Genomic DNA, 70732 nt, shown 5'->3' with positions numbered 1-70732 from the left:
GAAGAATCAGATCAAACAGACTTCAGATGAAGGAGTTACGCAATTTACAAAACAAGTGATCTTCAGTTTACGCGAATTTTGACCTATGTGCATTCAATAAACAATTCCGACCAGCCCAGATGGAATTAAGCCACAAGCCCAATTGTTCTACAATCTTGGTACATCAGAGAAGCCCAGAAAAGTGGATTCAGCCCAAAAATATCAAAGGAAGACTGATTTTCATCCAGATTCAAAATATCATTTATTTAAGTGTGTTTCTCTCTCTTGCATGCAAAATAGAGTTTGAATTTCAACTCCCAAGTTGTGCTGCATGTTAAGATACTTTTATGGACGAAAATACTTGTATTTCTCTATAAAAAGAGCTCAAAAATCATGAATAATAATAAGTTTGTTTTTCAGTAAAAATTAGAGAAGTTTCTCTCTTTCAAGATGTGATGTCTTGTAATTTTTGGAACTCCATGATCATGGTGTGTCATATCTATGTTCATGGCTGGTCTAGACTTATCATAGATCCTTTCACAGATCTTTGTGGTGTCTCTCAATCCATCTCTCTATCCATTTCTTGTTGGTGTGTCATATCCAGCAAGCTGTCGATTTCTTTGGTGTGTAATATCTAGAGAAACGATCCACTGGTGAATCAAAGGAATTTCCGCAACCTTTGTGTGCTATTCAATCCACATCCTTTGATCTTTGAGATTTCACAGTCTCTAGGATGCAAAGCTTATCCCCTCACCACCTTAGAGTGCATCATCCTTGGGAGATTCTCATCATCGCGTAACTTTGTATATTTCGGGACTGGCCGTTGGTGTCCCTGCCGTTTTTGCGGCTTTTATGAATATAATATAGATTTTTCGAAAATTTCGTTTTATGATTTGATTTTATACTTTCGTCAAGTGTAGAGGGTAGAATGCGAGTAGTCACTTCGTATTCTAACTCTTGTTTTGTCGCTTGGTCCGTATGCTACTTTTTAGCGAGCGTTTTAGGTGTAAGCGATGAGAGACATGTTTTAGATCTCGTATCGGGTACTGATACTATGTCTGTGAGATGTTAAGTACCAGCAAGACTGGGTTTAGGGCAAGACCTAGGTTTACTCTCAGCTTTAAGGCTGTGCGACGACTGGTCGGCTTTCGTTTTGCCTGTTAGTGATTCCTACCTGACTTTTACTGATTAAAGTCTGCGACTTGGCGCCGGCTTATGCGACTTGTGTAGTAAGAATCGAGCTATCTCCAAAGGAGTGCTAAACCAAATTTTGGATTTCTTGTATAGCGCGCTATGGTATCCTTATCGGATGTAAGAGGACCTTTTATTAAAAATCTGACTACGAATTTGTTTAGTGAAATGTTTCTATGTTTACCCGTTGGGGCCAATCGACGGGTGTGTGTGTTTTTTTTTTAAGTCGCAGACGGACTGTTTTAACGGATGATATGAAATCGATATCTTTTGGAAAATTGCGACGTCTCGCGTTCCTTGAGGATATGATTTTCGTTTTCCGAAGTGTTTATGTGTTACTGTGTTAAGTAAGCATTGAAAAATCGAGAGAAAGAATTTTATTGAAAAAGTTTCGAAAATATCGAATACATGTGCGGGTATTTTGAACTTTTGTGGGAGTATACGAGTATACGTACCCACTTCCCCCCCCCCTTTTTGATGAGGGGGATAGCTGAACTCGCCAGGTTACGGCGAGCTGCCAACGTACCTCTTTCGAGGATCAAGCCATCTCATAGTTCTGTTTGTTGTTGCGGGTGTTTCTACTCTCCGAGTGTCGACGTCTCAACCGTACTAGCTAGGTCGGCGGTATTTTCGGGAGTTGAGTTGTCCGCTTCTACGGCGATGGACTCGGGGACTTTGACGTCGTCTTGAGTCGTTGCTAAATTGGACGATTCTGGATCATCCTTTCCCGAGTTCTCGGGAATGTTTAGCGATTTGTTCGCTCGCTTTGGGTTAGCCGCGGGGGCATTCCGGTTTTTTCGTAGTTGGTGCTCGGCTAGGAAGCAAAGTCTAGACTGTTTCTGGCTTCCCCAGATTACTGCGGTTCCAGTTGGAGTCGGGAATTTGATGCCAAGATGATATGTGGATGGTACTACCTTCATGGCGTTTATCCAGGGGGTTCCCATAATCACGTTGTAAATGGCCAGATTATCAACTACTGCAAACTCAACGATTTTTGTAACTTCCTTAGCCATGACCGGGAGTTTGATTCTCCCGAGGGTCATCGAGGTGACGCCCGAGAATCCAGTTAGAGGTCTTGGCTCCGGGATGACTTCTCCAAGCGGGATATCCATCCTATGGAGGGTGTCGCGGAACATGATGTTGACCTTACTTCCTGTATCGACAAGGATGCGGCCGACTTCGAGATCTTGGATTACCAAATCGATGACTAGAGGATCGTAATGAGGCTTGTCGATTCCGACGGTTTCTTGTTCCTCGAAAACGATCGTGTGGTTGGGGACGTCGTTTTCCGGAAGCCAGTTGGAACTGGTCTCGGCTTTTTGCCCGTAAGCTTTGATCGACGAGACCAAGTCTTAGTAGAACTGCGATCCTCCGATGATCATGTTCATTCTTTGGCGATTGTTATTGTTTCTTTGATCGTCCTGTCTCCTTCCGCGCTTTTCACCCGACTGATTTTCAGGCGCACTGTTCTCGGGAGCGGCCTTATCAGTCTTCGGCGGGCGATCGGAATCCAGGACCAGGTCTTTTATGCTCGTGACCTTTGCTAGTTCGCCGGCGAAGAGCTTTGCAGCGAGCCTGGCGCCAAGGACCTTGCAGTTGGTGGTGGAGTGACCTCTGACCTGATAGAACTCGCAGTAGGAATTATCCTTGTACTGGTTCCTGGTCCAAGTTTTTCCGGAGGTTTTACCCTGTTCGGAATTGACGGTGTAGTTATGTTCGCCTTGGACGTCTTCCCCTCGTGGTGGACGTACTTTGTCGTTACGGGAGGATTTCTTCTTGCAGGATGGTTTCTGCGGCCTGTGCTTTTGCGCTAGGACTTTCATCTTATCTTTCATGATGATGAAGTTTGTGGCCTTATGGAGGGTATCCTGGATCGTCCGCGGTCTTTCCAGAGATATCCACTTTCGGAACTTTGACCTGTACCAGAGGGTTTTTCTTAGGGCATCTATTGCGACTTTGTCGCTGATTCCCGTTACCCTGGACATCACCAGTTTGAATCTTCTCATGAATTCGCGGAGTGGCTCGTCTTCTTTCTGAGCTAAACTCCATAAGTCCACGTCGGAAGTTTCTCTATCCATGAACATGGAGAATTGTTTGAGAAATGCCGAGGCTAGCTGGCGGAAACTTCCGGTGGAGTTTCTGTCAAGACGAGAAAACCACTCAAGTGCGGCGCCTCTGAGATTTTCGACGAAAAGGAGGCAGTAACCGGCGTCTCGTTCCCGTTCCGGGAGTTTACACCTTCCCATCGCAATCTGGAAAGACTACAGATGTGCTTTTGGATCAGCGGTACCGTCGTAGACGGGAATTTTTATCTTCCGGGGTCTGAGACCTCTGCTTCCGTGATCCGGGCGGTGAACGGAGTTTTTTGTGCTTCCTCGAGAAGTCTGTCAATCTCGGGAGCAGTACTGGTTGCATGGTGAATTTGCGATTTTACCGCCTTCACCTCGGCTGCAATTTTTGCGATGTACTCGCGTAGATTGTGGATTTTGTCATCGCCACCTGCGCTCTTCCGAGCTTGTCGGTGCTGGTTGCGATAGATCCAAGTTTGGTCCTCGGCCAGTTTTTCCTGTTCCACCCAGTAGAGGTTTTCTTCCTCTTCCGTCATGGGTTTCTCAAAGGTTACTGTCCGTCGAGTGGACCGACTTCCGGTCCTTCTAGGATGGATATCAGCGTCGTCGTCAGAATGATCCGATCGATCGCTGATGTCCAGGTTGATTTGTTCGATGTCGTCTCCTTCGCTTCCCCCTGCGGGGGGGCGGAAGGTTATCCGACGTTGTTTTCTGCCCTGCCGGAGCCGTTTCATCGGGATTCTGTTCCGTTGACTCTCTTGGGGCATCTTTGTCTTGATTACCGGGAGATCCGAAATCGAGTCTCCTGCCGCGTCTAACCCTAGTGGCTCCGCGTGGGGGTTTGCTCTTCGCTGTTAAGGTCCTGACCTGTTTCGCGAGTGAGCTCATTAGCTTTTCTTGTTCGTCCGACCGTTTCTGGGCGGAGGCGAACAGTTCTTTCATCTGTTCTAGCATCGCGGTGTTTGCGTCGGCAGTGACCGCGGATGCGTCTCCAGATGGTTTCTCAACGTTGGCGTCAGCGGATGTTCCGTCGCGCGTTTGCTGATCTCTGGCGGTCTCAGCGGACATGGTTGACTGAGCGTGCATAGTTGCGAGATAGATAGATCTGTACCCCCCCCCCCCTCCTTCTAGCGCCAAACTGTGGGAACCGAAATTCGCACTGTCGATTTTAGTAAATAAAATACGGAGAAAAGTTAAGTAAACCTAACTTTCCCTGAAGGTCCCGGATATCTGTTGGGCCACGCACAACACAATCAAATTAACGAGAAGTTTGTATAAAAAGCGTTAAAATAAAAGAAGAGAGCAAAATAGATCTTATTTCTGAATCCGCGTTTTGAGCGTTAGGGCAACAGGTAAGAACCTCGGCCACGAGAGCTGTCGGTAAGTTCGCTAGTCTTAGCACCCTAAGTCTAACCTAGTTGAGTCGCAGCTCGTTAGTAAAAACGGAAATAAAAAATGCCTAAGTGCTAAATTGCGATGATCCTGATGCTCCTTGCCCCCAAGCTTTCTTATATATTCCTCATAGATCGGCCTTTCCTCCCTTTGGGCCAGATCTGTCGCGAATCGGGCTTTTCCATTTTCATCAATCTTCATATTTATCGGGAAACTAGACATTTATCTTCGGGAAACTTGACGTTTATCTTGTTATGTAAAGATAAATACAAACCGTCATACTTATCTCGAATATCGTAAACGGGCCGTTTGGTCATGTTTGGGCCCTTTCGGGTCGTTCTTTAGACCTTCAACTTTTTACGGTTTTTTCCGAGAAAGTACTCTTGTCACGATATCGATCTTCCGAAAGATCCCCAATTCCTCGTATAGTTGAAATGATAGGTGTTTTAAGATAACCGTCATCGTTTTAAACGACGAATTGAAATCTATCCGTTAACCGAACCTTTCGTGGTTTTCCGAAACTTTCTTGATAATTCTGATCGAAACGAAACGGGAGTTTTAGATTCACGATTTTAGAGATTCGAATTGCGAGGCTTCGAGCAAAGATGCAAAGTATGGGATTGGACTAGCGTCGGGATGGTTTCACGAGGTTTTGCCCCATTCGCCGAACGACTCGCAGCCCGGCGCCCAGGACCGTGATGTCGGTCTAACCGCCGGCGCCCAGGGCCATGACGTCGGGCTGGCCGCCGGCGCCCCGGGCCGTGACGTCGGGCTGGCCGCTGGCGCCCCGGGCCGTGACGTCGGGCTGGCTGCCGGCGCCCCGGGCCGTGTCGTCGGCCTTGCCTCCGGCGCCCAGGGCCGTGGCTCGGGTCTGGCCGCCTGGCGTCCGGGGCTGTGTCCCCCGGGTAACCTGTTTCAGTTGTTCGTTTTCTCGGTTTTTCGAGGTTTTGGCTATCACTTGGTTTTTCCGAGGACTTTCGGGTATTGATTTTGTCTTGACCGATTTTGACCCCAACAAACCTGAAAAAATTCTAAAATAGACTCAAAATATAATATAGAGACTCTAAATAGGACTTATTCTATGGAGAAAAACTGATGAATTGAGGCGAAACGCACCGTTTAGCTAAGGAGGGCGATTTTGAGGCAAAAATACGATTAGGGTTCTGGGAATAGATTTGGCGCCGCCGCCGGATTTACCTAGGCCCGATCTGGGTTCTAAGGAAGATCTCGAGGTTCGAAAGGATGGTTTGGTGTTCGGGAAGATTGGGTTTGAGGAAAGTTCGAAGAAACAGATGGATGTTGCTCTGACGGTCATTTCGCACGATGTGACTCAGGAGAAAATGGCGGAAGATGCTGCAATGAAAGTGGTCTCACAGGAGGAGATGACTCAGGTGAAGAGACAAAATGGTACTGTTCCGAAAGCTGCATTGTGGGCTGATGTGGCTCAGGAAAAGAAGGCGTTGAAGAAATACAACTTTGACATTTTGGATACAGGGGGCCAGTTAAACGTGGAGATCCCAGATGAGGTTGTGGTGAATGCAAATCCACTTTGGGAGGACTTTCTGATTGGGAAATTCTTGGATTCAGCCCCGCACATAGCTAGAATCCACGCAGTAGTGAACAAAATATGGAGGGAGGGAGGTAAAGGTCAGCTGGTGGAGGTTCATGAAGTAGATGCCACAACAATGAAGTTCAAAGTACCCGACCCTGCAATGAGAGCTAGAATCTTAAGAAGAGGAATGTGGAACATTGGCAACATACCCCTGGTGGTCACTAAATGGATTCCAGATGAACTCATGGAGAAGCCTGAAGTGAAATCAATCCCACTTTGGGTCCATTTGAAAAATGTCCCACTGCATATGTTTTCTTGGGAGGGTTTAAGTTTCATCACCAGTGCTGCGGGTCACCCAGTGAGACTCCATCCTGAAACGGCTGCGTGCAAGGACTTCAAGCTTGCAAAGATCTTTGTAAACGCTGACCTCTCAAAGGAGCTGCCAACGAAAATAAACTTCACAAAAAATGGCAAATCTTCATTGGTAGAATTCATATACCCTTGGTTGCCTCTACGATGTAACTCATGTGGCAAATGGGGTCATGCGGAGAAAGCTTGCATAATGAACAAGAATGACAGGACATCTAAGTCGGTCAGAGAGATCATAGAGGAGGGAATGTCCGGCAAGCTTAGAGCTACCCCAAAGGAAAATACAGAAAAAGAGAAAAACAATGAGAAGCAAGCTGAGGAAATAATAAAAGTTGTAGAAGCCGCAGATACTGAAGGAGCTATAGAAACTGCTGAAACTGCAAAAGAAGAAGTAGCTGCAGGAAATGGAGAAGCTATAGAAACTGTGTCTGAGAGTACGGAAAGTGAGAACCTGGAAGTAGAGATAGAGGAGGGTGAAGTGATCAAAGAGTGGCACCATGTCTCTCCGGGGAAATTTAACAGAAGCTCTCAGAAAATGCTGTTGGAAGATGATCACGAAATAACAACACCGTCACGTTTTTCGGCGTTGGAGGGTGTGGACGACAACGGGGACCTAGTTAATAAGAAAGAAACAGAAGGCAGTGCGGAAGGGATGGAAGGAATGGTAGGAAAAGGCAGTAAGCAGGAGGAGGATGTAAACATAATTTCTGCAAGAGAGGTTGAGCCTGAAGGAGAGAATTTAGGCAAGAAAAACAACGCTGGAGAGAATGAGCAAGGGAAGAAGAGTGCAACAGAGAAGAAAGAAGTCTCTGATCACACTGTTGCTATGGGAGGTAGCTCAATGCGACCTTCCTTACCGAGGAACTCAAAAACCTTCCATAAGATCATTCCTGAACCTTCAGGAAAGAACACAAGCTACCCTGGAACACAGGGAAAACGTAACTCTCGAAAGCCCTCCCAATGACTGGATTTTTCTGGAATGTGAGAGGATTTAACAGAGTTTCAAAACACACAGTCGTCCGAAATTGGATACAGCAAAAGGGTCTACAGTTTGGGTGCTTGATTGAAACAAGAGTAAAGGAAAGCAAGTCTGTAAATATTGTCTCTTCAGTCTTCCAAGGCTGGTCGTTTGTAAATAATTATGAATTCAGTAGGAAGGAAGAATATGGGTTTTATGGAGTTCACAAGTCCGGGTAACTCCAGTTTTCAAGTCAGATCAGATCATCACAGTGTCAGTTCTTCTGGAAGGAGAAACAGAGGAGTTCTTCTGTTCTTTTATCTATGCGGAGAATACAATTGAAAGAAGAAAAGAGTTATGGGCCGACATTAAAAGTCATCAGGATTCACCACTTTTCCGGAACAAGAATGGGTCCTCATGGGAGATTTCAATGAAATTCTTGATGGGGAAGAACACTCAAACTACCAAGATTCGGGCCTATCAACTTCAGGCATGAGAGACTTTGAAGAGGTTGTACAGCATTGCAGGTTGCTGGATATGGGGTATCAGGGGCCGAAATTCACCTGGTGCAATAAGAGGGATGAGGGGATAGTCTGCAAGAAGCTGGATCGGATTCTGGTTAATGAAACTTGGCTGCACAACCGTTCTCAGGCATACAGTATCTTCGAAGCAGGAGGGTGCTCGGATCACCTCAGGGGTAGGTTTCACCTTCAAGCCGAAGCAGTGGGCAAACGGAAACCGTTCAAGTTCACAAATGCTGTAGCTGAAATGCCAGAGTTCTTACGAGTTGTAGCTGATCACTGGAAAGAAACACAGCCTTTATTTCAATCCACATCAGCTCTCTTCAGATTTTCAAAAGCACTCAAAGCTTTGAAACCTCTGATCAGAACCTTAAGCAAAGAAAAACTTGGGGAACTCACAAAGAAGGTTAAAGAAGCTCATCTTGATCTATGTGAGAAGCAGGAGAAGTTACTACAGGCACCTACCGAGGAAGCTTTGAAAGCTGAACAGGTTGCAGCTGAACGATGGCAGAGAGTATCAGACATAGAAGAGAAATTGCTGAAGCAACGCTCTAAACTCCACTGGCTGCAAGTGGGGGACCGCAACAACAGGGTGTTTCACAACGCAGCAAAGGTCCGAGAGGCAAAAAATGCAATAAGAGAGATCAAATGCTCCTCTGGGAATGTAGTCACATCTCAAGAAGAGATCAAGGAAGAAGCAGAGAAATTTTTTAATGAATTTCTAACCCTGGAGCCACCCGGGTTACAGAACAGAACGGTGGAAGAACTCCAAGAGATCCTCCCATTCCGGTGTAGTGATGAGGACCGTTCTTCTCTCATAAAACCAGTAACAGAAGAGGAAATCAGAGAAGTTTTATTCAGGATGCCGAGCAATAAATCTCCAGGGCCTGATGGCTTCACCACAGAATTTTTCAAGTCTTCTTGGAGCATCATAGGGAAGGACTTCACTACTGCAGTACAGTCGTTCTTTAGCAAAGGTTTCCTGCCAAAGGGCCTCAACTCCACGATCCTAGCTCTTATCCCCAAGAAGGATTCGGCAGTAGAAATGAGAGACTATCGCCCAATCTCGTGCTGTAACGTCATCTACAAGGTGATATCCAAAATCATAGCAAACAGGTTAAAAGGTACACTTCCTCAGTGCATATCTTATAACCAGTCAGCGTTCGTTAAGGATAGGTTACTGGTAGAGAATTTGTTGCTAGCTACTGAAATTGTGAAGGATTATCATAAGGAGGATATATCACCTAGGTGTGCGATGAAGATCGATCTCGCTAAAGCTTTCGATTCTGTTCATTGGCCTTTCCTCCTAAATACCCTGAGAGCCTTAAATATGCCTGACGAATTTATACACTGGATTCAGCTATGTGTCTGTACGGCTTCTTTTTCAGTACAAGTTAATGGAGAATTGGCAGGGTTTTTCAGAAGCAAAAGAGGTCTGCGACAAGGGTGTGCGCTGTCTCCTTACCTATTTGTGATCTGCATCAACGTTCTTTCACATATGCTAGACAGAGCTGTGGAGCGAAAGCTTATTGGATATCATCCTCGCTGTAAAAACATTTTGCTTACACATTTGTGTTTCGCAGATGATTTGATGGTCTTCACAGATGGAACAAAACGCTCCATCGAGGGGGTTCTCACCGTCTTTGCTGACTTCGCTGCCATATCTGGTTTAAATATCAGTATCGAGAAATCTACCCTCTATATTGCTGGAATATCAGAGTCTCTAGAGGAAGAGTGCTCAACAGCTTCTCCTTCTCAACAGGTACCTTACCCGTTCGTTACTTGGGGCTCCCACTCCTCACCAAGCGCATGACAGTTGCTGATTACATGCCCCTGGTTGAGAAAATAAGGAAACGGATGAGCTCATGGACAGGGAGGTTCTTATCTCACGCAGGACGGCTCCAGCTTATTAGCTCAGTCATCACTAGTCTTGCGAATTTTTGGCTCTCCGCCTTCAGACTGCCTGGCAGCTGCTTGAAAGAGATTGAAATTTTGTGCTCAGCTTTCTTGTGGTCTGGTCCGGATCTCAAGACCACAAAAGCCAAAGTCAGCTGGAAAGATATTTGTCTACCAAAAAATGAAGGAGGTTTGGGGCTGAGACCTTTGAAGGAAACAAATAAGGTTCTTTGCTTAAAACTAATCTGGCGCATTTACTCTTCTCGATCTTCTCTTTGGGTCAAATGGATTCACTGTTACCTGATTCGTAAGGGTTCATTCTGATCTGTAAAAGGAAGCACAGTATCTGGGTCTTGGATGTGGAGGAAATTGCTCAACCTGAGGGAGCTAGCAAAGCAATACCTTCGAATGGAGGTGAGAAATGGGGAAAGAACAGCATTTTGGTATGATCACTGGTCGAGGTTTGGGTGTCTTAAAGAGGTCTTGGGTGAGGGAAGACGCATTGATCTAGGCATCGCAGATAATGCCACAGTGGCCGAGGTGCTTGTAAGCCACAGAGGAAGAAGGCACAGAGCTGATATCCTCAATGAGGTAGAAGTGGAGATTGCGAGTCTTCGGCAAAACCTCTTACTAGAGGAGGACATTCCTCTCTGGAAGCAGGCAGACGGCAAGTACGCCAGCAAATTTATCACAAAAAAAACGTGGGAACAGCTGCGGGTTCCTAATCAAGCTTGTACCTGGAGTAAGGGAGTGTGGTTCTCTCAAGCGACGCCAAAGTACTCTTTTTTGCTTTGGACAGCTTTGCGGGGAAGATTGCAAACAGGGGACAGGATGCAGCAGTGGAACATAGCTGCAAATACAACTTGTGTATTGTTCAATGCAGCCCAAGAATCATGCAGCCATCTCTTCTTTGGTTGTCGATACTCAGGTCAGATTTGGAAGACTCTCGTTGGAAGGCTTATGCAGGATGCTTTCACAACAGATTGGAACGAACTGATTGGAATTATTTCCAATCCAAGGTTCACTCCAACAAAAGCTTTCATATTGAGGTACACATTTCAAACTACAATGCACACGCTATGGTGGGAGCGTAATCTTAGACGTCACGGTGAACAGCCGCGAGACGTACATTGCTTGGCAAAGATCGTGGACAAGACTGTAAGGCTCAGGCTACTATCAGTCAAAGGGAAAGGGCACAGGTATCTCGACGAAAGCTTGACTACATGGTTTGAGTTCAGACAAGATCCATGAAGACGGATTAGAACAGATACCAGTTTTTTTTTGTATTCTTTGATTCTTTGAGCACAAAGAAAACCAGAAGCACTAGATGTATATAAGTTTTGATTGAATAAATTTTACATTCATTCGAAAAAAAAAAAAAAAAACTGATGAAATCCATAGTATACCAGTAAATCAATTACTTTTATGGGAAACCACATTACGCCACCAAACATATGTAGTTTGTTAGCATCTTTTGATGAACGAGAAAAAAATAAAGTACAATTTTTAACTAGAAATTATTTAAGACAACACCTTCAAATTACAATTGTCAAATATTCAGCGGGTGTTTTCAAATCCGGCTTAAATAATGCAAAAACTAATTTTCACTATTTCTATTTAATTTACTTAACAGTATCACATATTTTAGTTAGTTTTATAATGAATATATATATATATATATATTTAACGGTTGTAAAAAAAGAAACTAGAAACTAAGCTAACTATATATTTTAATTAAAATAAAATCGTATATCGATACAACTTCTGGAATCACCAGAAAGATAAATCTAACTAATTTTATCCAAATAACAGAATACTAAATTTTGACCCGCGTTTAGAAAACGCGGATTTGTTTTTTTTTTTTTATTGATCAAAAACTGATTTATAAACTACCATTATTTTTTGTTTCGAACCATAACAATTGAGTTTTTAGGTTTTTATCATTTGTTTTTTTTCTTTTCAAAATATGGTATTTGTTCGTAACATGGCACTTGTTCTATAATAATGTTTGAGTTATAAGATTTGTTTTCATATCCGACCTAGATTCATGGTCGAACTTATAGACACGATACATTGTATATAATCTGGTTCAGATTTAATGAAAAATTCGTTAATTAAAAATAACCCGGTAAAAACCCAAAAACTCACTATTAACCTTCAATCTGATACCATTGATCCTATAAAACACAAAATATCTGATAGTATTTTTAAAAAAAAAAATTGATTAAATCACTCATATTTTTTTAATATTACATAAATTAGTGATTCCTTAGAATTTGATGAAATTTTATTATATTACCGTATAAAAAATGATAATAAAAAAAACTTTTTGATATGACAATATTAGTTTATTTTTGTTATTAATAACCTATTATAATTTTGTTTTTTTATTTTAGATTTAAAATTTGAATTTAATATAAATTTTAAAATATTCTTGTACACTCGTAATTGCCATATTAATATTATGTATAAAATAACATTATACATGGAAAAATGATATTCAGATATGTATATGATATATGGTGTAGGATATATGATTTAGTTTGTATTGAAAATCTGTATAATATTCAAATGATCTATTTTGAATATTGTTACATATATTTAAGAAAATAATATTTTCATGTTTGTTAATTTATTAATGTTTCATAATATATTTATACTTATATTAAATTTTAAGTTAATATATCTTTTAAATATATATAGGCCCATTATTAATAGATCTATTTAGGTGCATTTGTAGGCCCAAAACTAAAAGACATAAATGCCATTAATGAATTTAATTAATCTTTTGTAAAAATAAGGGTATTTTTGAGAAAAGTGTAATTTTCATTAAGAGAATGATTTTTTTTAATGGTATTGATTTTAATTACAATTAAATTAACTCTGCTTAAATTACTCATTGACTCTTATTCAAATAACTAATTTTAAAAAGAAACTACAAATTAAGCTAACTAAATATTTAAATTACATTTTTAATCTAACTAATTTTTCTATAAAAAAAATCAAATTGAAATTAAAATATTTAGTTAGTTTAATTTTAATAAAAAGATACAGTTGTATTAATATATTTATTTACCTTTTTTAAAACAAAAATCATATTATTTTTATCAAAATCACACTGCTTTTTTAATCAGAATCATACTTATCCTGCAGAACGTATAAAACATATTAAATTAGATTTTTGCACTATTTATATATATATATATATATATCTATATATATAAAAGGGAATTTTCTCTCACCTCCTGTTGCTATGTCAGTATTTAGGATGGAGCAATTCTCGTCACGTGTACTCTATTTTACGTAAGTCAATCAAAAAAATTTTGGATTTTTTTGTTTGTTTGTTTGGTGGGCTCTTCCACTAAATATTCATACATGGCCCATCTTCTTTAGGTTTTTTATCTACCGCAACGCCTAATGCACTCGGATCCTCTTCCCTTGCTCTTCGTCTCCTGAAAACTTTGACCACCTTCTCTGTAACGTCATCCAATTCCGTATCATCTCCTTTAATCTCATCATTTACTTGGAACGCACTACTCATCCCATTATCTTTCAATTAATTCATCAAAGGTAACCGCGCTTCAAGCTCTTGAGTATAAATGGGATATGCCAGGTATGATCAACCATCAAGGAGAACAAGAAACTTTGGAATTTGAAGAGTAATAAGAGAGAGAGAGAGAGATAGTGGCGTCTGTTGAAGCCGCGAGTGGAAGCAATCGTCTCCCGGATTTGTTTTCATTAACGAGTATCGGAGGAGGGGCATTACTTGAGATAAGAGAAAAGGAAGAATCTTCATCAATGGAATAAAAAATATCTGATCCTTGAGGAATTGCAGGTTTTTAACTCGCTATTTGTTCTTAGTGTTTCTTGATTCTAGGGGTGGGTTTTCTGTTTTAGATTCGAATTGTAAACAAGTTTACAAATTTTTGATTGGGTCTGATCTATGAGTTTACAAATTTTGTGTGTTTGGTTACATGAATGATTTGTTTTTTCTGATGGATTTAGGTGAAGTCAATTAAAGGTTATTATTAATTTTTGATTGGTTCGCTGTTTTAGATTCGAATTGTAAACAAGTTTACAAAACCGAAAGGTTCTTGGTGACGTTGGTAATCTCGTCAACATTCCAACCGGAAAGATTATTATTCTCTTTCTTGTGTATTTATCATCACACATTTGCTTGCAACTAATATTTTAAAAAATGTATCATATATCTTCAGGATATTGCGAGGAAGGCAGAGGTTGTTGTTCTTGTAAAACTTCAAATTTTTTGTGTGTTTGGTTAAGAAGAATGCAAACCACATGTTACCAAGAGGAGGTTTCACAGCAACCCTCTATTATTAGGCTGCAAGTGGTGGACTCAAAAATGTTGTGAATGAGACATTAATGCTCTTGATGCTGCTAACAAACTTGCTGTTGTCGAATACGTTGATCACATTTTCAAGTTTTACAAGAGCATTATTGAAGAGGAAGGAAGAGACTATATGGGATCACAACCTGAATTAAACATCACGATGAGATCCATCCTCATAGTAGATATGGGTACCTCATGACGAGGCAAACAAGGTTGCAAGGGGTGGTCTTGATAAAATGACTCTTGTCGAGGTCTGTCTATATAACTATTAGTAACAAGAACATTCATAATTTTGATTAATTGGTTTTGATTGAAATATCATTTTTTGTCAGGTTGGTCAAAGGTTCTGTTAAATCTGATTAAGATCTTTTGGATGCAGTTAGAGGTGTGACCGTTTACGAGAACCCATTCTACGTATCTCCAAACCAGGTACTGGCTTCTCTTGCCACATTTTGCTGATGCACCATTTTTAATCATATGAAAGTTTCTATTTGTTTTCAATTTTGTTCTTCAGATACGAGCATTGGAGAAAAGGAATAAAGCTGGAAATTTTGCAAAGAAAATAAAGGAAGAAAGATGCTTGAACTCTCTAACCCATTAGAACCTGATGAGTTTGCTGACATGTGGAAGGATGATGAATGATAAAGGTCGATCAAGTCTTTGTTATTTTTGTCTTTATTGTTCTTTGTTCTGTTTTCTTCTCTCCCTCTCATGGATCAAAATGTGTTCTTCTGTTTTCATGGAATTGACAATTTCAATGAGTAAAGAGTTCATTATTTTGCAACATAAAGTGCTTCTGTATATTTATTGATTTCTATTTACACAAAGAAGTATGTAAAAGGAAAATGCATCAGGATAAAAAAACAACTCATAAGATTGAACCAATTAGAAGAAGAAATCAACGGTTATTAGCGAGAGCCCAGTTAGCTTCAATTCCTCTCCTAGGGATGGCACTGATCTTAGTACAACCATCCACTTTGAAGTTAGCTCCACATGTCACACCTTCTCTGTCAACCATCAGCATTGCCTTCATGTTGTTCTTGGGATGTTCAAGACTCTTAAGCCCTGTCTCACTATGAAACATACTCCCTGCAACAAATTACACAGCATTAAACACTTCATACATCACATGTCTCTCTCTCTCAAATGTTTCTTGTGTCTTTGCCTTACCAGTAGGTAAAGGAGCAAATGATTTAGCATATACATCAGACATCACAGCAGAGCCGGTATTCCCCAGTAAAGACTCTCCTCCATCAGAGCTCAAAGTTGAGAAAACAGAGGAGGTTTGAGTGTCTTAGACAACAACGGCGAAGCTTCCTTCGAGATATCTAATGACTTGATTTGCAGGGTACGGACCACGATCACGGAGTGTTCGATAAGCTTCGAACACAAACAAGGCCTCGCTCGTGTTCTTCCCCGTGAGTCCATACTGGCGGTTCAACGTGCAGAGATTTCTTAAACCCCAAGAAACATACATTAGACTTCATATATCCCACAGAACAACATGAAACACAAATTCCAAGAATCAACATGTATTGTGAAACATGAATCTATGACATGTATGTTTATATAATATTCTCTCTATTTCAAAAAATATGTAATGTGAAACGGAATGCAAAATGTTTAAAAATAAAAGCACAACAAACAGAACTTACAGATATCATTAGACTCGCATACATAATCGACACAGTGAAACTTTTGAGAGAATAAATTTTCGGTTTTGTTGGATAACAGTTTTTTCTCAAAAAAACTCATAAACTGATACTTATTAAAAACACATCACACTTAGACCATAGATATTGAAGTCTATTACAGAACTTTTTGAACTAAGCCACTTTAAAATAAAGTAAGATATAATTGTAGCTAGGGCTGGACAAAAAATCCGAATCGGAAGAATCGAACCGAACCCGACCCAAAAAATTAGTACTGAATCCAAATCAAAATTGATTAAATATCCGAATGGGTTCAAAATTTTGGTATCTAAGAAACCGGAACCGAACCCGACCTGAACCGAAGTATTCCAGATACCCAAATGTATCCAAAATAGATTTCTATACCCACTATATAAATATATTTTAGATTAAATGTCTATTAAAAACATCTAATATATATATATATATATAAAAGATATTTTTAAATTGTCAAACACTTGAAAATATATACAAATAGTCAAAAATATATCTCTAAAATAGCTAAAATATACTCAAAACACCAAAAAATATCATTCTCTTTCAACATATTTTCATTTTCATATTTTGAAAATATTTTCTTTACACTAAGACCATAAAATAAATTGTAAAATTATTAGACCACTAGTATATTCTAATAAAGTTAAAGGACGACATTGTTTTTGCCTAAATCATGACACTCGAATGACTGTTTCGCTGACCAATTTTTAGAATTGCAGATTTTTCCAATTTAAAATTTGCTGAGAAACACACAGGTTTATATAACAATATCTAAAAATTCAAACGAAGGTAAGAAACTTCCGAGTAGTCATAAACTTAAACAAGCATCAAGAACTCCAACCATATCAAGTAGTCCATCCCTCACCAAGACCGTAAGCATCTGTGTAACCAGCATGGGCGTGGTCATGGTCCCCACCAGCCTTTGCTTCATCCAATATTTTCCGCACTTTCTCTGGTATAGGTTCTTCAGGGACCCGTTTGATGGATATCGGGAACGCAGAAACGAAATCAGCAATGTAACCTGTAAGCTCGCTCGATTTGCTTTCCTGAATCAGCAACAGTGAATATTGAATTTGTGTAATTATTCTAAGCTACATATACCTTTTTATGATACAAATGCTAGTAAGAAATCTATAAAAATGTAAAACTTCAGATTAATTTCATCAATCAAAACCCTGCAAATTTGTATTCCACAAATGAATCAACTCAAGTAACACAAACATAGAGGCTATAATAGAGAGAGCATGATGATAAAAAACAAAACAATGCAAAAAGTTTAAAAAAAAAAAAAATGTACAGGAGAACAACCAGATCTTATTAAAGTTAAAGCTCAATGATAATTGATTATGACGATCTATATTTTTAAATAGGGTGTGGTTATTATAGTACCTTTAGTAATAATTATTTAGAAATTGACTATACAGTCCAAAATGAATCACTAACCTGAGGCCAACGGCTGCCTGAATGAGTGACAAACTTTGCCTTTGGAAGAGCCTTAGATACACGTTGGCCCTCCTCGCTCCATACATCAGAAACTTGTTTAGACCAAATCACTTGCATCGGGATACCATTGACCGCATCTGAGTTACCCCACAGTGCAATGTCAAAGCTATGGTTAAGCTTCTTAAGCGAACCGAGAACAGCTTCCCTCCCGTTGCTTCCTTTCAAAAGTATCCTATGAGCTTCGATTTGCGATAAAGTCATGTCCTTTGAGCAACGTAAGCTCACTAGCATCTTGAAAGCGAACGAAAACCCTAACAAGACCTCTCTTATTACAGGTATGTGCAAAACCCACAAGGGCAATGCCGGGTTGATACTGGAGTCAATAAGCGTTATACTTCGAACACTTTGGGGATTCTCGGAAACCCAGTTTGAAGCTAACCCAAGTGCTGAATCATGAAGAACCAAATGCACAGGAGATAAACCCAAAGTACCAATCACTTGATCTAAAACCTTAGATGTTTCTTCACTCCCTAGTTCGATAGCTTTCAAGCTTCTCCGTTTCGAATTTTGAAGCTTAATGATTTCTTCGTAAGGCAAATCTCCAGTCTCAACCATATGATCAAACGCCCAGAAAACGCCTTTCTCTTGAATCAAACCATAAACTTCCTTAACTCTACCCACAAACCCTATCTCCCTGTCTCCACCTACCACTACCATCGACTTGTCAGAGAATCCATTCCCGGGCAAATCAATAGCTACACCACGAATCCCTTTAGATCCAAGAGATTGGATCATCTCTCGAAACGCGTACGAGCTAAGCCCTAACCCGTGAACGATTATCACATTCTCCGATTGGGCCGGGCCAGATTCAGCCACAAATACTTGGATTGGTAGTTCGTCTGGGTTTACCTGGACTTTGAGTGTTCTTCCATCTGAGTAATGTTGACGGAGAGCTGGTGGGAGCGAGAGGAACCAGGATCTGGGATCGTTCTGAGAAGAGTAGAGAGAGAGAGATACGAAGAGGAGAGTGGCGAGTGAGAAGATGATTGTAAAGTAGAACCAAAAAGGAAAAGGGTTCTTCATAGTCGATTCTTTACTCCCAGGAGGAACTAGGGGTTTCGTTTCCTCTTCTTCTTCTTCTGTGATGATAGCCATTAGAGAGAGTGAGGGGGTAAGGGTGAGAAGTGGAGCTGTCTTTCAGACGACTTTTCTCAGTAAACGTGAAAAGAGGAAAGTGTGCTTTGAACAACATCATTCTAGCCTGTCATTATTATTGTGTTTCAAAAAAGAAAAGTGTTTCAATAAAAAAGGACAATTTTCTTGAGTTCACTTTAAAGTTTTTATCATAAAAAAAGTTTTTAAAAACAAAAATGACTAAAATAAGTTTTAGTAAAGAGACAAAAAAAAATTTTATATCCTAGATATATAAATATAAGAACAATTTTTTTAAATTAGCTATTTTTAAATTTTGTCACAAAAAATATTCAATAAAAAATCACCAAAAAAATAGAAGGATATTGATATTAAAAAACTTTGTCAGAAGATCTTTCTCCTCCTTTAGTGAGAGATTTTGCTCTCTGCAATCTCCGATCTTCTTATCAAAAAAGAATCTTTCAAAAGGTTTGGAATTTGTTTGGAGGGGGAGAGAGTCTGAGGCTTTTTGTTTGTCGGCTTCCGTGTTTACAGCCCTTGCTTCCGGCGTTGCATATGCTCATCAGATGATCGTCCGGCTTTTGACTCCAGGAAGTGGTACTGCTTCTCCGGTTTTGTTTCCGGGATTCGGCGGCTTTGTTTCCGGGATTTGGCGGCTTAGTTAGCATCGTTTTCGCCGGCTCTGTTTGATCATCGTTTCAAATCATTCACTTCTCCATCGACTCTCGATTTCATCCTCTGAAGTCTTTTTTCCCTGTGTATAGGTTGTTTCATCTTCAAGCTAATCTTTACTTTTAAAGATGATTACTCGTATATCAGGAAGATCGGAGTTCTTTGAATCGATTGAAGACCGTGGTTTAATTTCTCGAAGAGACGATCCGGTTGCGTTGCGCTCTTGGTGAAGATTACTTCGTTCGAATGATCTTTCACCGTTCTATCTGGTGGCGGAGCTCCGTCATGACCCTTTCCAGAGGAGGTGGTGGTTTCGGCTTGACGCGTGTCTTCGAAGCTTGAGACGATAACCTTCATCTACGGTTTTTTTTTTGGTTGTTAGTCCTTGTAGTTTGTGTAGTTTTTACCTGATATTTAGGTCTCTGTCTGTAATATGTTGGGTTTAGTTCATGGTTGGGCTTTGACTCTTAATAAATTTTTAAGAGAAAAAAAAATCACCAAAATAGATTTTAATAAAGAGAATAAAGAATCTAAATTAATATTTTTTTATAGTTTCGAATTATAATTTTTTTTAATTTGAATTTTTTTTATAATCTTTTTCGTTTCAAAACTTTTTTAAAATTTTTTTATGTGTTATGAATAAATAAAAAACTATTAATTTAAAACAATTAATTTTTCAGATTTAAGAAGATTAGAAATTTTGAACTAAGAAAAACAGGTTATTATTTTCTTATATTTGTTGCATATATATATAAGTGTTTGGAATTTAAAACATTAAAACAATATTACAATAGTATATTTTCCATATATTAAAATAGTATACATTAAAAATTAATACCAGGTGTGAAAATGAATTACGAGAAAAATACATAAAGGTAATATAAGACACAATAACTAAGGAAAAGGAAAGTTAATTTACTGAAAAAAATTAGAACGGAAAATCTCAAACTATCATCATAAATTTATTGTTTTAAACAACGATTTTTGGTCTCGACATGGGAGATGAGCAATAGTTTTTCTAGATCTTTACTCAAAACTGAATTGGATGGAATAGGCCCATAATATTTTTTCGACATAGATAAGGTCAAAAATTAGTTCTTCAGTTCACCAGCTCATCATTTCTTCTGAACCCATTTAGTTTGCAACCAATCCTGGTCCATATCAATAATACTGTCCAGCCGTGTGCTACGAAAATATATATCACAATCCAAATGATCAAACATTGCAAATTGTACATTTTTTGTTATAATGTCTAATGGAAATTATAAACAAAAATGTAAATAAATTTGTTTATTTTTCCGACATTCTCATCCTGCAGCACAAGTTTCTTACTCTATTTTTTTTTTCTACTTTCACTCGAATCCATTATACTCTCTCTTATTTGTTCTTTAGTGCTCATTATTTGTTTATTGTTCTATTCTACTGTTTCCTAGCTACATTTTAGAGTCGGTCTCTACACACTTATCACACAAGTTGGGCTTTTCACTAATAAGAACTGGATTGAATGATTTGGTTGATGTATGTCGTAATAGGTCTTTTATGTTTTAGTGTTAAGACTTCAAAGGTAAAAATTTTAACATCATCTTTATTTCAACACTTTTTGCTACTACTTCCAGCAGACTACAAAACGTACCAACTTCAAACATTACAAACACACAACTAACAAAAGGCCAGTAGACCCACAACAACGCCACAGCTTCTATCGACTTTTATCAGCATAATAAGACCATTGTCGTTTTAAGACGGTCGAACCATATGCCTTAGGCATTCACAACAGCACCTCCTTCACAAATTAAACAATTAAAACAAAAAGAGTTAAAACATAATTCCCACAATTGTATGGAAACAAATGATCAATGAATTGAATTACCGTTAGGGTGAAGAACTTGGCCTGTGAAGTAAGATGAGCAATGGTTACAAGCAAGGAAAACATAGGAGGGTGCCACCTCAATGGGCTGGCCGGCTCGTTTCATCGGGACTTCAGTCCCGAAATTCTTAATCTTCTCCTCATTAAACGAAGCTGGGATAAGGGGGGTCCATATAGGACCAGGTGCTACACCATTAACACGGATCCCTTTCTCAGCAAGCTGAAGTGCAAGACCTCGAGTAAACGCCACAATCGCTCCTTTTGTAGCCGTGTAGTCGAGAAGCGATGCGTGTCCCTTGTAGGCGTTCACGGATGTTGTGTTTATTATGCTGCTTCCTTCCTTCATATGCTTCAACGCATGCCTATTGACCAATAAAAAAAATAAACAATTTATTACCATTACACGTGTGACTTTATAATAACAAAAGGTAGACATCTCAATGATTCGATTCACCTTGTGAGAAAGAAATAAGAAAAGATGTTTGTACGGAAGACACGTTCCAGCCTAGGCTCATCGATCTCTTCGATGGAATTGCTTTCGTACTGCTCCGCTGCGTTATTGATCAAGACATCGATTCGTCCAAACGCATTAACAACCTCGTCTACAACCCTCTTGCAGTTCTCATCGAATCCTAAATCCGTTGGAATTGCAATCGGGTCCTTAGCCTCCGAAGTTTTTGCTTCCTTCAACATTTGTAGAGTCTCTTGTGTGTCCTTTTCCTCTTGGCCCTTGACGTACGTGAAGGCAACTGTGGCACCTTCAACTGCAAAACAGTAACTCACGGCTCTACCAATCCCCGAGTCTCCGCCCGTTATCAGGGCCACCTTTCCCTGTATGTACATTTATTATAGAACTTACAAATTAGATTAATAAAGTCATTACAAAATTACTAAGTAGGACGTCAAGTTATTCAAATTTATGTAGCTGAAGGACTAAATACGAACCAAGATCAAATTTGTATATAATGCATATATGAACTCAGAAAACGAATATCACACGTAAAAGAATTTACTGATTTATTCATGACTGCAACACGGATTTTTCTCAATCATTGGTATAAAAATTGAGAGAATAATTACACGAAGCTTGTTGGAGGGTTGGTAGTCTGAACTAGAGAATTGTGGAGTTGGGTCCATGACGTGTTCTTTGCCAGGTTGTACTCCTCCTTGTTTTTGTCTTTCAGAAGCCATCGCTCTTACGTACACAAGTTGAGATAATATTCGAGTTCTTTTTCTTTTCAGGTAGAAGTGACCAGTCGACACAACCCGTTCATGGCTATATATACGTGCGCACAAATATACACGATCCATTGAATCAGCATGTTATTGTACATGATCCGCCACGTCACCGAGTGAGGTGCCTGACGTGGGTAGACGAGGATACACGTGTTGTTAAACAGAGTTGGATTTGTGGTAAACGGTGATCCGTATGACATGGACAAAAACAGTTTCCCCTTATTCTTCGAAGAGTTTTCTTTGACCGGACAGAGATAAGAGTAGGATCAATATTGTATTCAGTTAATTCTAATTTGTTTTATAGTAACTATTAATCTACCCTTTTCATTAAATATATCAGAAATTGACATCTTTTGAACTTGCAATCAAAATTTGTCTGTATTTTGGTCAGAATCTAACAACTTAAGTTAGTGAATAATGTTGGTCTGTTTTAAGATACAAACTTAGTTTAATACATTATCTATAACCAAGTTTTTGATGTTATAGATGGACAAATTTAGGTTACCTAAAACATATTGTGACTACTTAAGTTTGACAATATAGCTTGTACTACTTTATAATAATGGTAAATTCACATTGTATCTCCTAATATTATTTTTAATATATTTTTTGAAAAGAACTATTTTAATATATTTACTATTTTGATTTAAAATAAAGAACCTGCATAATAGATATTGATTTTGTTTCAATGTATTCTTGTATGATAGATAACATACAATGAAAAATAGAACTGACTGTTTTTTCTTATATAAAAAACAGTAGTTTATATATAAAAAGAAATAGCAATATGTTAAAATATAATTATTTCTAAGTGTTATTATAGATGTAAAATATAATTATTCAACTCGAATATATATTTTTCTTTTTTCTAATTGTATTTTACTATGCATGCCTCACACGTAAGGAGGATACGCTTGAAAGCACGTTCTCTTGCGGCAAAACGAACCTTGTGATCTGTGCCAAGTGTTTACACGTCGAGATGTAATAAACAAAAAAGGTAGAGTCCCAGCATAATTTATTCTCTCTGTCTTTATCATCGTCATTCTAATCTCTTACAAATATTTAAGCTTGCGCATTTCGGATGTTACTACAGTTCAGTTTAAGTATTAATTTACGTACTGCATAACTTATTTTCAGTTCGTGTTCAGTTGGATACTAAAACTAAGAACCTGAAAACACTCCAAAATTTGGTTCATATTGGATTCCGATCGTAGTTCGTGTTTTTTAGATAATTTGGATTATATATTATGTATTTTAGAGAAAATATTAAATAATTAAGATGATTCGGATAAAAAACTTTGGATAATTTATTTTAGATATTTCAAACAAAACTATTTGAATGCTTTCGAATAGTTTGGATATTTTATAATAATTTAATTTTAAAAATATTTTTTAAAAATTGATAAATAGATTTTTTATTATAAATATATATATTTGGGTATTCAATTTTTAGTTTCATTCGGTTATTTCGAACATAAAAATGTAAAAACAATTTGGATATTTGAAGGTTCGGTCCGATTTTAGTTTCAGATATTTCAGTTTGGTCTGGTTCGGATTTTCGGTTATGAATCTTTGCTCAAACCTAGATATTTATGCTTTTATTACCCAGATATTTTAAGAATAAGAATTATATATTCTGTGAATTATATATTTGTTATTGATAAAGAAAAAGAATATATATTCTGTGAAGCAGAATGGTCCTAATCACTACCAAGTACCAAGATGTCTGTCTCTTTCAAGTTTCAACATCATTCGTTTTCTCAGACTCTCCTTGAGTTTCTACTAATGTTATCTGCAACCGTACGCTCTCTACTTCTCTCATGTAGTCTAATTGTACTGTGTATTTGTAAAAGTCGTACATGAAAATGAAATATTCACGTGCGTAATACCACCTCGTATTTTTCATATTATAAAGAAATAACATTGGTTGACAAAAAAAAAATAACATTATTTTCTTTTTAAAGTTCTTAGTAGATGTAATCTTTCTAATAGTAGATCGTCTGTAATGTTGTAGAGGAGGATAATCTTCTTCAAGGCTGATTTTGTGGCGATGAGATAGCGGACAAGCTCGAAGATGAGCCATATACAAACAACACCACAGCTGGAATGGTTACTCCAGCTGGTTTGTATCCCTAACAGGGTCCCTATTCTAGCTTTAACTACAGTATATGAATGATTCGAGGTATATGTTCGGAGAAAAAGTAGATGGTTGTGTTAACAAGTGGACATGCAAAGTCCGTAAGATTTATGGTTGGGTTAGGGGTAATGGGGGTTATTGTTAAGTTGTCTTGAAGACGTACAAGTCTTCACATCTTTGTGTTGACATGTGAATCGAAGAATGTTGAAGTTGTGTTTCTTTAAGGATTTTTAGTAATTAAACCTCTCAACTAAAGATTAATCATAAAAAAATTCTTAACTAAAAATACTGTGAAATAAATCCTCAACTTTAATTCTATTAACATATATTATCTTCCGTCTAAAAAACGTGACAAAAGGTGACATACATTAACGGTTTATAAGTTGAAGGTTTATAATGTTGAAAACTTAGTTAAAGATTTTTTTTTACGATTTAAAAATAGTTGAGAAATTTTATCACTAAAAGTCACTAAATGGTTTAAAAACTTTATTATCATTTATATATTGTTTTATATTGATATACGCCTTTAAAACTAATTTATAAATGTTAATACATTACTTTATAACTGATTTATAAAGCTTCATAAATATTTTAATACTTTTACATATGATTTATACGGTTTCACAATGATTTTATAAATTTTTAGAATTTCTGCTACTTGTTATGATAAAATAATCTAACGTTCTTCGTGATTCTAGTGAAACATAAAGTAATACAATAAATCAAGAATAATATATCAAATATATTATTTTATTGATCAAAAAAACAAAAATATAACGTATTTGTTCAGAAATCGATGAGAATAAAAATAATCATGCATTATTTTGGGGGGATAGGGGAAAGTATGAGCCGGGCGGAAGACATAAATCATGAAAATAGAAAAAAATACATCATACTCTAAATAGAAAGATTGACTTCATAGATGAATTAACTTCAACACTACTTAAAACTTAGTATAACTTATAAACTTTAAATTATTTGATATTTGACAATGATGACATAAACACAGAAATTTTCTTATATCATTATTACCAAATATCAAATTATTTAATATTTTGAAGTTATATTAAGTTGTAAGTATTACTAAAAATTATTAATTTAAGATGTATAAATTAATTTTATAATAAATTAATGTATTAAAATTTATAAATTAGTTTTAAAGACTTATCTATATATATAAAGTTGAATTGTGCTCAAAGCACAGCCTTCCACGACACAAAATAGGGTGGGGCTTTTGCCGATACGTGTCAGCTCGGTAGGGTGTCTGTGTTTCTCACGCTCTCTCTTCTTTCTCGCACGTCATGGATTATCACGCGAATAGGTTGGGCTTCTCGAAATCATAAGGGCCGATATTTGTCAGAAGGAGCAAATAGGTTGGGCTTCTATATGATTAGTTTAGGCCCAGAAGTGTGTTTAGGGTTGTTTTTCTTCTGCGTCATTCTTCTTCTTCCCTGTCTCCAGGCTGCAGAGAAACCATAGAAACCGTAACGTCCCAGAAGAAATTGGTGGCCTCATGTGTTGAGCCTAAGGTGTTTGGAGGTACTAGGATTTCTGGCCAACTTAATCCTGTTAATCATCAACTTCATGACGTGGCTCCTAAAGTTTTTACTTTTAATTTCATGGCAGGTAGTCTCATCCTAAACAAACCCATTTCCACTATGACAAAGAAAGTGTGATGGCCAAAGTCTTTATGAAGAGTAAGATTAAATCCCTCTATTTGTTCTGTTAACTAAATTCATGTTTTCCTATTCACCTTCTTAAACTTTGGATTCAACAAAAAAACTCCCCATGATGTCGCTACTTCCTCTGGTTCAATACGAAGGTATACATAAAGTTGAGACCGTCACTGTTGCTGAGCTTAACGCTTATGTCCTTAACTCTGACCCACAGGCCACATGTGCTATTTTAACAGTCTTCGTCTTTTGTTGATTCTTGTCTGTAAACTAAAATGCTCTCTAATCTATTTGACCACAGTATGTAGAGTTCCTCTGTCCCGGTGAAGTTGATAGTATTGATATCACTAATGAGTGGTGTTACACCTCCTGCTTAAAATTCTATAGAAAGCTTCAGAGCGGATTATAATACTCACATATGCAGCTTGCTATAATGACAACGATGTTGGTGTTCTCAGGTGATCATGCATAGACTGGCGCTATTTGGGTCTCTTAGAAGTACACATCTTAGTTGCGTTTGAAAGTAACAACCACTGAACGATTTCGATGTTGTGATTTCTGCAGGTTTCATGTTCACTTCTCTGTGTCAGATGGGTCAGAATCTGCTGGGTTCGTAGCATTTGATGGTGAGATGACCAGGTTCACAGATGCAGAGCTTCAGAGGTTGCCTAACTTATGGTAACAAATAAATTTATTTACTTAAATTCATGGTTAACATTTGCTTGATATTTATTTCCGTAACTATTTTGTCTTTAATGTATTTCATTGCAAAGAATACATAAAAGTGAAAAATAGTTATTGTATTAATTTAAGGTTTTTCATTTTTATGACTTTTTCCAAGTTTTTTAATCTTAATTCTATGATTTTTCTGCGCAAGTTCATGTTTGTAGAATAACCAAGCCTACATTTTTGTACAGGACCCAGGTGTGGATGACCCAGATTAGAGACCCTGCCACAGCGCTTAAAGAATTTAGTTGGCAGCACCTTCACTGGTTGAAGCTTTCTCCATTCAACTTCTTTTCAAAGCATCAGCCCTTCACAATATCAAGGATCTTCGACAGCAACCAACGTCCTCCACTCCCAAACTTTGCTGGAAACGTAATTTTAAGCAGTTGGTAAACATGTTTACAAGTTATTGTTCTAAGGTCTTCAGCCTTTTATATTGTCTAGGACTTAAGTCTTTTACTTGTCTTTGTGCAGGGAGTTGCCAATAACCTTGGCGATGATATGCCAGGAGCTGGAGCAGTTAAAGCTCAGCCCTCCAGTAATGTTACTAACGTTGTCCCTCTAAACCACACTGGTATGGTTGCTTGTAGCGTTACAGAGGAAGCTACAGGGGCGAGTAGTTGCAGCGTTGTAGAACCTGTTTCGGGTGGAGTCACAGCTGACGGTGCACAACTTCCAGAGGATGTTGACGTCGTAAAAAACCACGCAATGGTTAGCTTCCCAGCTTTGGGAATGTCCAAGCTCAATGCCCGTTACTGATTTTCCTTTTTTTAATCTTCTTAGCTTATTGTCTACATACAAACTCCCTTCTATGATTTATTTCGGTCTTCTTTTTGTTGCTTTCTATTTTCTTGGTTAGGTCAGCCAGAAACCTTTTGGTCGCAAACTTATTTTATAAAACCCATTTATAAAAGCTTATCGTCTATTAGTTTTTTTTTTTTTTGGTCACAGAAATTTCATTAATAATAAAAAGAGAGAATGGACCCAAAACATAGTCCTAACTCAGGAGTCCATTTTATACAGAAGAGAAAATATGAAAATTTGTTTTAAACTTTTACTTAGCTGAGAAACTTGATATCAAGTCTTACAAAAACGATTCGGAACAACGCAGTATATTACTACGAAAACAAAACCTCTGATTCCTTGATGATCAAGCAATAACAATGACTAACGTCTAAACCTTAATCGTTTTATATACATTCAAACAGTCACACAATGCATTTGGTAAGGAATTATAGATAAGTAAGATGTTGATTACAGTTAAATACATTAGGTCCGCTTAGCAGGTGCTTGCTCCTTAACGGATCCCCTAGAAGAACGTCTGCTTGATCAACATATTGGATGAGTTCCCAGTTATGGACTGATCATGGTTGAGTTGATTGGAAATTGGACTCACTCTGGTTCCTCCTCCCTTTTATCTCACCGGTTATTGGATAAGTTCCCTTAGATAAAAAGATAACAATTTTTTATTCAGCTTCTGCGTATGTTTTGGATGAACATATTCGTTGATCGTCTTCTAAGGCAAATAAAGTTGAGCCACTACAGAGACACTTACACTAAATGAATTAAGCACACCCAACAGTCTTGAAACGCTAAGATAATTATAGTTTAAACTTAGGCAGGAAACTTATCCATAAACGAATTTCAAATGCAATTGCCAAAAATAAAAACATTAATATTTTCCAAATACCAAAAATATATATTAGATTAAATTTGTGTCATTTAAATAATAGATAGTTATTTTAGATGTTCAATATCATAGTGTATTTTGGATAAATATTAGAAATTGAAATCATGTTTGAACCGTTTGGTATAAGTTCATTTTGGGATTTTGAATATTTCGAATTCTATCAGATATCCATTTAGGTTTGAGTTCGGTTTGGATAAAACCTATAATCCGAAATATCATAAAAGAATATCTATTTGATATTTATGTGGGGTTCAAAATAGTTCAGATTCATTTTTATTGGATCGGATTCGGTTTATTTGTCTAGATCTACATTTTTCATTTTCGAGCATCAACTGTACTTTATGTTTAAAGTTCAACTATATTAACTTTATTACAACTATCAACTATTTATTCTATTTTTATTGAATCGATCGGTGAAAACTATTTATGATATTTTTCTTTGACCTAACCAACTTCAAACAAAGTTGTATACTACGATCGCTAACAACTATAAAATGGATCAGAAAATTATCATTCTCTTTCAACATATTTACATCTTCATATATTTAAAAATATTTTATTTGATGAAACCATAAAATTAATTTAAAATTTATTAAAAATAAAACATACGAACCCGGCGCGTAGCGCCGGAATACCACTAGTATCAATATAAAACAATGTAAAAATGATGATAAAGTTTTTAAACCATTTAATGACTTTTAGCGATAAACCCCTCAACTATTTTTAAATCGTAAAAAAACCCCTCAACTAAGTTTTCAACATTATAAACCATCAACTTATAAACCGTTAACATATGTCACCCTCCGCTACGGTTTTTTAAACGGAGGGTAACATATGTTAACGGAATTAAAGTTGAAAGTTTATTTCATAAGATTTTTAGTTGAAGGTTTATTTTACGATTAATTTTTAGTTGAGGGGTTTAATTACTAAAAACTGATGAGGACCTAAAGTCAGTAGCTGGACCACCAACTCATGAGATCAACCATACAAGCTACATTGGAGCCAGCAGCGACATAGGTGCACTCAAAGAAGGATATCTTTGCAACCATAAGGAATTTAACCGTGAAACCAGTTTCTATAGATTCTCAACTCAACCAGAGCACGCAGCGAATTGGTTTCATACCAAAAAGAGTAATGGTTTAGGAGATATGCCAGTTACAAGTCAGACTATCTACACTGCATCCGAATTGGTTCTAATTAAGGAAAGTAATTCTTTGCTTAAGGAGTGTGCAACTCAAACTCACGTGTGGAAACCAGGAGATTATTCATTACATCTAAGAGCAGTGGGAGAGTTTCTACCATGCACCAGCAGCCACATGATCAAGATGAATCCCTTATTTGTCAACTTACCTTACATGGATGCATTCACACTTGGAGTTATTAAAGACCAACGGCTCTTTCCCCTTCTGTTCAGGCACGACTTAGAGACTATCCAGACATCAAAGGAGATCCCACGGATGCATTTATTTCTGCCCAAACTCACAAGATACAAGGAGAGAAGACAACTTCCATACATGGACAGATTCTGCACCAACTAAGTCCAACGGCTAGTTTTTCACTTATTATTTCTTTCCAAGTTATTCTTTTAGGCATTTGTGTTCTTTTCTATTTAAACAGAGCTAAGTCTCATTTGTAAATCACCCTTGCACGAAATTAATAAAGTATTATTCAGTTTACAAAGTTTGTCTTTGTTTTGTTCAATTAGTCTTTAGGTGGATTCCTTTAGATTTCTTGTCCGTTTGCTTGTCTCCTTAGTTTGTGGATTCATTCTAGGATACAAGTGTAGGTCTCTGTCTTTGTGTGGATTCACATAGGCGCAGGCTTCTGGTCTTATCAAAGGGATATTTCCGCAACCCTTTGTGGCGACAATCGACCCATTCAAGCTTGACAACTCTTGTTGCCTTGTGATCTAGCCTTTGTTAGCTTAGGCTTGTATCAAAAACCCTTTCTTTCATTAACAACAAGTCTTTTATTTACACAATCCTAAAGAGGCTAATAAGTTCATATTCTTTCCTTGCCAAAATTTTTGTTAGAAGTTTGGCCGATTGGTGGTCTCTTGTGGAGACATGAATTGCTTTGGTAACATATTTAAACCAACCATACAAGAGTCTATTTAACCAACCACTTGAATGAAAATACTTGAACACCGAAGTGTCATCAAAGTTATTTTCAAGTTCAAAGACAAAGGATACCTAAAAAGTTTGTTTGTAGAGAAATATTTGTGTCCAGCGGTGCAGAATCGGTCAGGCATACACTAATCAACCATCTTCCTAATAGCAATACATGGATGTTGTTCAGTCTTCGTAGTAGAGCTTCTTCACTACTCCCTCAAGAACACCATCTGCACCAAAATTACCGCTGAAATCTTCGTTGCTCACAGGACCCGGCAGCTGGAAAGAGATGGTGAAGTGGCCTGGAGGGCATAAGTTTTGTGATAGCATCTTGAACACCTGATTGTGTTTGCACACTGTCTTCTCTCCCGTCGTTGTTGCTCCTTTGATCAGAATCTTACCGTCTGGTTCTATTTCGCAGCTGAACTCCTCTGTACGTTTCAGACAAAGCACCTCATGAACAAAAGTATATATCAGATGTATTCTTCTGCAAAAGGTTTTGAGACTTACTTTCATCTCTTGAAACACCAGGGAGGGAAACACGGAAATAGTAAGAGTCATCGGATTCAGCAATATCCACCAAACCAATAGTTGGTCCGATCTTCCCCATGGCTGCACTTCCCGTGAGGGCAACTCCGGTTTTTGACTGAGAGATAAGGCTATAAAACTCTGGAGCTGATTCAGAAGGTAGAAATATCATTGCTGGAGGTCCTGTTTTCTCTGCAGTCTCGTTGGCCTTGTTACCAGACATGGATGAATTGCCATTTAATGGACCGACGTAAGGCAGACTGTTCAACGGAGCAACTTCGATAACTTGTGGAAAACCGGTGCTCTCTCTCATCCCGTTTTGACCACTTGAAGAAGACCTGAAGTAGAACAATTCCTTTAATAAACCCATACACACTCTATAACTGAATCTTGAAACATTGAAAAAAATTCTACTTGAACTGAGAGTTTTCAAGATGACTATAACCTAAATACTTCGATTAGACCTTCCCGAAGTTTATCAACAACAACTTTTAAAGTTCTTTAATCCAATTTTTAGGGTTTTGGGCAAACAAGTATTTCATCAAAGCTCGAAGCTTTTTGGCCAATCAACTCGATATTTTTCAATTAATGATAAGACCTACCATGGAAGTGGCAAACAAACTTATTTTGTAATTGTACAGATACAAAAGGATACACAAAAGAATATACAGACACATGGGCAGAAACAAAATTGAGGCTTTTATCAAAGGATATCACTCAGTTTACCTCAATCGGAGACGTTTTTTCTTCAGAAGTCGCCGGAGAACTCTTCGAGGAGCTTCTTGCGTTTTGTTTTCCTTTTTTTTCTTTCTTTCAACTGCTTCTGTGCTAATTAACTGTAATCTTTATCAATTGGGCCGTAAATTTGTTTTGGATAAATTTTAATGTAATAGCCCACTTGTATATAAATTTGTTTCGGATAAATTTTAATGTAATAGCCCACTTGTATATCAAAGTTATCTAATATTATGTAGCCAAAAGTGTATCCGTACAAAAATGTGTAAGATAAAACAATAAGGTTCCGGTGATTTAGGCAGGTGTGAATCTTCATATAGCAGGTAAAATTATTAGCTGTAGAATTATCAACTATAGAATCGTCTGTATTATTTCTCATAGTTATAATAGCATAATTGTGCAAAGTAAAAAAAAAAAAATAAAGTTCAAATTTTTGATAACTGTTAAAGATAATGTTTGTGATTATCTATTTAGAGGATAAAGTATATCTTCTTCTTTTGTCTTATTAATCAAAGTCGGTCTTTGACTGATATTTATGACCGACTAATGTTATATTTTAATATTTCTCTGTCACTATAAATATGTACTAGGTGACCGGTCCGCACCCTGTGCGGGTATTAGAACATGACCGGTCCAAACTCTGTGTTCCCTCTCGGTCCGCACATCATGAGAGAGAACACAATAACGTCAGTATGAAGAGGCAGATATTGTGTGTATGTATAATTGCAACGTCACAAAGTATTTTGTGTGTTTACGAAGATACTTTCATTCAAAAAATGGAATAAAGAGTGTATAGTTTTAGAAGTAACATATTTTATATTATCATTAATTAGAATTGTATTGTATATGTGTCGTAATTCTTTATTTTAGGTGAATAATATTATTTTTCCATAAATAATAAACAAACATTTATGTAGACATATTAAAAGAAAATATAATAAAAATCGAAATATTATCCATAAATAATATAAATTATGAAGTACATTTCTCGATAAAGAAAGCAAATTCAATTAGAAACCTGCAAAAAATTATATCTACCAAGCTCTTCTGCCTGCATGCAGATGAAGCAAACATCAATAAGTTAAACAATTCTTCCATATTTGGAAAACATATATATATATATAACAATGACAAATTATATGGTAAAGTATGTAAACACCTGTTTTCTACCAGCGTGAGCCAGAACACCGCCGTATTTAAGAATCATAAGGGCCTCTACAGGTCTTTCTTCTTCGCCTTCACCATCCCACTTCAGCGGCTTCAGTTGAACATTCCTGTATATCCCTGAGAAATTTCCTCCATGCGCCATTCCAAAAGGTTCTCTGCTGTGAGAAAATGATCTCATGAATTAAATAAAAAATACATAATGCTAGCTTACTTATAAAATAGTATATTCAACAAAAAAAATGATATAAGATAGTATTACTAAATGATACTATGTAATACTTTCCCCGGACTATATTCAACAAAAAAAGAGAAAGTACTAAAGAACCTCTTCAAGAACTGCTTTAACTTGGCGAAGCTTCTCAGCATGTTCAAGGTCTTCTAGATCACTATCACTCTCACGACCTGGTCTACATATAAAAAAAAGGAAGACCATATTGTCGTTACCAGTATTCAACACATGGAAAAAATAGACCAGACATGCTTTTTGGAGACAAGATACAAAGAGTTGAGTTCATGGTTCTAAATATGAGGAGCCTTTGCGTCTAAACACATTTTTCTTAGCACACAAGCAAGATCGTCGTAATACCTTAATAGTATGAGAGGAGAGATTTGTGAATAATACTTTAAAGAATGAAAAGAGAATGTTTGTATTTTAAGACTTTGGGTGTCCTATATATATACAGTCGATTTATTTTTCATATTAATGACGCACAATATTTTGCACAATAAATAATGAAATTGTTTAAAGAAAGATATTAAATGTGTATTGTCAAAAAATTATTTGCATATGATATGATTTTAACTTGCGCAAGTAATCTATATTAAAAAAGGTAAGTTATTAAAAACAAACAACCTAATTAGAAACATTAAAATATTTTGTAAGCAATGTAATAAATATGATATCAACATGCGCAAGTTTACCGTTTGAATAATAAGTAAAGTTTTTAATATTTGTCTTAATTCTAAATTTTTCCCAAGGGTAACTAAATCGATAAAATTTAATGATTTCAACTTGCGCAAGTAATCCATATTGTGAATAAGTGATTTGCATATTTAATGATTTCAACTTTCACAAGTAATCCATATTAGAAAGGTAAGTTATTAAAAACAAATTTTGTCAATAAGTTATTTGCATATTTAATGATTTCAACTTGCGCAAGTAATTAATATTAGAAAGGTAAGTTATTAAAAACAAACAACCTAATTAGTAAGGTTGGACACTTTACCCGATATCCAAAGTGGCACCCGAACCCGATCCGAAAAAACCCGAACTGAAATCCGAATCGAAGTAGCAAAATACCCGAACGGGTATTGAATAATGAGAGATTGGATACCCGAATCCGAAGTACAGAAATACCCGAACGGGTATTTTAAAATGTTATGTCCAAATCTATTAACCATTCAATCTATTAAAAATAAAAAATTAGTTAACTGAAAGTTATATTTTTAAATATAAGAAACTTGAGAAATGAAAATTTTAATTTTTTTTTTTCAAAATCTAAATATCCGAACCCGATCCGAAATAACCGAATCCGAACTAAAAAATACCCGAACCCGACCCGAAGTACAGAAATACCCGAACGGGTTCTACGCCTCTATACCGAAATACCCGAAAATCTAAAATACCCGACCCGAATCCGAACGGGTACCCAAGGCTAAACTAAATCGATAATTATTATTTCCTAGCTATATATGGGCTTAATGAAATCGACAAAAGTTTTGGGTTTGTCTACATAAGCAACTGATTAAAATAAATGAAAAACAAAATTCAAAAAAATCGACCAATAGAATTATAACAATTTTTTTGAGAAGCTCTATATAAATGTTATGTCAGGAGAAATCACTAAAGTGACTTCTCTTTTAATATATAGGAGGATGTATCCTCTTGTTTATTAATTGAACATCTGAAGTGAAAAATTCTCTCTCTCTCGTTGTTTCCTTTTAGAAGCACAAAAACCCAAAACACAATAAACTCATATTACATCGCTCTCTCTCCATCGCTGTCCACTCTACTTTTAATATAAGCTATTCAATATAAAGCCACATATTTCCAACTAGTTTATAACAATAACCAAAAATAATTTTGGTAAATTTTTTTGCGTAAATTAATAGATTTAGAAATTGAAACAAAATCCTTGCTTCTTGCTTTAGTCTTTCTCTTTCTTGTATCATGAAAGAGCCTTTGTTTCAGACTGACAGATAAAAGTGTCGATGATTTATACTATTTGTCTACTTCTATTTTTTATCAGTCTACATAACGCCGGTTGATGATGCTCTAGAACTAGCAGTGGTGGATCAATGTCTATGTTCGAAATTTAAGTAGGGTGCCTTGTAATTGGGCCTGTTTTTATGAATATAAAGCTTGTTTATCAGCATCTCTCTAGAGTTATATGATCTTATTTCTGTTTGACTGTTCCTAACTGCTTGGTATTCATTGTGTTTAGGGTTTGAGATTTTGTCTAACCTCGTTTTGTTGTTCGATGTTGGTTGTGGGTTAGTATGTTGTGGATTTTCAATCGAAGGTTTCTTTCAATTATTTTAAAGACTAGAGTGGCTTTATTGTAATGGAAAATTATACGCTTTCTCATGTGCGTCGGCTAATGTGCTAGTTTCAGTTTTTCTTCTATGATGAAGCTGTTAGTCACACAAGCAGGCAGCTGTGTTACTCGAGTTGAGAAGAAAAAGGGAAGTCATTAAAAGATATTTGACGTGATTAAAGACTAAGTATCTTGGAAGACTTGGCCAGCTAGCAAACAAGAAGATTTTGTTTGATCACAATATTGGAGAAAAGATTTTTCGTTTGTGAGTATGTATGTAGGATTTTAGGGTTAGGTATGTTTGCGTTTCATAGAGCTTAAGAAACATAGATTGTTTTTGTTTTTAGAGCTAGAGTATTTTCGTTTTGAATCACTGATAGAATTAGAAATTGGTATGTCTTAAATCATATGTGACGTTGACTAATCCTGATTAAGCAGATTTGTAAGAATTTTTTAAATATAATTTTAATACAAGTGAAATGTATTCTTGAATCTATTATCTGAGTCTGTTGTTTCTTGTAAGTTTGGTTTTCTATTTAGCATTAGAGCAGGCCACTATCTACCTATAAGTTGAGGTCCTGTGAAAGCTATCGAAACAATGAATGATTTAGTGAAAATTCAAAAAACTATCATGTTAGATGAACGAAATTCATACACTGGAAGGCACGAATGAGACACATCATTTGTGGAATCAATGAAGACAAATGAACAGCGCTTGAACAAGCTGTGTTACTCAAGTTGAGAAGAAATAGAGAAGTCGTCAAAGACGTATGACGTGGACAACCACTAAGGGTCTGACTGGTTCAAACGCAGCGGTTGCGGATGCGAGAGTTTATGGATGCGGATGGTTGCGCTTTCTAGCGGTTTTAAGAGATTTGTACGACTGGTTATGCGGTTAGAAATTTGTGCGTTTACGGAATACTTTTGACTAATTAACTACCAAACACAACATCAGTTAAATAATAAATTAATAATATTTACATTTTATATAATTATTAAAGTATCAAAAATCATAATATTATCATAAATATAAAAATTATTTTTAGAAAGTTATAGTTTTAAATTTTTAAAAATTATAGAAATATTTTTATATTGAAATTTTATAATATTAATTAAAATATAATAGATATATTTTAGTATTTTAATAATTCTAATTTAAAATTTTTATGGAATATTTTTAATTTTGTATTTATATTGTCTAAAAAAAGGAAAAATCTATCGTCTCGCCACCGCCCGCAGCCGTAAAAGTTAGCTGGAACTAGCTTTTTAATTTATGAGGTTTAAAGCGGTTTGAATGATTTTTGCAAAACGCCAACAACTGTTAGCAACTGCAAAAACTGCGTTTGCGGGTGATAGCGAGGTAACCAGTCATACCCTAAGTATCTTGGAAGAACTGGCCAGCCAGCAAATAAGAAGATATGGTTTGATCACAATATTTGAAACATGATACCGTGAATGTGAGTATAAATGCAAAGGGCCATAAGGTTAATTAGCTTGTGCGCGTTTCATAGAGCGTAAAAAAAAAGTTCGTTTGTCTTCTTAGAACTGGAGAGAAGAAACAATCTAGATTGTTTTTCTTGTTTTGACTTAACTAGAAGATTAGAAATTGGTCTGTCTAGTTGTGTGTAACACTGAATAATGAGTCGATAGCGGTTTGGGACACTTTTTTTTTATCTTTTTGGACACACTCAGACACAACTTGCTGGAGAGACACTTTGTCTTGATTTTGAGCTGGTTTCGGACCATTGTGCCCCTTGCTTTCTTAACTGAGACCAAGGTTGAGTCAGTGTTTTTTTTTATTATTTTTCGCCAACTGGAAAGTGACCGTACAGCCCTGCGTTTCGTAGGAGTTATTAAGTTTGGTTTCGGGAGAATACTTTCTTCTCAACTTTTTATTTGTTTTGCAAAGTTTTTATGTTTTTATTTGTTTTTTTCTCAGAGTTTAAGACATTTGAAGAAAATATAATTATTACAATAAATTGCAATTTGTTTTTCTCTATATTTTAACATCCATTTTCATATATATATATATATATATATATATATATTATATATTTCAACAATTATAAAAAAAATGTATGGACATAAGAAGTGTGGATGCAAAATTGTGAACATATAAGAAAAATACGTGAACATAAAAAGATGTCGACATGGATGGATAAAAAATGTAGAAAATCTCTTTAAAATTTTCGTGGATGAGGTTTCATGAACCAAGTTTCATGGATGTGTTTTTTTGGACAAGTTCTTATGTTCCTAATCATCTTACATAATTTTTTAGTATCTGTGGACAAGTGCTTTATAACCGTGTAGTGTTTATGTACATTCCCAACATATTTTTTGGGTCATTATTACAAATTATAATGTATAAAATCTATATTAATGCATAAAATAAGTTATAACTTTTTCTCTTCTACATTTTGATATCCATAATGTATATATTTTTTTGTAAATTTATAATAAATTTTGATGTCCATGTGAACGAGTTCTTGTGAACGAGGTTTTGTGGACACTATTTTGTGGATATACATATTTCTATATACCATATAGGATTGTTTAGACACCATTTTATGGACATGCATATTTTATAGAGAATTTCGTCGAACAACTTGAATGCGTTTTTTGTGTTTTTCCATTTTGATTTTTTGTCCATATAACATTCAAATTATTTCCTCAATAAATTAAGTTATTTTACACACTTTGTTTCAAAACTCAAAAGTTATTACATCAGCAAAACAATGAACAAAACAATCAAGGAACAAAATAAATCTAATCCACAAAATAAGAAGACTTTGTACATAAACAAGGAAACACACAATTTTTTTTTTGAAAAGAGGAAAAATAAGAGTGAAAAGCACATACTTGTTGGGGTCAAAATCGGTCACGACGGAATCAATGTCTGAAATTCCGTAAAAATTGGCATGAACGTTTTTATGAAAAGTAACCTTCGTAAATAAATCTTTAAGAAGAATCTCGCGGTAAAATCTTGTTCAAATCTCAATCGAACTACTAAAAACCGATTGTCCGAAGGAATCATACATATATCCAAATCGGCCGCGGACAAGCTCGAGTATGCCAATCGGACCGCGGACAAGCCAAGCTCGATCGATACGCGGCGACCAAGCATGCACACACCTCGGTCGCTACGTAGCGACCGAGCCCGAGCCTAACTCGGTCGCTACGTAGCGACCGAGCTCGGCCAATCTCGGTCGCTACATAGCGACCGAATGTCCGTCCCGCTCTGTAGCGACCGAGCTCGAGCCAAGCTCGGTCGCTACATAGCAACCGAGCGTGCGTTCTGTTCGGTCGCTACGTAGCGACCGAGCTTTTCCGAAACGTCGATACGACACTAATCCATGCATTCTCGTCTACCCTTCGATGCTATCTCCCGAAGACCAAAGCGAACTCATTTCATGTTTTCCGTCATTCTAAGTAATCAACCAAACTTTGCGGTAAAAACCGCAGAAAGTTAATTTTTTATCGAAAGAAGCCGTAATAAACGTTTCGAGTCGGAAGACGGCCCAAAGGGACCTAAGATACGAATCGAGGCCCAACTTACGATTTCTTAACTAACAGCCCGTAAGCGCATGACGGTTTACGCGTGGTTCGCAAGGAAAGATAAATGTCAAGTTTCCGCGGATAAATACGAAATTTTGAAGATAATTACGAAGATCGGAAAAAATGGAATATCTCCATTTTTATGCTATGACGGCTTAAGGGCAGAAGAGGAAAAGCGTAAACCGACCTAGGAGCGAGTATGTAAGGAGTCCTAGGCGAGAGGCATGGAGAGGGATTTTTGGAGAGAAAACTTAGCACTTAGAGTAATTAGGCAACTTTCCATTTTTGTTATTTCGAGCTGCGGCTCAATTAGGTTTAGCTGTCTTAGGGTTGTTAGAACTAGGAATCTCGCTGACAGGTCTCGAGCCCAGGTTTATACATTGTTGTAAACGCTCATACGCAAATTCGGAATAAGACTTCTCTTTGCTCTCTTTTTACGATTTCTTAAGCTTTGTCGTTGTTATCTCATGTTCTGATTGCTTAGCGTGTGGTATTAGCAGATATCCGGGACCTCTGGGAAACTAGGGTTCTCCTACTTTCCTAATTTAAACGGAACAGTGCGAATTTCGGTTCTCACAATACTTACTTCTCCAACGAAAGAAAATAAACAATTAAGGAAACTATCATCCATCCACTTAAGCAAAATAATCGATCCAGTTCTCAATGTTCTCAGTGTTTTTATGTTTGCAACACGAGATTGGTGATGATGATACAAATAATTATAGTGTTGATAAGGAGAGTAAGGAGGCGCATACATCATCTGGTGAGGCATCGTGGTTGGTTTTGAAATCAAATGAAACTAGAGTCGAAAGAGAAATCAGTGAGATTGAAATTCATGGATTTGGGAAAATAATTTTGAGATACGAAATAAGAGAGAGAAGAAGTCTTTTGTTTATTTAAAATAAAGAAAGTATTGAGAAGAGAAGAGAAAGAACCATGGTTAGTTTTCTCTGGTTAGTCTTTGTGTAGTCTGGTCAAATATGAGGGCATGAAAGACTTTACGCAGTCATAATGTGTGTGGCAAGCAAGAAGTATCTTATTGAGTAATACATAAGACATAAAGTGTCCTAGAGAATAAAAAGTTCTTGAATAATCCAAATTAAACAGATCTGTAATATTTTGTAAAAATATTTCTAATGTATGTGAAACGTTTTCTTGAATCTTTTTTTTTTTTGTCAACTTTCTATTTCATTTTCGTATGAAGGTTTTACAATGGCTTATGTTTGGAGCCAGGTTACAATGTATTCTTGCATACTACACCTAGCTCTATTAGCTAAATGATCAGCATATTGAACTACATTCCTAGGTACCCATTGGAAACAAAATCTATTCAAGTGTGAAAGAGCTAAGATGTCTGCCACAATAGGTGTTGCCTCATTGAAGATGGCGTCCCTTTTGCCAACATCAGTTTCCGTATGATTGAGACACTTAAACAGCTGCAGAGAGTCACCTAGAACTGCGACGTTATTGTACCCCGTGCAGTTCAGCTGCTGAACAGCTAATAGTATCGCCATTGCTTCAGCTACCAGTGGAGATGTAGTAGCTTCAATTGCAGAGCTTCCTTGGAGTCTAAGAATGCCTTCTTTGCTGTATAAGGACCATCCTATTCCAGCTTTATCCGCTGGTGACTTCCAAGAGGCGTCTACAGTGCAGTAAAGTCCACTCCTTGTGGAAGAACCTGTGGGACAGAGCTTGGAACAATTTGTCTCTCCTGATACGTTGGTGGGTCGCATCGTATGGCTTCATCCCATTATTGTTTATCCATCCAAGCTGCCCTGATTACCTGCACAATGTGATCTCTTTTATTTTCATAGATAACCTTGTTCCTCATTTTCCAGATTCTCCAACCAAGGAAAAATGGCAATGTATGATCCAAGTTAACAGTATTTTGTTCAACAATCCTTTGTAAGAAGTGTTGAACTGTACTGTTCTGCTCTATCTCAGGAAACTTATCCAGCAGAGAGAGGGACCATATCTCCTTTGATACTTTACATTCTAGGAGCATGTGCTTAATATCTTCAACTCCCTCTCCACAGACTTGGCAGTCAGTATTTAAACGACGTCCTCTTTTGTTCAGATTACTTGCTACTGGGAGTGCATTGTGCATCACTTTCCACCCCAATATTTTTAATTTTGGAGGGATTTTCAGGTTCCAAAATCTAGTTAAGACACTATGATGTAGATTGAAAGCAGATGAGATAGGAACCTGATTCGGTTGGTCTTCTTTATCTATCGTCCGTTGCAAGTGATATCCTGTCTTGACTGTGTAGCTTCCAGACTTGGTAAGATCCCATCGTATTGTATCTGAGAGTCCCGTAATACTTGGACGCGTCATTAAGATCTTTTTTGCATCTTCTTCATGTATCAGACGTCGAATCTTATTAGCGTCCCATGTTGTTGTACCTAAGAGGAAAAGGTCTTTAACCATTAGATCAGGATCCTGGTTTGTTTGAGGGGAGTTGGGGGTAACAGAAGATTTATCAGGGAGCCAGTTATCTTTCCAGACTTTGATTAACTGCCCATCTCCCACTATCCATTTCATTCCTTTTTTGATCAAAGGCTGGGTTTGAATTATGCTCCTCCAAGCATAACTTGATGATTGGTAACTTCTGGCTTCCATAAAATCTGTTTTCCTATAATATTTAGCTTTGAACACACGAGCGAGGAGAGATGTAGATTTTGTCATCAGTCTCCACGCTTGCTTAGCAAGCAGAGCTTTATTAAAAGCCAACATATCTCTAATTCCTAACCCCCCCATCTTGTTTTGAAGCTGTGATTTTATCCCAAGCTACCCAATGTAAGGCATGTTTATCCTTTATCGCAGACCACCAAAATTGTCTCATAGCTTTAGTGATTTCCTTTATCAGTGTCTTTGGTAATAAGAAACAGGACATGGTGTATGTAGGTAAAGACGTAATAACAGCTTTGAGTAATACCTCCTTACCCGCTGGGGATAAAAATTTTGAATACCAACCCTCTAATTTATTTTTGACTCTCTGGACTATGAAGTCAAAAACCTCTTTCCTCTTTTTACCAATATAATCTGGGAGCCCTAAGTATTTACCAAATCCTCCTACCTTCGTGATTCCAAATCGTTGAGATATTTTGTGCTGAAGTTGAGAGGGTGTACCTTTACTAAAGGCTGTGGCCGACTTTTTGTAATTAATCTCTTGTCCTGAAGCTCGCTGGTATATGTTGAGAATCTGTAACAGTTCCCGGCTTTCTTCTTCAGTCGCCTTGCAAAAAAGCAATGAATCATCAGCAAACAAGAGATGTGATATAGCAGGACCACTTCTGAAGGCCTTGAAACCATGGATTTTACGCTCAATAATATTGTGCTTTATCAGTCTAGACAGTCCTTCAGTACACAAAATATAAAGATAAGGTGATATGGCATCACCTTGCCTTAGGCCTCTCTGCGGTTTGATGAAATGAGTTGGCTCTCCATTGATCAGTACTGAGTATGAGATGGTGGAGATGCATAGCCTAATCCAATGTCACCATTGCCAACAGAATCCCATCCGTTCCATAACCCTGTCTATAAAATGCCACTCAATTTTATCAAAAGCCTTTGCAATATCAAGTTTTAAGGCCATAAATTTATTCCTGAGGTTCTTGGTATGAAGTGAATGCATCAGCTCGTGCGCAACCAAGACGTTATCAGTGATTAATCTCTCAGGAATAAATGCAGACTGATTATCAGACACTATCCTATAAAGCCATGGTTTCAGTCTTTCAGCCAAGATTTTCGAAATTATTTTGTAACCAACGTTAGCTAGACTAATCAGCCTATAATCCTTGACAGTGACTGGGTTTTCTATCTTGGGAATTAAACAGATGCGAGTTTCATTTATATGTGGATCTAGGCGATTTTGTTCAAAAAATAGTCTAGCAAATGAGATCACACCTGTTTTAATAGTTTCCCAGTGCTGTCGGTAGAAGGCAGGAGTCATCCCATCAGGTCCAGGTGATTTATCAGGATCCATAGCAAAAACTGCAGCTTTAATCTCCTGTTCTGTGACTGGTGATGTAAGCTTGCGATTCATGTCTTCTGTTACTGTAGAAGGTATGCCATTCAAGAGGTTTGCATCAAAAGTACATCCATTACTAGCATATAGGGATTGAAAATAATGCTCTATATGTTGTCGAATGCTTTTAGCAGTAGAGTACACCTTGCCTTGGTCATCCTGAAGAAAGGTGATTCTGTTGATGTGTCTCCGCTGCTTTGTTTTAGAATGGAAGTACCTTGTATTCTTGTCACCAGCTTGCAACCAGAGGATCCTACTCTTGGTTCTCCAGTACTCCTCTTCAAGCCTGTATTGAAGTTGGAGTTGAAGTTTTAGATCCTCTAACCTGGCAGAGTCTATAACAGGAGCTTCATAAACATTTTGAATCTGTTCCTTAAGCTGGTTTATAATTTTCCCTGAGTTTGTGTTATGCTTACTTCTCCATAGGGATAATGCACTTCTGAACCTCTTTATTATAGTGTAGATATCTCCTTCTGAGACATTTTGCATTCTTGACTCCAAGCTTGCTCCATTACTTCTTTTAGCTTAGGGTAGAGTCTCCATCTGCTGTCATATCTGAAGGCTCAAGACTTCTTCCACCTAAATCCTTCAGTATTTAAAAGTAATGGACGATGATCAGAGCCAATCCACGGTAATAAAGATATTGTAGCAGAAGGATACATATCCATCCAATGATTATTAGCTAGAGCCCTATCAATCCTGGACATGATGGTATACTTAGATCTTTTTCCCATCCAAGTATATTTTCCCCCCAGAGTTTTAATATCGTGGACACCAAGGATCGAAATCAATCTATTAAATAGGGAGCAAGACATAATTGACCTGATGATGCCTCCCTTCTTCTCGCCGTTCTTGATGTCATTGAAGTCTCCAACCAAAAGACGAGGCTTGTCTTTGAGATAACCTGCAATCTCAGATTGAATCAATCCATTCCACTGCTCTTTTCTATACTTGGCAACCGGATTCCCATATATATATGACATCCAAAAAGTGTTGGTGCCATCTTGTATACACATATTTGTACAATACAGAGTAGGGTTGTCTAACATAGTAATCCTAACCCTTTCACTCCAAAAAACTGCAACACCTCCACTGCTACCATTCGCAGAAACAACAAAAACATTCTGGTAGCCTAGGTCCTTTGCTAGTTGTTTTACATAGCTATCTACATGCTTAGTTTCTACTAGGAGGATGACATCAGGATTATGAGATTTCCTAATGTCTTTTAGATGTGGAATTGTCAAGTCTCCTCCCAAGCCTTGACAATTCCAATGAAGAAGCTTCATGGTTGAGGTGGTGGTTTGTGGAGAACCACCAAACCATGATTTTCTTCAAGTTCAGGTTGATTCAACACAATCCTCTTTGGAGCTCTTTCACGCTCCTCATCAGCTTCTTCAGTTGCTTTCCTTTTAGTTCCTTGGTCGTCTGTTAGGTCAGCTGGAGCTGGTAAAGCGGTTGAACTTGTAGGGGCAGACGACATCACTCCTGTTCCAGCTGGTGTTATGAAGCCCACTGTTGCTTCTTCTTCCATAGTTTGAGTTGCTGCTGTGTTTCTTGATGTTTCACCTTCTTTCCTGCTAGCCAAATACTGTTGTATTGCTGTACTGCGTTCCTCTGCAGTCACATATGGATTTGTACCGGTATCCAATAGCCTCATCTGTCTCTGAGTGAGCAGAGTCGCGCCTTCACATGCTTCAAATTCATGCCTCAGACTCCCCAAATGATGCAGAACTTCTGGAGACCGGTGTATCTAAAGCTCAGATCAGCAGGTGGAGTATTGGTGAAGATTTCAACTTTCTTCGTTAAAATGATCGGGTGATCAACATTAAAATCAATCTTCACTGAAACTTCTGCCGCTCTATTCACGGTTGGTTCTATGATCAATACTTCTTTGACATGTCCCAACTTGGATCCTATGCTCCAAACTATCTCTGGCCTTCGATACATATTAGGAAGATTAAGTATCTTAACCTTGAAAGGTATAGTGCGTAGGAAGTCGGGCTTGCTTTGATTACTCCATATATCCAAAGCGACTAACCAACCACGATAAGTATATGGTGCCTTCTCCATAACCATCAATATATGGTGCTCGCTTTCGAAGTAGAAATTCACCGTTCCGTTATTGTTGATCTGGCTCTCAACCTTTCCCGTTAGCTGCCAAGCTCTAGGTAGAGCAACCTTAAGCCCTGCAGGATTCTGATGATATGGATTAAGCCCCATAGCCACCAGACAGGTTCGATGATCCTTTTGGAAGACTTCTCGAGCATGTTCATGGATGGACCACCGATCCCTGTCAGATCCCAAAGTCATATCTTGGAGTGCTTTCCAGATCTCTTTTGTAGAATCGATATGCTGGTACACTCCTTCACTCGGATCCATATTTTCATCACTTGATTGCATCTTGATTCGATTGGATTTTGAGAGAAATCAATTTAGGGTTTTTTCTCCTAGAGAACGCTAGAACTTTCGCCTTGCGAAGAGAGAGAAAAGTCACGTAAAGTTCCCCGTTTTCTTGAATCTATAGTGTCAATAATTTGTTTCTTATAAGCTTGGATTTTCATCTTTTTGTTTAATATAAGCATATTTCAATGAAAAAAAACTCAAACTAAGTTTAGTGTTCTTCATTCCATGATTTAAAATTTGTGTTCAAATACTATGTAAGAGGTTTTATGATTTTTAAATTCATGATGAACTTCACATTTGGTTTTAGGTGGATTTGAAAAAGATTAAAAATATAAAATTTAAAACTGAAAAATCTATAAATTTGTAAACGGTAATTACATTTTACATGGTAGAAATTCAGTAAATTTACTTATATTAAATTGACTAAAACACATAAACAAGTAATATATCTAAGAATATTGACATGATAATTTGAAAATAAGTGAGTGACGGATAGTTTATTTTGGTGATCATTATTTCTAATGTATGTGAAGTATTATCTAGTGAATATAACTTTTATATATTTATATAAGGATCCTACTAAACAATAAAAAAAATTCATTTTTAGTCTTAATTTAAATTTGAAAAGGGACACATTTTCTGAAAATTTAAACAGTATCAGCATTTTATTTAGCTACTAATAAAATAGTATCTACAGTATTTTTATGATATTTAATAATTGAAGAATAAATGCAACGTAATAATCTTTGAAAAAGCATACTCCAAAATAAAAAAAAGTTTGACATCATATACATAAACCAAAATTAAAATCAAAGTTTTAATATAATTTATAATATATAATTTCTGTGTAAAACGAAATATATTATATGATATAAGCAGTTTTTGAAAGTTGTTGACAAGAAATTCTCTCGAATTTAAGGAACACAAGAGTTTACCAATGGGCCGTTAAATTTTTATTTTAAAATATTATTGTTTGATTAAACATAAAATCAATTCTATTAAAATAGAAGTCAATAATTTTAAAAAATTGGTCCATTCTTCAATTGTTTTTATTAAATATATTATGTATTAACTAATAGTATCTTAACAATAAATTTAGACAATCTTTACAATATGTTAACCAACTCGCTCGCTTAGTCACAAAATCTTATTTTCATAGGTTTAATTAAATTATTACTTCAATTTTATAACATAATTGGGTTTAAGCATGTGACTAAGCGAGCGAGCTGGTTAACATAAAGTAATAATTTAATGTACAGTCAATTTTGTTAGAAAATTGAAGTAACCAATTTTGTAACAAAATTGAGTGTACATTTGGTTTAATTAAATTATTAGATCTTGATCCGTGCGGGTGTTCTTTTCAATTTTTATATTTCAAAATTTGATTTTTATTATTTTCTAATTGTTTGTAAATCGTATTATTGTATGATATCAGATTTTGATATATATAAAAAACAAAATTATTTCCTCTATTTCGTAATAAGTGTCTTTCTAACATTTTTTTTTTGTTACACAAAAGTGTCACTTTAGAATTCCATTACATATTATATTTACTTTCAATTTAAATTTAATTAAATTTTAAATTATATTTATCTCAAATATTATTGGTCAAATATGTGTAAATAGTAACAACTTAAAAAAAAATTAATCACTTTCTTAATCGGTGTAAAAAAAAGTCAAAATGACACTTTTTAATAAACAGAAGGAGTAGCATTTTTGATAAGTTATTTGTTGATAGAAAATATTTTTAAAAACCACTTTTAGCAAATTTATTGTTTTCTTGAGTATTGAGTATGATTGTTTAAGTTCATAGAAGTTTGTTCAAAGAAAGAACACAATTTAGAATGTAATCATCAATCACCCGCAATACCAAAGACACATGAAATTTGATTCATAGCAAGAAAAACAACATGTATAGTAACACTGAAAATAGTTATCGTTAATGGTCATAGAAATTGAGACTCTATAGTTATTAGTTAGTTTATTTTCTATATAGTGAAATACAATACACAATTTTTGTAGGGACAATATGTAAGAGCATTTAGGTAACATTAATACATAAATAATAGGGAAATTAAATGTGATTCTTTTTTAGGAGATGGTCCAACTAAAAAAATTACACATAAAATGAGGTTATGATTTCTATTTTAATATATAAGATATAAACGCCGCTTTGAATAACTGATTATTCACTCCGAAATGGGTTCATTAAAAAAGGTTTAAAACATGTTTGTTTATTTTTAAAAAAATTACTTTCATTTTTCTTGGCCACTATTCGGAATTCAAAACCTATTTTATATAAAAAATAGTAAAAAGTTCATCAACCTATTTTTTATATATGAGATGTTCCTTATTTTTATATATCATTGTTTTGATGTAGAAGATTGGTAAACAAAAATGACATCTATACTATTAAATCAGGATCCTATTGTCCTTTTTACCTTAACATGTTATTTTCTTTACTAACATTGCATGTTTCATTAAGGGCAATCAAGTAATATTAATAACACATCTATATTGGGTCATTTTTTCGGATCCAGCCCACATCAGATATTTCTTGGGCCATTTGGGCCGATTAAGAAATCAGATCCAATTCTCACATTTTTTTTTTTGGACTATTGAGTCCAAGTTCAAATAATTTTTGTTCAACTATTCTTAATTATTATTTTTTTCTTTTCCTAATATAATTTAAGCATTCATAAAAAAAAATTGAATTTTTTCATTGAAAAGTATAAATCTTTATTAAAAGTATATAAATTATTTTTATTAAAATATTAACCACATAATAAAATTAATTTATCAGAGTTATACCAACTTAATTCATTAAAGAAATAAAGTTTAATTTTTTAAACATAAATAGTCATTTAAAATGTAATACGATAAATAAAGATAAAAAATTTAAGTCTTTTATAAAATAAAACACAAATATATAAAATATGATATTTACTAAATATTTGTCAGTTGAAAAAAGAAAGAAAATAAACCCGCATTTTGAAAGTGCGGATCAAAATCTAGTAATCACTTATTTGAAACATTTATTTAAGAAGTCTTCTAGACGTTGCTTTACACATCTTTTGTTTTATGTTCCGAAGATTCTGTCTAATGGTTTTTGTTCGCAGAAAAGTAAAATTGCCCTGTGTTTTACGTGAGGGACCTAACAAATAAAGTGAATGTTTTTTTTTCATTTGCTTCGTTTCTTGTCTTTGCTGTTGAGGATAACTATTGATAACGTGATCAAGTAACCTAACATTCCAATAAATTAGACCATGATTCTTGAAAATTAGAACCAAAACTACCATTGCTACTGCTGGGTTTAAAATAGCGCTTCAACCCTTGAGGCGATGGGAAGGTCAAGATCGCCTCCACGCTATAGCTTCGCTTCGTACCGCCTTGCCAACTTAAGGTGTAGTCTGAACCGACACGAAAGATTAGGGGTTAGGACATATAAATCATTCAGATTCTTCTGTTCTTTGTAATTATCCTAAACCATTAAAATTAAAAATAAATAGTTCTCCATAAAATAAAACTTAAAAGAAAATTAATCCCAACAAAAATGTTCAAAAAGCAGAGAAACAAGCCAACAAAGTCTTAAAACATAAAATCAAACCAACATAAACTTTTTTAAAAAAAATGTAAAATAAGTTTTCGTTGGAAACTTACCGTTAGTCACCTAAGCAGTGCAGCGTGAGGCTTCCAAAGCGGCTCGGGGCGAGGTTGAAGTGACGCTTTCTTGAATTCACCTTGCTTCAGGACTCCGAGGTGGTGACCCCCAAACAAAGGTTGCCTCACGCTAAGCACGCTTTTTTAAACCCATAACTGCACCTGTCAAAGAGAAATTCAGAATTCACTTATATCTTATAAGAGGTGATCATGCTCACAATGGCTTTAGATGATAGAAATGAGCTTAAGTATGGCAAATTTTCTCATAGAAAAAAATTTCAATTGTAATGCCAACAACGTTTTTCTCCATGATAAGGGTAGCATGAAGAAGGAATAAACAGCTATGGGAGCCATGTAAAGGAAGAGATTCATAGAGATTAGCTTCTTCCCTCAAACAAATTCACTAAAAGTAATTTCAGCAGCACTCTTAACAGATACAGACTTCAGTAAGATAGAATTGTATTCAATAAGCTGCAGAAAAAAAAATGTTGTGATTTCTTACCCTTCTGAAGATATCCAATTTCATTCAAGAACTGACTTAAGCGCTCTTGTAGCTGTGACTGCAACACATAATGAATCCAAATAGGTGGAAACTTGGTTATCCCTGACGGACACATGAAAAGCGATAAGAATGTCAGTCAATGCATAAAACGAAGCTCTGAACGAAATCAAATAGTCCCAAGAGTATAAGCATACTCGGCACACATACACGTAAATTCCTTTTCTAGGTAACTGGTGCACAACAAACAATATGCATATTTGTGAAGTGACTGAAGTAAATTAAGTAACTTTACAGAACTCAGCTGCTTCGAGCTGAGAGCAATCCCAAAGGTTTTCTAAGATGAAGTGTAAGTATGATCTATCTATACACATGACTTGAAATCTATCACACTCAGCTCGTCATCTTCTTTCTATTCCTAAACCACATCAAACTTGGTTTTATGCCTCTACTTAACCCATCTCCTTAAAGTTTGTCACTTCAGCCATAAAAAACACTATATACCTTGATTGAAACATGTAGCTTGAATCCCATCAAGAACATAAACACCTCAAATCCTCTGTCTTTAATTCACCTACTTTTGCGAAATATGAATTTCTGTAATTCCTGAGAAACATATAAGGTAACAATATTAGAAAATGAATCATAAATGAAAAAAATGAGATTTTCTTATGAAGGATGGAAGCTTTTCTTTGAGACTTACAAATCTTTGACGTATTTAGAAGCGGTCATGATTGTGGTGATGTCCGTCGTCAAGACTGATTCTTAGACCAGGATTGATTTCTGTAAAACGAAAGACCATCTTTTAATTGGCTGGTCATATCAGGATTTGACGGCTAAGAAAGATCTAGGGTTTGGCAACGTTGGGTGGTAGAAGACGACGCCGGTGAAGTTTCCGTGTACTTTGCTATAAATGTGGTTAATAATTTTTGGTTAACCAAACCAATTATTAACTCAATGGCATTAGAATGTAAATATTTAATAATAATCAGGGTTAATTCTTATTTGTACTTCATTTTTAATAGTTTAGATTACTTCAATTTTGTAACAAAATTAGGTTAAGCATGTGACTAAGCGAGCGAGTTGGTTAACATAAAGTAATAATTTAATGTACAGTCGCTTAGTCACAGATTATTGTCTGGTTTATATTATGGTTCGAATTTGACTGTACATTTGGTTGCTCGAACCGGGTCTTTAGATGTGTATGAATGCTGTGGCATTTTAATACAGTTTTCAGAATACTTTACATATGTGCAGTGCTATTTTTTTTTTAAATATATGTGGTGTTATGGTTAATATGTTCACTACAAGAAAACATTTCCGTAACGACAAAAAATTACGAGGAAAATATTTCCTCGTAAACTTACATGTAGCTTACGAGGATGTTACGACGAAATTGAAATTCGTCGTAACGTAGACGCAAAATTACAAGAATAATGTTTCATCGTAAATACCTTGTAAATTTATGAAGAAAGTATGTGGCAAACAATATTCGTCGTAAATTTACGAGGATATTTCGACGACACAGGTTACCGTTATTTATTGGTGAAAACGTGTATTCAATGCACTTTGAATTGTCTAATTTCGTTGTAAACTCGTTGTAAAACTGATGTAAGAGAGATGTAAAACCCTAGTAAAATTTTCCTAGTAAAATCCTTGTTATACTTCACCTACCAAACTCGAATTTTTTTCCTATATATATGTCACTTTGCACAACTCCCTCTCTCACAACACACAAACAAAAACAAATAAAAAAAAAATCTGAGGAACAAAAATTTCCCCAAAAAATTCTAATTAAGAAAAAATTTTCCCAAAAAAATTCACAAAACAAATTATAAAAAAAATGGCGGATGACGGTAATATTTACAAGTTACGGAGTTGGATGTATTCCCATAAAGATTCGGAAGGGAGAGTGACGAATGCATTTCTGGGCGGGCTAGAGACATTTTATGTACCATATGGGCTCTACACCGATCACGCAGGAAAACAGTAAGATGTTCTGTCCTTGTCGGAAATGCAAGAATTCAAAATTTGTACGCAGTGAAACTGTATGGAAGCATTTAGTAAACCGGGGATTTACACCACGATATTATATTTGGTATCAACACGGAGAAGGTTATGGTGAAAATGAAACAAGTAGTAGTAATAATAATTTTGAGGATGCTGGTAATAATGAAGAACCGATTCATTTGCATAATGAATATAATTACCATCAAGAGGAGCAGATGGTAGATAATGATAGGGTTCAAGACATGATTACTGATGCATTTTTAGAAACAACTATAACAATAGCTGATGGAACTGGAATTGTAGAAGAACCTAATTTGGATGCAAAAAGATTTTATGAAATGCTAGATGCTGCAAATCAACCAATCTACACTGGTTGTAGAGAAGGTCTCTCTAAATTATCTCTAGCAGCTAGGATGATGAATATTAAAACGGATCATAATTTACTTGAGAATTGCATGGATGCATGGGCGGAGTTGTTTAAAGAGTATTTGTTAGAAGACAATGTGTCTGCTGAATCTTATTATGAGATTCAGAAATTGGTTTATAGTCTTCGGTTACCTTCGGAGATGATAGATGTTTGCATCGATAACTGCATGATCTACTGGAAAGATGATGAGAAGCTAGAAGAGTGTCGATTCTGCAAGAAACCACGATTCAAACCGCAAGGACGTGGGAGGAATAGGGTATCATATCAAAGGATGTGGTACCTACCAATTACAGACATGTTGAAAAGGTTATAGTAATCTGAGAGGAATGTTGCATCGATGATGTGGCATGCCGAACATGTCCAGAGGGATGGCGAGGTCCTTCATCCATCAGATGCAAGAGCGTGAAAACATTTCAACAAGGTACACCCAAATTTCAGTAGAAATATTCGGAATGTCTATCTTGGGTTATGCACCGATATATTTAATCCATTCGGAATGTATCAGAGACAATATTCTTTGTGGTCAGTCATTCTTACACCGTACAATCTGTCGCCGGAAATGTGTATGGAACAAGAATTTCTATTCTTAACCTTATAAATCCATGGGCCGAAGCATCCAAAACGGTCGCTAGATGTTTTTCTTCAACCATTGATACAAGAGCTAAAGGAGTTGTGGTCATAAGAGGTGAGGGCGTATGATTGTTTGTTGAAAAATAATTTTACGATGCGAGCAGTTCTGCTGTGGACAATAAGTGACTTTCTTGTTTATGGGATGTTGTCTGGTTGGACAACACATGGAAAATTATCCTGTCCATATTGTCTTGGATCGACGGATGCTTTTCAACTGAAGAATGGTAGGAAGAGTTGTTTGTTTGATTGTCATCGTCGTTTTCTTTCCATTTCTCATCCGTAGAGAAGAAATAATACATTGTTTAGGTACAAAAGAGTTGTCATAGACAGTCCTCCTCCATATCTCACCGACCAACAGATCGAAGCCGACATTGATTATTATGGAGCTCATGAAACAGTTAAGTGTGGAGGAAACTAGCATGTTCCTGGAAATATGATTGATGGGTATGGTGTGACACACAATTAGAATAAGAAGAGTATATTTTGAGAGCTACCTTACTGGAAGGATCTTCTTTTACGTCACAACTTGGATGTGATGCATATAGAGAAAAACTTTTTTGACAACATCATGAATACAATATTGAACGTCCATGGGAAGACAAAGATAACAAGAAGGCAAGGATGTACTTACCTGATATTTGCTCAAGAAGTAAGTTACATATCAAGAGCAATGGAAATGTTCATGTTCCTATCTTTCGGTTGTCATCAGAAGCCAAAACAACTTTGTTTGACTAGGTTGCATAAGAAGTTAAGTTCCCTGGTTATGTTTTTAATATGTCAAGATGTGTTGAAGGAGGTCAAAAGTTCTCAGGAATAAAGAGTCATGATTGTCATGTGTTTATGCAATGACTACTTCCTTTTGCTTTTGTCGAGCTCCTTCCAACAAATGTACATGAAGCAATTGCAGGTAAATATTAATTTATAATATATGTACATATGTTATGAAATGTTATTAATTGCGTTACTTTTGCAACATACAGCCATCAGAGCATTCTTCAGAGATCTTAGCACACGTAGGTTCAAGGAAGAAGTCATCGAACAACTTCATAAGAACATTTCGATCATATTGTGCAATCTGGAGAAGATATTTCCACCATATTTTTTGACATCATGGAGCGTCTAGTTATCCACCTCCCGTATGAAGCATTGCTTCGTTGACCTGGTCAGAACGGATGGATGTATCCGTATGAGCGTTCCATGAAACATTTGAAGGAAAAAGCAAAAAATCTTGCAAAGGTCGAAGGTTCAATAGTTGATGGGAGTTTAACAGCAGAAACATCTAACTTCACATCATACTACTTTGCTCCAACTGTTCGTACAAGAAAATGAATTCCTAGAAGATATGATGATGAGTAACAACATCATATGCAGTTGCTGGTGTTCCTGACATTTTCTGACAAATTGGACGGTTTGGTGGTAAACTGAAATAAGTATGGTGATCATGTGAAGAAGATAAGCATAGTGCCCACACTTATATTTTGCTCAAATGCGAGGATGCAGTAATATGTTCCTTTGAGAGGTAAATGTTGTTGTGAATGTTAATTATATGAAATTTTTTAATTATATATGCTCTAATGCATTTATTTTATTTGCAGCATGTTTGTATCTCAAGTTGAAGAAGCAATACCAGGAATATCCTCAACTGAGGTTGACGCACATAAAGATAAGCAATTTGTCAACTGGTTAAAATCATAGATATATATATATATATATATCTCATTTTAACAGTGATGATATATGATAATTTTAACGGTGATGTTTTTTTTAGGTTGAGTATGACGATCTATATTACCCTGTATGGTTTCACGATTTGATCCAAGGTCCAGTAGCAAAGGTCACCACATCACCTATGTATTTCACATGAGGTTTTACCTTTCACACATACGAGTATGAGAAACATCAGGAAACAAGTAACTATATAATATGTGTGAATGGAGAAACATACTTTTACGAGATCTTGCAGGAGATTATTGAAGTCGAATTTTCGGGGTTACTGAAGCTAAAATGCGTCCTCTTCAAATGTGAATGGTTCGATCCCGTTGTTAACCTAGGTGTTCGGGTTAACAAATTTGGTGTTGTGGGTGTCAATTCTTGGAGAAGATACAACAAGTTCGAGACTTTCATCCTAGCTTCTCAAGTCGAGCAAGTTAGCTTCCTTCCATACCCTCGCCTTCGCAGTTTTGGGATAAACTGGTTAGCTGTTATAAAAATTACACCTCATGGACGAATTGTTGCTGGAGAAGAACCACCTTTGCAAGAAGAAGACGCTATCAATGAAGTTGATGTACCTGATCAACAACTTAATGCAATCCTTCTGATCGATCCGGAAAACCAACAATATGAAGATCTTCCCGAAGATGTGACAGATGAAGCACATGAAGACGAATTCGATGGAAGCGATGATGATCATTGTACTGATCTTGATGAGAACGAAAACGATTCAGAATGATGTAATCTATGTAACAAATGTTATTTTTCTTTTTTCATTTTATCATTTTAATGTATGTGTATCAAATAGTTTTTTTATCATTTAAAATGTATGTGCAACATATGTTATATGTTGTTTTATATAATATGTTTTTTTTTTGTTTTAAAAAATTAATTTGGAGTTTAGGGTTTAAGTTGGATAAAGAGGAAGAAGATGTAAAGAAGAAGATGATATTATACGATAGGTAACTTTGTGGTTTAGGTTTTCAGGTCTCGGGGAACAAAAACACGGGCCTGGTAAATTTGTCGTAACCTGGTCCACTTAAATTGGTCGTAACTTTAAAAACACAGCCTGGTAAATTCGTCGTAAATGAAAAAAAGCAGGCCTGGTAATTTCGTCGTAAATGAAAAAACGCGGACCTGGTAACTTCGTCGTTACTTTACGACGACTTTACGAGGAATGCATTTTCTCATATATATGCGACGCCTTAGAACGAGCTTTGCTCGTTCATTCCTCCCAAATCCCTCTCCACTCCTCTAAGGTAACCTCTCCCTCTCTCTAATTTTGTTTTTAGAAAAAATTGTTTAGTTTTAGGTGGTTATTATAGGTAATTAGCTTAAGTGGTTAGCATAGATAATTAGTATAAGTGGTTTGTATAGGTAATTAAATTAGGTGATTTGTTAGGTATCAGAATAATATTTTTAATTATGTCGTTATTGATAAAACTAGCTGTAATATTTTTTTAAATTTAGATGGGTCCTAGAATAAAGCCAACATCACATACTTACTCTCAGATGTTTCATGATGGTGTCGGGACATGTTCTTCCGGTCCATCATCTTCCGAGGCAGTTCCGGACTCTCAGACATCCCAGAGAGTTTCTTGGAGTCCTCCTCCTTCTGCACCTCATATGCCTCCACCTCCTCTTCCTCCAGCCGCTACACCTAAGCCTGTCCCAGCAGGTGCACATCATCCAGATTTGTGTGTGCCTCCATCTGCCCCATACGCGAGATATACAGTGGAGGATTTGCTCGCCCAGCCTGGACGAGAGGGCTTGGATGTTCTGGATCCCGATAGACCGCCAAAAACTTATTGGTAACTTATTATTTTTTAGTACATTAAGTTTTAAATTATTTCTTTTTTTAACAATTAGGTTCGCTTTTCAGGTTTGGGGCCAGCAACTGTGTTAACCGGAGCGTGTCAAAGACGATCAAGGGCTACTAAGACGGAGCCTACTCGAATTGGAGCAAGACTCCAGACCCCGTTAAGACGACTTGGTCTAAATGTTTTGCGGTAATATTTTTTTTAAACATCTAATTAAATATTTATATCTAATTAAATATTTATTTTAATTTTTTAAAAAATTTGTTTGTTTCAGAAAAGATGGCACTGGTCCTTGGGAATCACCGACAGGGTGAAGAGAGAATTCGTTGCAAAGGCAAAGAGACACCTTTGCAACATTGTCTCCGATTGGAAGGACAAGTAGGAGATATACGGTTATGACGGAAAGTCCACCGAGCTCACGAAGGATGTATGGGATGATCACGTCGCCTTTTGGAAGCTATCCTCTTCGATCCGTAAGGCCAACTCGTGCTCCCCTTCCCGAAGAACGAAGGACAAAGATGGTCATTTGCCCATGGTTCAACAAACCGGACAAAAACCTCACGCCGAAATCCGTCTAGAAACTGTAAGTTTGTTTCTAATATTTATTTTGAATTCTTTAATTAATTTTAATTTTAATATTTAATTTTATTTAATTTTTTCTTTGTAGTATGAGAAGACGGGGAGTCTTACCATCTCTGTCTGATCTATTCAAGATGATTCACGCCACATCAGACGAGATTTTTGTGGATCCGGCATCCGAGAAACTCTTCAGCGCAGTGGCTTCTCGGGTTGAATAGCAGGAGACGCAATCCTGAAGATGCTGATCCAGACCGTTCTCAACCAAGCACCGCCACCAACTACTTCGAGAATATGTAAGAGCTTTTTTATTTATTTCGTTTTATATTATGAATTTAAATATTTTGTTATGACTTTTAAATAGTTTTTAAAAATATGTTTTGATTTTAATATTTTATTTTATACTTAAAATTTTTAAAATTTCGAATATTAAATGTTAACAATATTTTTATTTTAATTTAATATTAAATGGTAAGAAACAATGTAAATTCGTTGTAAACTTTACATGGAATTTACAACAAAATCCTCGTAACATCGCCGTAAGGTTTACGTGGAGCTTACATCGGCAGCATTGTAAAATCCTCGTAAATGTTACGTGGAGTTTACATCGAAATAATACGAGTACTTTACAATGAAATTTTACACGTCTCGTTTACGATGAAATGTTTCCTTCCGTTTTTACGAGGAAAGCTTTCCTCGTAAACGTTACCACATGTTTACGACGAAACTTCCATTACGACGGACGTTTAACAACGAAACGGTTTTCGATGTTAATTCGTCGTAACACCTCTTTTTACGACGAATTAATAAGAAATATTGCCCTCGTAAAAAATATGTTTTCTTGTAGTGGTTGGGTAACAAGAAAATCAGTTTACCTTAGTAAAATTTAGCTCAATATATAATTAGTGGGCTCATTTCTGATTAACTTTGTATAACTATGTTTTTGCACAAGGACAGATCCAGAAGATAATTTAATGTGTGGCACGCTATATTTATATATTATAACTTTAAATATATATTAATAAATTTAATTTTTAGTTAAATTATAATTTTGTAGAGAATGATTTTAAAAAAATCCTTTTAAGAAACTTGAGTCAATTAATAAGGTAAACAAGTTTTTTTATGTTAAATACTTTTTATTGGTTATTTTAATATGTATTAAAACTAAAATTGATAAACTAAAACTTAAACAAAAAAGTATCTTTTTGAAAAGGTAAAAGCTAATTTCGAAATAAAGGAAGGAAAATAAATCTTTTCTATCAGATAAAAAAAGAAAGGGAAATTTATTTTATAAAAATGTGATTAAATACAATAAAGTAAACAAAAATTTGAAGAAAAAAACTCAGGTTGCTCGAACATGGGTTGCATGAGGCACCTACTATGTCTACACTATCAGAGCTGGCAACATCTATCTCTATAATTTTTTGTATTAGATAATTAGTATGCGACACATTCCGCACCCCCTCAAAAGGTGGGTACGTTTCTGCATAAAATTGGGTTTTGATTTTAGCATTTTGATAATTAGTATGCGAAACGTGACACACACCCACCCCCACCCCTCAAATTGGGTTTATATATTTTACTCATTTGTTCACAAAAAAAAAAACCTTATTGTATATCAAAATGCTAAAATTACTAAATTTATTTAATATACAATCAGTATTCAATTAGAAAACTTTTAGTAAAATATATCTTATATATTAAAACAGAAGTCACAATCTTGATTATTTTTTAAAAAATAGACCTAATGGACATATTCATAGAAAGTCATGTTACATTTAATCTCTAATCTTATCATTTAAATTTTGGACTTACCATAAAATTTTATTGGACTATCAATAATTGAATTTAAATAATAGATGATCCATTAGATTTATAGATAATATAAATTAAATATATATAATTTAATATTGTAATACTATACTTCCATATGTTAAATACTTAAATATTTATCGATGTTAACTTTTAAAATTATAAAGATTTTTTTTAAATAAAAAATCATATTATCTAACAATGATTAATCTTTACTACCTTAAACCAATGAAAATTTAGACTATATAGTTTATTTTAAAAATTAAACAAAAACTAAATGTTTAATTATTTACTCGATAATATAAATATATGAAGCGAATATTTTAATTTTTAAAAAACTTTTTAAATTTATGAAATGTTACAATATCTTTGAATATGAAAATAAAACAATATTTTACTAATATTTATATAAATTGTTCCAATTTTAGTAATGAAATAATAATCCAAAAAATATATATAGAAGAAGATACAAATACATGTGAAAGTTTAAAACAATCTATTCAATGAAAAAATATACCGTAAACTTATTATGTTTTAAAAATTGATAGACACATATATTATAATGTATACCAATTTAAAATTGAAAACAAAATATTTTTATAAAATAAATGAAAACAAAAACCAGCGCGGTTGCGCGGATTAAGATCTAGTATTCTATTAAAATAGAAGTCACGACTTCTTTAATGTGTGACTTTTTAAGTTGGACCACCATTAATTTTTTTTATTAAATGTATTTTAATAAGACTAATAATATATAAATTCTTTGAACTACGTTAATCATAATATCTTTTTATATCTATTCATTTAAAATATAAATATATATATATATATATATATTAAATTTTTCAAAAAATCTGTTTAAAAAGATTCTAACAAGATCTTAACTTTTCAAAAAACTATATGTAAATATTTTCACTAATTTTGTAATTAGTTTTGAAATATTATTATACATTAATATTCAGTTATCGTTTATAAAATGAAAAATAAATATTCTATCATATTTTTATCTGTTATATAATCACAATCAATCATATTAAAAAAATTATTATGTCGATCTAAATATTTTAACAATGTCATAATTTTCAAAAAAATAATGTAAATATTTTCAAAATTTTTGTAATTAGCAATGAACTATTATTATCCATTAATATATATTCAGTTATTGTTCATAAAATTAAAAAAAAAATTATATCTTACTTTTATCTATTTTATAATCATAATCAATCATGTTAAAATTTTATAATTAACTAAATATGATAAATTGTATTAAACTGATAAATTTATAAACTTTATTTTCCTAAATATAACTTTTTTATGTTAACAAATCTAATATGATGGTAGAACGACTTAACATTAGCAAAATGTATAATACATGTATAAAAATTAAGATATCTTAGACTTTTGTATATACAATAATATATTATGTAAAATTAATAAGCATAAAAAATTGCTAAAAAGAAATCTAGTTTTGAAGGACGGGTAAGAATTTAACATAAATTAAATATAAAATATTTTTAAATATGTTTTTTCATGCACATATTATTTTGTTGAATAACTAAATGCAAATACAATAAGACAAATATATAACAAAAAACAACAAATACATGTGATGGTTTTAATCAATTGGTTATTTACAATATGTAAACTATAAATTGTTGTATTTGAAATAGTTACATAAACATTTAAATATATGTTTTAAATTAAAAATATATATCACTAATGATCTAAAATAAATATATATGCATGTAAAATTGAAAATAACATCCGCGCGGTTGCACAGATCAATATCTATGTAGTATTTAAAACGGTTTAATTAATTTGGAAGTGATATATTCAAATCAATATGTGAAGATCAACTTTTATATTAATGAATAGTATATTAAAAGAATATATGAAGATGGCGTCACAAATGTTAATACAAATCAATAATAATTTAGAAATCACGTCATATCTTACAAAATATTGTAAAAATCTTAATAAAGAAGCAACTTACTTATATTACACGAGTATGAATGATGACCAAAGAACGACGATGAATAATGCATTTCCTAACATTCTTAAAAAAATTATCATTCACAAGAAATACGTTTTCTTTCTCATTCCCTACTATTTTTTTTTCTATAAAGAAATAAAAAACAAAATTATTTCTTGCTAAATATGGGATGCAACAATCATTCTTTTTTATTCCTCTAATTTGTTCATCTACGTTCTTTTTTTATTCGTTCCTCTTGTTTACAGAATGGTCACCACTGAGAACAATTTTTTAGCAGAAAAAAATAATATATATTTACTTATATCACGTGGAATCCTCATTTTCGATTTCTAACTCTAATAATATATATTTCTAAGATTTTACTCTTTTTTAAATGTTGTAAATGTGGATTTATTTGTTATATAAAATAAATTGAAAGACATATAAATTGAAAATAAAAGAATATTCCAACAAATATTTTTTAAATAGATATATTAACATTCATAAAATATTAAATAATTTAATTCAATCAACCAATCATTAAATTTATCTTTTATAAATTAAGAAATCAAATATAGATATGCAAGTACAAGTCAAAATCTAGTTAAAAGCTTAAAATAGATTAAACATTATTTAATCAAGTGGAAAAGCACGCGGCAACATCTCTAGGTATGATGAGTAAACCCAACCCAACCTTTTACCACAAGAATATCTGAAGCGTTAGCAGTCGCTCTCTATCTGTTCTTCTGATGAGAGACAACGAACAATAAAATAAACACATTCGTCCAATTTACTCTGTAGAACACTAAAGGTTTGTTACTTTTGATCCCATTTTTCGCTTATTTATTCATAAATCGTGTTTATGCTGCTTCGATTTCTATAAGTATGCTAAAAATTTACTCATTTTATACGAAATTAAAATTAATTTATGCAGTTATTAAACCAGAATTACAATTTCTTCCTGCATGCTTATGACTTTTAGTTTTCTCGTTCTACCAAGATTGTAATTGTACATCAACGTTATTGGAAAGATTTGATCTTTTTCATAAATGAATAAAGATTCGATCTTTTATTATGTGTATGTTTTGTAGATATGAGTGGTACAGTCCGTGAACTCGTCTTCGCTGAGAAGTCAGAAGAAGAAAAAGTGTTGATTTCGCTGGACATTGAAGACGACAAGTTATTTCTCTTACATTTCATCATAGGAAATTACTTCGGACCAGATTTACATGACGATGATGGGAACAAGAGAAAGCAATCAGCATTTCAGATTCAAGCGTCCTCGAATCTCCCAACAAAAGAGGAGCTAAGTGCTTCACTAATGAAACGAGCTGAGCTAGAACGTGTGTATTACTACGTTCTCCGCAACGCAGATCCATCGTTAGTCTTTAATCGGAAAGTCCTAAGCCGATACTTTAACGAAAAACGCAACGCTTCTAATGTGGATTTCCCTCTTTTCAGAGATCTCTATCCCTTAAAACTGCATCCTGAATCGCGTATTAGGAATCAGTATAAGCTTATCAAGAGCATTGTGTTCATCAACGATCCAGATACTTCTTGTATGAGAGAAGACTGTGTTGACCGGTTTAAGCTGCTCACGGGATTGCAGAGCTTTACTTTGAGCCTTAACATTGATGTAACTGAGGTTGATGATGAGCCCTTGGAAACGTTGGGTAACCATGATGAATCAGAACCGACGCTTGAAGTAAATGGGGTAATAATAGCTGATGCTCAGGCTGAACAGATGATGGGACTAATGGATATCGGTGAATGTGCTGACGCTTATCTCTTCCGTGTATCGCTTCCTGGTGTGAAAAGAGATGAAAGTGAGTCACTCACTTTCTACTAATGTTTTCACTCCAATAAACCTGTTTTTTTCTTCAAACTGGTGTATTTATTTCAGGGCATTTTAGCTGTGAAGTAGAAGACAATGGAAGAGTACTAGTTAGAGGAGTTACTACAACAGGAGAGAAGCAAGTTCATCGTTATTCTCAGGTGTTTAAGATGAAGACGCATAACCTTTGCCCACCCGGTCACTTTTCTGTCTCATTTCACCTCCCTGGTCCTGTCCATCCGCAGGAGTTTACCGGCAGCTTTGGAACAGATGGGATATTTGAAGGGACTGTAATGAAGAAGTTGCAGAACCAAACTGTGTAACCCTGATAGCTGAAGGAATCATCACTTTTTGGTTTTGGCTTATGGCTTAGTTATGTACTGGTTGCTTTTTGTAAGTTTAATTAGTCTATGCAACCGTTAAATTGCCAGAATACAGATAAACCAAATCTAGTAAACCATAAATATGTCCATAGGTCAACAAACATAAATTTCCTAACTACAAGAAACTTGTGTTTCTGATATATTCGGTTAAGATTCTTGTTTGTTTAGATCCACAGCGGACCAGAATGCTCTGCTGAAAACAAACAAAAAGAGTGAACTTATAATGGCCCAAAACCATATTAAAAAAAAATGGTTTAAGAGAAAGCCCGATAGGTACATGCTGTATTAAATTTTTTTACAGGAAAAATATTTTATTTCATTTCAAGAGAACGAATACATAGACGGAAGATTCCACGTGAAGACGGCACCTAAAACCTATACCTGGTAACTTAAAACATAACCGGGAAATAAGTGACCAATCTCTGAACACAAAAACCAACATAAATGCGGTAACTATAACCCATACCGAAACGACTTACAACATCAAAACAAAAAGACCATAGCTTAAATTAATACGAGCATAAAAACGGTCAAAAAGTAAATTTAGAAAATTTAAAACCTTTGTAAAGGTCAATGATTGGGAATTGCCAGTGCTGCCATAGCCCACCACTTGATAATCTCGACCTCATAAACCATATGATTTATCACTGCTACACACGCACACAAAACAATACCATCCAAAAGTCCATACCTCGCAACTATATCAACCGACAAGAAGAACCGCTACTCGATTCACACAACCTTTAGATTCATATGAGATACGCTTCGCGTCCACTTACTCCTAGAAGCCCAGATACAACCCAACAAAGACAAGACCTAGCCAAACGGACCCTCAAGATGCACTGCCAAAGAACTGAATCGATAAGAGATCACTAAGCCCACTACTATACGAAAAAAACTCTGCTAAACCAACTCTCACCACACTTTAAACTACCACCACCATTTGACTCCACCTGAGTGGAAACAGCCCACACCAAGACACAAACCAGATTGCATAACAACACCCTACGGCGCATCCAGGTTACAAACCGTACCATTGGAAATCATTGTCTTGTTTCAAACCCATAACCTGGATACATCACCCGAACAGAAATGTTGACCGGGCCGACGGACAAAAAAATTTGGCTTGCCTGCATTACGCTTGAAAGATGCGTAGTCCAAGCTGTTGTAACGAGCCTCCGGTTGACAACTCCGTCCTCGAGAACCTTGAAGCGTGTTGTCTCTTAAGTCTCTCATGTCTCTCCTCCAACAGACACCACGCTTCATCCACCAAGTCCACCAGACACACCTCTCCTCTAGAAGTCTTACTGCCGTACAGGAATGAAGATCCACATTATAGGAGGTCTCTCACCAAATCACGCGCCGTTGCCATGAAATAATCGTCGTAGATCAGAAAAGGGGGAAAATCAGATATTTCGAATCCTATAGTCGTAAAAGTCGGCCCTCCTCTCACCATCCTCTGTAAGTCTCGCCTCTGTTCCCAAGAAAGCTTGTCTGTCACCGTCATAATCTAAGTGAATCTCTGGTCGAAGTCTCAACAGACCCAGACCTTCATGCATATTGACAAGAAGAGAGTAGTGTTTGACGGCATTTTCACGAAGGGTCGCGAGAGGATTTATTTTGTTATTCGTGCTTTGATGTGTTGCATGGCCTATTAATATTAAACCTTGGTTCCCTTTCCATTTTCTTATAAATATAAGGGTTCCATCTTATTTTTATCCCATCAGAAAACCAAATCGAAGCCCTGCAGAAATTTTTTGGAGATTAGAAGTCCTAGCCTTCAAAACTTTCTCCCTTCTCTCTTGTCTCTCTTCCTTCATCATTCCTGTATCTCCCGACAGATCACCGTGTGCGCCACCGAAGGAGCCAACGGCCGTCGTTCACGAGTAAACCGTGTGATTGTTCGTCGCTTGTCCCTTGTTCCCTTATCTTCCGATTTGTTATCATATAGATCCATGTGAGGTGTTTCGAAACCTATTTTGTTCTGATGTTCTTTTATCATGTTTGTGGTTGAATTAAGATTGGTTAGTTTTGTTTGCTATTAGGTTGATAGAACGCTCATACTGTTTAACAAGACATCAGACTTATTTGATTGTTGTGAGAGATTGATTGATTTTTTCTTGATTGTTTGCTGTGATTGCTTGACATGATTGTATTGTCTGAGATAAGTTGCTAAAAAGAATTGAATTATAGATTGATAGATGAATGTATTGAATTTGAATATGAATGATGTGTATGCAAGTTGAGTTGTGTGTAACACCAAGAACGGGTGGCGTTGGCCAGTCTGTATGAATGGAAGTTGAAAACAAGGAATGATGATAAGAATCAATTTGTGTAGGATTGAAAGTTGATAAGATTGTACGGCGGTATGACGATGTAGATGAGACAAGAGGTAATGTCGGTTAGGCAAGCGCCGGTTTGGAAAGTGTCGGTTTGGTGAGTGCCGGATTAGCAAACACTGGTTGGGCGAGTGCTGGTTGGGCAGGTGCCGGTTGAGAGAAGGCATGTTGGAAAAACATCGGTTGGGCGGAGAGTGGTGAAGCAACATAAGACCACAGGTTGTTTGGGCAGTTGGGTTGGGGCACTCATTGATTAGAGGTATATATCACCCAAATATAAATCTATGTGTGTTGATGAGTGAGTTCATTATATTGTTTGTTATTAAAGTATAGTTGACTGTTTGATTGTTAGTGGCTAGCGAGTTCTCGTTTCGCATTGAGTAGTATAGAGTTCATGCAAAGAGATTGGTGTAGAACTGATTCACTGAATAACTCATTTACTCATTCCGTCACTTTTCTATTTCCACATTGCGCAAGACTGTAAGTAGAAGTGATGAATATAGTTGTATTGGTATTTCAAACTAAAGGCAGTGCGTCTAGACTCCTGTGACCAATAATGGGAAACGATGGGAGGTCTAAACGACTTTACAAATGTCCACAACAACACACTCACATCAACAAAAGTCGACATCCAACCTAATCAATTCTAATCGTTTGTCTTGGGATTTGGTATACAATGGATCGGATTCCTCTTGCAAGTCTAGAAGGTAAAAGTTTGTGTATTTCTGATTCTTCTCTCTTTTGCATCTTGAAAAAGCAAAAAAAAAAAAATTATGGAGATGATTCCTTAAGAGGCAGAGGGATAGAAAATTTTATTGCGATCCCATTATTCTACTTCAAAGGGATGATCACACAAAGCTAGAAGCGAGGGGTATGAACATTTACTATGACCCCATGATTCGCCTACTGATATCATTCAAATTATCCTGTGAACAACTTTATTCTCTCAAAATATGAGGTTCAATTGAAGTACCTAGGGTTTGATCCACAAGGAGAGTGGGCACACAACAAACTTTTAGAAATCAAGATTAAGCTAGGCAATCAATATTAAAAGCAGTAGTAGACCAAACAGTTTGTAAGTTATAAGAAAGAAACGCTAGATCTTGGGGTTTGTCAGCAAAGAGAATCAAAACTACAATCAAGGATGCTAAAATTTTTATAGGTTCAATTCTAGAACTTGAATTCAATAGCACATAATCCAGCTCACGTATGCAATTACAAATCAGATGCCTAAATCCTATGTTCCAGTTGTAGCATGCAAACAAAGAATGAGTATTGATCGATACCACCGGTTTAGTACCGATCGATACCACCGGTTTAGTACCGATCGATACTACTTGAGACAAGCATTAACGGTAAATCGATAATATTCAATTAAATCCTAGATCAACTGTTGTATGCGCCTAAGTATCTAATTCACTCAAGGTTCGGGTTCCGTCAATCAATTGCACTTTTGTGCCTCTCAATTTTCATATGATTCCAGATCCTACTATTACAAGCTACCCTGATGTAGAAATCAATAAAAAAAACTAGCAATCCTAACAGATTATCAGTGTGATATTAAACTCATGAAATCCCTAATTCTAACAAGATGATTACTTAGACATGCAAGCAATAACACAAATCTTAGTCTGAATAAATAATAGATAAGAAATCAATGATAAAACCAAAGGAGTTCCAACCAAAATCTGAAGGAGAATTTATCATCTCTACAGACCTAAAACAATGAATAAAAAAGCAATAGAAAGCGTAGCCATCAACATTGGCTTAGAAAATACATAAATAGGTTTAGAGTCGTCAATGGGTATTTTGGTAATAAGTGGTGACTTCTGGGCCCAAGTCGGTCATGAAAAAGGCTCGGCCCATCTTCTGAAATCTGTGTCGAGCGATACCAAGGCTGTGTTGTTGATCGACACTCCTTCGAATCCTCGACAGCTTCCTCACGCGAGTCAGACATACACTCTTCAGTAAAACGATCATAACATATGCTATAGGATGCTGATTGACCTCAAACCGGTGGCATTGGAAATCTAACTAAAACTATATCGTGTGTCAAAATATGGATGCAATCTCACCGTGGGAATGTCTCCATCCATAGATAAACTTCTGACGCATCCGTGCAGTTCAACACCTCAAAAAGTTCCAGAATCACCAAAGTTCTCCAAAACGTACCTAGACCTAAAAATACTCTAAAACAGACTCCAAACACATATATTAGACTCTAAATAGGTCAATACCAAGGTCTAAAAATGGTAAAATCCATGGTATATCAACTTCTCCAAACTTATCATTTTGCTTGTCCTCAAACAAAATGTAATAGTATGTGAAAGAGGTTTGAAAGCAGCAGGGACTCACACAATTTTAAACTTACTACTTTCACTTCTGTAATGTTGCAAGCCACATCAAATTAGTAGCAACTTCAAGGGCACTTCCATGTACTAGACGTTAGCTTAGCAACCAAACCATCCAGCCCACAGCTCAGCTGATTCTGCATGACATACCCCTCTACCAACCTCATTTCTATATATAAATGTGTAGGCAACATCTTGGAGGTATCGATCAAAGGACACATGGACTCTTACCCCAACAGGTTTCTGAGTAAGCATGTAGTCTTATTCTGGTTTCGTTTCTGCATATATCTCTCTTATAGGTCATTTAAAGGTTTAGGTACGTTTTGGAAACTTTGGAGATTCTGGACCCATTTGACATGCAGAACTGCACAGATATGTCAAAAGTATATCAACGTACGGAAGACTTCCAACGGTGAGATTGAGTTCATATTTTTACACAAAATAGAGCTTTGAGTTAGCTTTCCAATGTCATCGGTTTGAGGTCTATTAGAATCCTAGATCAAAATTTATGCTCGTTTTACTGAAGGGTGCTCTCTCTGACGTGCGTTGAAAATTCAACTTTGTGACCAGCGTCGAACGACAGGGGGCAAATGTACGACGAGTTTTGAAGATTCAAGTATTGCAGTTTGGCCCCAAATCTCCCTTATTTACAAAAAACCCGAGAACATGTTTTACCTATACTAGATTTTGACCCGAGCTTTAAAAGCGCGAAATTGTTTACATTAAATATTTAATTTTATAACGTAAAATTTGTACTTTAATTTTATATAATGTGTCTTGTAACATTATTTAATAGTTAATTTAAAAATACATTATTTAATAGTTGTTTTATATATTTTGGATGATCAATATCTAAAATGTTAATTTTGTGAAAATAATTATTAATTTTTGCAAAATTTAAATCGAACTCAAATCCTATTTACTAAAACGTTTAATATGAAAAAGAAAATTCAGCGTATTGGACTCAAATCGTATCCAAACTATGATAGATTTATTAAAGGTAAAATATATATTTTATTTACTTGTTTGAATATTTCTGGATTTATTTTTTTTTGAAATGTAAAAATTTTTGTAACCATAATTCGGAAAATTATATGTAGAATATTTATGTTCCAAAATCAGTCGCATTTAATGATATGGATTGTTGCCTAAAACTATTTTTAAGAATTAAACAATTGATTAATGGATAAGAAAATGTCATAATTATAGGAAAATATCCATTATGGACGACTTAAAAAAATGATTTACATTTATGAATGGCATACCATTGTAAATAACATAAATAATCAAGGGCATAATCATATTTGTATTCTGCTTTAATAGTATAGATTATCTATTGTAAATGAGTTGTTCACGGCTAAACTTTATTCTAGATTGGAGAGAAGATAAGGACTCTTTCAGAGTCTTCTCAGAACTCCTGTTGATTTATCTCCTGTTAGATTTAGGGATTTCATGATCTTAATGTCAAAGAGATAATCATTGATTGCTAGGGTTATTCATCATATTCTACACCAGGATTGTTATTCATACTAGTTTCTAGAATTGCTAAGTCGAATTTAGAATCATATGATCATTGTGACACACGAGAGTGTAATCAATATCTGAACCTAATCATGTTGGGCTAAGTTGTTAGTTGCGACGAGAGTTGGTCTACGATCTTAGTTGAAAATATCCAAATATGGTTTATCGCTTGTTTGATTCATCGGATATGAAATGAGAGTTGTCATTAGATTAGAGTTAGCGCAAAGAGAGTTGGATAACTTACTTTAGATATTCGAGTTATAGAATTGAACCTTATAAACTCTTGGCACCATTGTTTGTATTTTTGAATCTCTTGTTTGATATCCCAAGATCTAGTGTATTTCCCTATCATTTACAAACCAATCTCTTTACTGTTTTATTATTTGTTTTCTATTACTTATCTAGCTTAGTCTGAAACCGATAATCTAACTGTTGGGGGTAAAAACGGTTACGACAAATTTAACATTCAAAACGTCCGAGGAAGAAAATAAGAATTTCTCCGAAGAGTACTTTTCGAAATAGATTCTTCCTTACGAAAAAGCTTTACGGAAGAAATAATCGAGATGTCCGACGAAAGCTCGAAACAGGTCGTTATCTCAGCCAAGCTCGGTCGCTACGTAGCGACCGAGCGTTCGTCTCGCTCGGTCGTTACGTAGCGACCGAGCCCAAGCCAAGCTCGGTCGCTACGTAGCGACCGAGCTTGAGCCAAAGCTCGGTCGCTACGTAGCGACCGAGCGCTTGTCCCGCTTGGTCACTATATAGCGACCGAGCTCGAGCCAAAGCTTTGTCGCTACGTAGCGACCGAGCGCTCGTCCCGCTCGGTCGCTACGAAGCGACCGGGCTCGAGCCCAAGTTCGGTCGCTGTGTAGCGATTGAACCCTTCCGAACATCGATACGACATCAATCCTTGCATTCTCGTCAAACCTTCGAATGCTATCTTCCGAAGACCGTAGCAAGCTCAGTCCATGTTTCCCGCTATTCTAACTCATCGATCAAACTTCGCGGATTAGAAACCGCGGAAAATTCGTAGTAAACGTGTCGAGTCGGAAGACGGCCCAAAGGTACCTAAAACACAACTCGAGGCCCATCCTACGATTTCCTAACCAAAAGCCCGTAAACCACAGCATGGTTTACGCTTGGCCCACAAGGAAGGATAAATGTCAAGTTTCCGCGGATAAATACGAAAGTTTTGAAGATAATTGTGAAGATCGGGAAAAATGGAATATCTCCATTTTTATGCTATGACGGCTTAAGGGCAGAAGAGTAAAAGCGTAAACCGACCTTGGAGCTAGTATATAAGGAGTCCTAGGCGAGGAGCATGGGGAGAACTATTTTCAGAGAAAACTTAGCACTTAGAGCAATTTAGGCAATTTTCCGTTTTTGTTATTTCGAGCTGCGACTCAATTAGGTTTAGCCGTCTTAGGGTTACTAGAACTAGGAATCTCGCCGACAGCTCTCGAGCCCAGGCCTATACCTTGTTGTAAACGCTCATACGCAAATTCGGAATAAGATCTTCTTTGCTCTCTTTTTCGATTTCTTATACTTTATCGTTGTTATTCTCG

The 70732-nt window shown here is 35.9% G+C and overlaps 7 protein-coding genes and 3 long non-coding RNA genes across 11 annotated transcripts; 3 read left to right on the top strand and 7 right to left on the bottom strand.

Annotated features, from left to right (window-relative positions):
- Positions 1-1748: 1748 nt before the first annotated feature.
- Positions 1749-3416, bottom strand: LOC106392980. The gene is made up of 2 exons (XM_013833738.1): positions 2615-3416; positions 1749-2500 (listed from the first exon to the last, which is right to left on the bottom strand). Exons 1-2 carry the CDS (start codon positions 3414-3416, stop codon positions 1749-1751), a joined length of 1554 nt encoding a protein of 517 aa, XP_013689192.1.
- A 9868-nt stretch (positions 3417-13284) lies between these two features.
- Positions 13285-14831, top strand: LOC106395731. Its single transcript, XR_002662823.2, has 4 exons — positions 13285-13762; positions 14145-14529; positions 14611-14707; positions 14793-14831. It is a non-coding gene; the product is annotated as an uncharacterized LOC106395731 (long non-coding RNA).
- Positions 14832-15176: 345 nt separating this feature from the next.
- LOC111212038 lies at positions 15177-15755 on the bottom strand. The gene is made up of 3 exons (XM_048780736.1): positions 15635-15755; positions 15449-15523; positions 15177-15367 (listed from the first exon to the last, which is right to left on the bottom strand). Exons 1-3 carry the CDS (start codon positions 15753-15755, stop codon positions 15177-15179), a joined length of 387 nt encoding a protein of 128 aa, XP_048636693.1.
- Positions 15756-16670: 915 nt separating this feature from the next.
- LOC106396421 (protein AUXIN RESPONSE 4) lies at positions 16671-18663 on the bottom strand. The gene is made up of 2 exons (XM_013836805.3): positions 17410-18663; positions 16671-17012 (listed from the first exon to the last, which is right to left on the bottom strand). The coding sequence occupies exons 1-2, from the start codon at positions 18562-18564 to the stop codon at positions 16812-16814; spliced, it is 1356 nt and encodes a 451-aa protein (XP_013692259.1). The 5' UTR covers positions 18565-18663; the 3' UTR covers positions 16671-16811.
- A 2131-nt stretch (positions 18664-20794) lies between these two features.
- On the bottom strand, positions 20795-22393 carry LOC111212037 (NADPH-dependent aldehyde reductase 1, chloroplastic). The gene is made up of 4 exons (XM_022713418.1): positions 22181-22393; positions 21555-21931; positions 21104-21462; positions 20795-21016 (listed from the first exon to the last, which is right to left on the bottom strand). The coding sequence occupies exons 1-4, from the start codon at positions 22289-22291 to the stop codon at positions 20994-20996; spliced, it is 870 nt and encodes a 289-aa protein (XP_022569139.1). The 5' UTR covers positions 22292-22393; the 3' UTR covers positions 20795-20993.
- Positions 22394-25008: 2615 nt separating this feature from the next.
- On the top strand, positions 25009-30242 carry LOC125576229. Its single transcript, XR_007314614.1, has 5 exons — positions 25009-26295; positions 26448-26604; positions 26711-26824; positions 27064-27261; positions 27347-30242. It is a non-coding gene; the product is annotated as an uncharacterized LOC125576229 (long non-coding RNA).
- A 391-nt stretch (positions 30243-30633) lies between these two features.
- On the bottom strand, positions 30634-32086 carry LOC111212041 (alpha-crystallin domain-containing protein 22.3). Its single transcript, XM_022713421.2, has 3 exons — positions 31928-32086; positions 31184-31539; positions 30634-31104 (listed from the first exon to the last, which is right to left on the bottom strand). Exons 2-3 carry the CDS (start codon positions 31512-31514, stop codon positions 30857-30859), a joined length of 579 nt encoding a protein of 192 aa, XP_022569142.1. The 5' UTR covers positions 31515-31539; positions 31928-32086; the 3' UTR covers positions 30634-30856.
- Positions 32087-44930: 12844 nt separating this feature from the next.
- LOC111212039 lies at positions 44931-45602 on the bottom strand. Its single transcript, XM_022713419.1, has one exon. The coding sequence runs from the start codon at positions 45600-45602 to the stop codon at positions 44931-44933; it is 672 nt and encodes a 223-aa protein (XP_022569140.1).
- Positions 45603-48750: 3148 nt separating this feature from the next.
- LOC111212040 lies at positions 48751-52060 on the bottom strand. The gene is made up of 2 exons (XR_007314611.1): positions 49789-52060; positions 48751-49448 (listed from the first exon to the last, which is right to left on the bottom strand). It is a non-coding gene; the product is annotated as an uncharacterized LOC111212040 (long non-coding RNA).
- A 9343-nt stretch (positions 52061-61403) lies between these two features.
- Positions 61404-63130, top strand: LOC106394942 (increased DNA methylation 2). 2 transcript variants are annotated; one of them, XM_013835481.3, is made up of 4 exons: positions 61405-61553; positions 61834-62122; positions 62204-62568; positions 62646-63130. In XM_013835481.3, exons 2-4 carry the CDS (start codon positions 61836-61838, stop codon positions 62897-62899), a joined length of 906 nt encoding a protein of 301 aa, XP_013690935.1. In that variant the 5' UTR covers positions 61405-61553; positions 61834-61835; the 3' UTR covers positions 62900-63130. The 2 variants fall into 2 exon arrangements, with proteins under 2 accessions (XP_013690934.1, XP_013690935.1); XM_013835480.3 differs by having other exon boundaries at positions 61404-61553; positions 61834-62568.
- Positions 63131-70732: the final 7602 nt, after the last annotated feature.

This window comes from Brassica napus, chromosome A1 (assembly GCF_020379485.1).
Source record: "Brassica napus cultivar Da-Ae chromosome A1, Da-Ae, whole genome shotgun sequence".
In the NCBI taxonomy this organism is placed as follows: Eukaryota; Viridiplantae; Streptophyta; class Magnoliopsida; order Brassicales; family Brassicaceae; genus Brassica; species Brassica napus.
This window is presented reverse-complemented; position numbering and strand designations above follow the sequence as displayed.

What these genes read in the sequence shown, in the direction of transcription:
- LOC106392980 (XM_013833738.1), bottom strand. Translation starts at nt 3,416, where the DNA reads ATGGGAAGGTGTAAACTCCCGGAACGGGAACGAGACGCCGGTTACTGC. An exon ending in TGCGCCTGAAAATCAGTCGG is followed by an intron (nt 2,501 to 2,614) that starts GTGAAAAGCGCG and finishes CGTCGATCAAAG; the next exon opens with CTTACGGGCAAAAAGCCGAG.
- LOC111212038 (XM_048780736.1), bottom strand. Translation starts at nt 15,755, where the DNA reads ATGTATGTTTCTTGGGGTTTAAGAAATCTCTGCACGTTGAACCGCCAG. An exon ending in TCGAACACTCCGTGATCGTG is followed by an intron (nt 15,524 to 15,634) that starts GTCCGTACCCTG and finishes CTGATGGAGGAG; the next exon opens with AGTCTTTACTGGGGAATACC. An exon ending in ATTTGCTCCTTTACCTACTG is followed by an intron (nt 15,368 to 15,448) that starts GTAAGGCAAAGA and finishes AATTTGTTGCAG; the next exon opens with GGAGTATGTTTCATAGTGAG.
- LOC106396421 (XM_013836805.3), bottom strand. Translation starts at nt 18,564, where the DNA reads ATGGCTATCATCACAGAAGAAGAAGAAGAGGAAACGAAACCCCTAGTT. An exon ending in CAGGCAGCCGTTGGCCTCAG is followed by an intron (nt 17,013 to 17,409) that starts GTTAGTGATTCA and finishes TTGCTGATTCAG; the next exon opens with GAAAGCAAATCGAGCGAGCT.
- LOC111212037 (XM_022713418.1), bottom strand. Translation starts at nt 22,291, where the DNA reads ATGGCTTCTGAAAGACAAAAACAAGGAGGAGTACAACCTGGCAAAGAA. An exon ending in AACCCTCCAACAAGCTTCGT is followed by an intron (nt 21,932 to 22,180) that starts GTAATTATTCTC and finishes ATGTACATACAG; the next exon opens with GGAAAGGTGGCCCTGATAAC. An exon ending in CCAAGTTCTTCACCCTAACG is followed by an intron (nt 21,017 to 21,103) that starts GTAATTCAATTC and finishes TAATTTGTGAAG; the next exon opens with GAGGTGCTGTTGTGAATGCC.
- LOC111212041 (XM_022713421.2), bottom strand. Translation starts at nt 31,514, where the DNA reads ATGAGAGAGAGCACCGGTTTTCCACAAGTTATCGAAGTTGCTCCGTTG. An exon ending in TGGTGTTTCAAGAGATGAAA is followed by an intron (nt 31,105 to 31,183) that starts GTAAGTCTCAAA and finishes TGAAACGTACAG; the next exon opens with AGGAGTTCAGCTGCGAAATA.
- LOC111212039 (XM_022713419.1), bottom strand. Translation starts at nt 45,602, where the DNA reads ATGGATCCGAGTGAAGGAGTGTACCAGCATATCGATTCTACAAAAGAG.
- LOC106394942 (XM_013835480.3), top strand. Translation starts at nt 61,836, where the DNA reads ATGAGTGGTACAGTCCGTGAACTCGTCTTCGCTGAGAAGTCAGAAGAA. An exon ending in TGGTGTGAAAAGAGATGAAA is followed by an intron (nt 62,569 to 62,645) that starts GTGAGTCACTCA and finishes TATTTATTTCAG; the next exon opens with GGCATTTTAGCTGTGAAGTA.